General features: G+C 37.5%; 3 protein-coding genes across 4 annotated transcripts in view; all 3 read right to left on the bottom strand.

Moving 5' to 3' along the window:
- Nucleotides 1-8,760: 8,760 nt before the first annotated feature.
- LOC140757587 (xanthine dehydrogenase/oxidase-like) lies at nucleotides 8,761-21,732 on the bottom strand. The gene is made up of 16 exons (XM_073093411.1): nucleotides 21,690-21,732; nucleotides 19,730-19,896; nucleotides 19,020-19,177; nucleotides 17,958-18,328; nucleotides 17,423-17,646; nucleotides 16,381-16,483; nucleotides 16,157-16,281; nucleotides 15,118-15,411; nucleotides 14,381-14,671; nucleotides 13,612-14,099; nucleotides 13,238-13,421; nucleotides 12,024-12,219; nucleotides 10,727-11,490; nucleotides 10,153-10,345; nucleotides 9,688-9,801; nucleotides 8,761-8,864 (listed from the first exon to the last, which is right to left on the bottom strand). The coding sequence occupies exons 1-16, from the start codon at nucleotides 21,730-21,732 to the stop codon at nucleotides 8,794-8,796; spliced, it is 3,786 nt and encodes a 1,261-aa protein (XP_072949512.1). The 3' UTR covers nucleotides 8,761-8,793.
- Nucleotides 21,733-25,233: 3,501 nt separating this feature from the next.
- On the bottom strand, nucleotides 25,234-39,089 carry LOC140757597 (xanthine dehydrogenase/oxidase-like). The gene is made up of 16 exons (XM_073093423.1): nucleotides 39,047-39,089; nucleotides 37,494-37,660; nucleotides 36,325-36,482; nucleotides 35,042-35,412; nucleotides 34,488-34,711; nucleotides 34,065-34,167; nucleotides 33,249-33,373; nucleotides 32,461-32,754; nucleotides 31,718-32,008; nucleotides 30,992-31,479; nucleotides 29,069-29,252; nucleotides 28,298-28,493; nucleotides 26,976-27,739; nucleotides 26,665-26,857; nucleotides 26,271-26,384; nucleotides 25,234-25,342 (listed from the first exon to the last, which is right to left on the bottom strand). Exons 1-16 carry the CDS (start codon nucleotides 39,087-39,089, stop codon nucleotides 25,272-25,274), a joined length of 3,786 nt encoding a protein of 1,261 aa, XP_072949524.1. The 3' UTR covers nucleotides 25,234-25,271.
- A 4,965-nt stretch (nucleotides 39,090-44,054) lies between these two features.
- Nucleotides 44,055-58,729, bottom strand: part of LOC140753884 (uncharacterized) — a 14,710-nt gene continuing 35 nt past the window's right edge. Inside the window, exons 1-5 of one of the 2 annotated variants that reach the window (XM_073088739.1) lie at nucleotides 58,512-58,729; nucleotides 51,061-51,148; nucleotides 49,442-49,594; nucleotides 46,364-46,529; nucleotides 44,055-45,400 (exon numbers count right to left, since the gene is read on the bottom strand). The exon at nucleotides 58,512-58,729 is cut by the window's right edge and continues 35 nt beyond it. In XM_073088739.1, the coding sequence (XP_072944840.1) occupies nucleotides 45,315-45,400; nucleotides 46,364-46,529; nucleotides 49,442-49,594; nucleotides 51,061-51,148; nucleotides 58,512-58,513 (495 nt within the window). In that variant the 5' untranslated portion in view covers nucleotides 58,514-58,729 and the 3' untranslated portion in view covers nucleotides 44,055-45,314. Of the gene's footprint in view, nucleotides 45,401-46,363; nucleotides 46,530-49,441; nucleotides 49,595-51,060; nucleotides 51,149-58,174 lie in introns of both variants that reach the window. The other variant, XM_073088819.1, reaches the window with a different exon arrangement.

Below are 58,729 nucleotides of genomic sequence, written 5' to 3' on the forward strand. Positions count from 1 at the left end.
CTATCTGGGGTTGATTACAGATGTCCATGGGCGGCAGAAGCCACTTACCATCAGGTGGACTGCATGCTCGTCTGCTACACCTATATTTATTTATTTATTTATTTATTGTAACACTAACAGAAAGTTAAGCTACAAAAGGGCAAAACAAAATGCCTGATGGCATTTTCTACCAGTCAACCCTTGGTGAATGCAGAAAGTTTGCGGCAGGTGTTAAATAACATCCCTGTAGTACCGGGACCAGAATAGGGCTACGGTAACCCTTGCCTGTCGTAAGAGGCGACTAAAAGGGGCTTCCGGGGTTGCGGGCGGCAAGAGTGGGAGCTCAAACCGTCCAGCAAGCGACCCCGGGAAGGACAGCGGTTTGTGTGGTCGCATATCGCTGTAATCACCAGGGGATGTAAGATTAGCGTAAATTGCTCCCCCCAGGGCAGAGCCCGATAAAAAAGGGCATCGCGTTAGGAGGACTCCGGTCGTGTTCCGTTGGAGATCCCGGAGTTCTCCACCAAACGCTGAGGACGGCCACCGGGGGGGTTTTAGTGTGGTAAAAATCCCACATAACTCGGCGTCACTCCCATGGCGTCGGGTACCTTTTGAAGGTTTCCCCCTCGTCAACAAAAAAAAAAAAAAAAAAAGGTGTTAAATAACATAAAACATTATAATACTTAGTCTAAATATAAATATAAATATATTATATATATTATACATACATATACATATCTAAAATAAAGCAATACATAAAAATATATATAACTATATATTATATAGGTGGTAATAAAAATGCTTTATCTGTCAGACGAGGTGCTCAGATGCTCTCGGACAAGTTTTTTTAAATACGGCTTTGCTTGGAGCTTTCCTGATGTGCACGGGCAGGGCGTTCCAGAGCAGAACTGCCTGAACAGTAAAAGAGAAATGGAAGAAGCCACTGTTATGTGATGGAATATCTGCTTTTAAATTATGAGATGACCGAAGCGTTTTATCGTGTGTTAAGTACCGGTACTGGAAAGAATCCTTCAGATAAGAAGGAGTATTAGTATCATGTAAGATAGAATAAAGAAGGAAGAGAACCCTAGAGTTACGCCTCTGACGAATAGTTAGACATTTAAGTTGGCTACGGAATAGAATTCATGAATTTCTTACTGACGCCGATATATGACTTTTATTGTATTTAATAATAATTTAATAAATTAAAATGAATATTGTAATTAATAATTTAATGATTTAATAATAGTAATAATTATGCATGTAAATAATGATAATGACAATTTTTTTTTTTATATATCTAATAGGATTTATTAATTATGGCATTTGTATACCCAAAAGGGTCAAATATAGCGCACTTTATATAACCATGTGAACACCTGTAAGACCTATATTTACAAATAAAGATTTGATTTGATTTGATTTGATAGAGAGACGTGATCATATTTTCGGAGACCAAATATGAATCGAATAGAATTATTGAGAAGGCGCTCTAGTTTATTAAGAAGAGCTTCGGTCAGATCTGGGTAGCACACATCTGCATAATCAATAGTAGGCAGAATAAGACTGTTGACAAGCATAAGCTTGGTCTTAGTCGGAAGATAGTGTTTTAGACGACACAGTGATCTCAGAGTGGCGTTGACCTTACGGCATACCTCCACAACTTGCGGATGCCAAGTCAAGGAGCTGTCAATATAAAGACCAAGATTCTTAACTGTTTGAGCTATCTGAATTTGAGTACAGTTATATAAGAAAGGTGGTAGAGAGCTATAATCGACCTTTGCTAACAGTTTTGAGCTACCCATGATGATCACTTGGCATTTGGCAGGGTTAACTGAAATCCCATGGCGCAATGACCAATTATAATTGGCACTTAAGTTGAGATTAATTGTATCAATTGCGCTACGGAGACTATCCACATCTGCTTGAGCGTAAAGTTGCAGGTCATCTGCGTACAGATGATACGAACAGTTGATAACAGAAGTTATGGAGTCAATAAATAGAGAAAATAGTAATGGTGAGAGAATACCGCCTTGCAGCACGCCAGCCTCTAAATGAGCCCAATCTGAGGTATTATTGCCCATACGGACGGATTGCTGGCGTCCGCGAAGATAAGAAGAGAAACAATCCAAGACAGAGGTGGAGAATTGGAGATGGGAAAGGTAGGCTAGTAGAATATCGTGGTCGACCGTGTTAAAAGCATTAGAAAAGTCAACAAGCACCATCACTGTGAGCCTTCTGTCATCCATTCCTTGTCTGACATCATCACATACCCTTATTAGAGCAGTGGTGGTGCTGTGACCGGAGCGAAACCCGGACTGATATGCACTCAGTAGGTTATGTTTAGATATATGAGAGGAGACTTGCTTATGAACACAGGCTTCCAGAATCTTAGAGAGGAACGGAAGAATAGAAATGGGCCGATATTGGTTAGCGAGCACAGGATGGGGCACTTTGGGAAGTGGACAAACAAAAGGATTCTTCCAAATAGTAGGGTACTGTCCAGAACTAAGGGAATAGTTAATGATATGTGTAATAACTGGAAGAATGCTGTCTATGACGTTAAAAATCATGACCCTGCTCACTTCATCACATCCTACAGCCTTGGATTGGATACTAATAATAATGTTTTTGACCTCTTCCTGACTAACAGAGGAAAAGTCGAATGTTGGGCACAGAGAAGGTTGCATTGAAGCAATGGAAGCAATAGTGAGAGAACGGATTGTATTGCTCATGGGTGACGTGTAAATAAAATGACGATTTAAGTCATTCAAAGATAGAGAAGAACAACAATCCAGCGAAGAAGGTTTGCCCACACCGAGAGACCTAAGAAATTTCCACATATCAGCGGCAGATGAAAGAGAAATAATAGAATGGATATATCGGCGTTTAGCTATTCGTACCATCTGATTGCATCGATTTCGCGCAGCTTTGAATGCGGACCAGTTAAATTCAGTACGTTCTTTTTTAAATTTCCGAAAGGCACGATCCCGTCTGGCCATCGCCACTCGAATATCGTCGTTAAACCATGGGGCAGGAGGACGCTTCAACTTCACCTTGTGCACCGGAGCATGAGCATCACAAAGGGATAAAACAGATTTGTTGAGAAGTAGGATTTTTTCATCCACAGCTGACGCGTCAATTAACGGAGCAAAGTCTATAAGGGAAGCGTCTCTCTTAAGTTTGTTTAAGTCCATCTTAGCAAAGTTTCGTAGGTCTAAAACAACAGGGTTATGTTTTGGAGGCTTGATCCTATATGACGTATAAATAAGATCATGCCGCGAAAACCCGGGAGCGGAAAGTTGTCCATATGTCTCAATGCACTCAGAAGAAGCTGCAATAATAAGATCAATCCATGAGTCATCGGTGTCGATATTATGATGAGTGACCGATAAGGCAAGAAGTGAGTAATATTATAAAAAAAAAATCTCTCCTGTAAATTTAATTCATATCATAATAAGTATTGCTTTTGAAACATCGATATGTAGTATCTGTTGTACTCTTCAAAGTAAGTGTTTTATCCATGACACCTTTAAATAATCCTTGTGTAAAGTGGTGTAAGAGTAAGAAATTAAATTAAGTACCTACTAAGATAAGGAAAATAGTTTCATACCCGGAAAACTGACGTAAATAGGATCTGCTATATCTATCTATATTAAATAGAAGATCCGGCAAAGTAAAATCATAGATGGCGGGTCTAGCATTGCCCTAGTCGAGGTTGCAAAAAAAATAGTCTCTGAAATCTAACCGCTAAGGAAATGTCCGGATTAAATAGTCTGTGAATTACACAGGCGAAAAACAAATATATGCCCATGAGTAGAATTACAAAGTGATGCCGTTAATTTACAAACAGTAACTTAAGATTAGATTAAAGATTAAAAGGGTGGTAGATTCAGTATCGACCGATAAGGTACCGTCGTCACGCATATTTCTCGCGTGAGGCATTATGCGTTTCGATAAAAGGGTGTGTACTGTGTAGGTATGCTGACTGACTTACATCTTCAGGAGTGGTGACCTTTCTTTGTTTTTTTTTTTTTGTTTACGAGGGGGAAACCTTCAAAAGGTACCCAATGTCGTGGGAGCGACCCGGTGGCCGTCCTCGGTGCTGCGTAGACGACTCCGGGATCTCCAAAGGAACGCAACCGGAGTCCTCTTAGCGCTGTGTCCTGTCGGGCTCCAACCAGGTGAGCATCACGCTCGCCACATGGTCTGGTGGGTACGACGGTATGCGACCACACATACCACCGTCCTTCCCGGGGTCGCTAGCCGGGCGGTTCGAGCTCCCACTCTTGCCGCCCGCAACTCCGAATGCCCCCTTTTAGTCGCCTCTTACGACAGGCAGGAGATACCGTAGTCCTATTCTACTCCCGGACCTACGACAGGAGTGGTGACCTAGCTGTTAGCGGCTTCATGTATAAGCCTCTTAAGTTGGTTAATATCCATCGGCGGCAGTGACTGCTTGCCATCTGCACTGCATGGTGGACTGCATGTATATTTGCTTATACATTCTCATAAAAAATAAGATATATTGTGCAAACTTTATACTTAATCAAAAGTTTGGAATAATATTTAAGTTTTTAAAGGTAATACAAAAATCACATTTCTGATAAGTTTATTTTATTACCGTTTCTTCACCATTATTTAACAAACATTACATATAGGTATTTTTTTTTCAATTATATGTAGCAGAGAAATAATAATAATGAAATAAAAATGCAAAATACTTTGTGAATGGGCTACTAAAGGAATTCGTCTCAGTAGATAACTGTAGCCCACACTTCAAAGATAAGATACGTTCGTAAGTATTCTAAAATATTTAAATCAGTTTGTATGACGGCTAAATCTATGTTCATACATAATAAAATAAAAAATGCAGACAATAAAATTAAAACGATATGGAAAATAATTAACACTGAGACACGAATTTGCAGATTAACTAACAATAAACTATCCCTTACTACTGAACATGGTCAGATTACCTCAGATAAAGAAATTGCACAAGAATTTGAAACTTTTTTCTCGAATATCCCATTTAAAACCACAAAATTTTTAAAATGATGCCCAATACAAGCAGTGACTTTCCTTAAAGATAATTTAAATCAATGTCCCATTAAATTTAAATTTAAGCATATTTTAATTGATGACATATTAAAGGCTTTTAAAGAAATAACAGTTAAAAATACAGAGGACATTTGGGGAATGTCAGTAAAAATCTGTAAATCAATCATTAAAACTTTAGCTCCATACTTAGTCACTATTTTTAATATGTGTGTTGATCAGGGCTGTTTTCCTGATTTAATGAAACATAGTAAGATAATACCATTGTTTAAGGCAGGTGATACTAAAGATCCCAACAATTTTAGACCTATCTCAGTACTGCCTGTTCTAAGTAAAATTTTTGAAAAGATCCTTTTACACCAAATGTTGCTACATTTTAAAGTAAATAATCTTTTACACCAAAGACAATTTGGCTTTACCAAAGGTCGTTCTACTACTGACGCTGGTGTTCAATTGCTGCGACATATTTTTGATTGTTGGGTACAAGCACATGATGCTATAGGTATATTTTGTGACTTGTCTAAAGCTTTTGATTATGTTGATCATAAAACCTTATTGTTAAAATTACAATATTATGGTATTCAGGGAAATTCTCTAAAGTTGATAAATTCTTATTTAAACAATAGAGCACAACGAGTGCAAGTAAATGGAACATTATCAGCAGGCTCTAATATTAAAATAGGTGTTCCTCAGGGCTCTATCCTAGGTCCATTTCTATTTTTAGTTTATATCAATGATTTGCCATGTGTAGTAAAGGATTTATCTGAGGTTGTTTTGTTTGCTGATGACACTTCCTTAGTGTTTAGGGTAAAACGACAATCACAGGTTACCATCGTCATTAATGAAACTCTTTGCTTGATTCAGAACTGGTTTGATGCAAATAACCTACTCCTAAACTGTAATAAAACTAAATGTAAGGCTACCAAATGTAAGGAGTATGGGGATGAATGTTGCTCTAAATGGTGAGACTTTGCAATCTGTCAATGAAACTGTTTTCTTGGGGATAACCATTGATTCTAAACTCCAGTGGGGCCCTCACATCTCTGCTTTATCCAGCAGACTTAGTACCGCAGCTTTTGCAGTCAGAAGAATTAGACAGTTAACAGACATCCCCACTGCCAGGCTTGTCTATTTCAGTTACTTTCACAGCATTATGTCTTATGTCATTCTGCTGTGGGGTAGTGCTGCTGACATAGACTCTATATTTACTATTCAAAAAAGAGCAATAAGGTCAATATATAGTCTGCGACGCGGTGAGTCCCTGAGAGAACTGTTTCCCACTATTAACATATTGACAGTACATAGTCAATACATCTATGAAAATATTATGTATATAAGAAAACATACTGATATGTTTGAAAAAAATAGTAACCACCATAACTTTAATACTAGAAATAGAAATAAATTAGCAATTCCTAAACATAGATTATGCAAGGTGCCTAGATGTTTCATGGGTAACTGTATTCGCTACTACAATAAAATACCTGACCACATTTTGAATCTCACAGGAAAAAAGTTCAAACATGTCGTTAAACAAACGCTATGTAAAAAAGCGTACTATAAACTAAGTGATTATTTGACTGACAAAACGGTGTGGTCTGAAGTAGTTCCAGCTTCACATGTACCATAAGGTTAAGTTTAACATTGTAAAATCATTTTTTTTAAAAGATGTGTGTTACGGAGTTTCTTTCGCAGCTTCTTCTCCATAACGAAACACCTTGTGAAGTGGTGGTAGTTTGACATTCAAAAAGTGCTCTGTAAAGAACCTATTTTGAATAAAATAAATTGATTTGATTTGCGCTGTAATAAAACCTACTATGACAACCATACCATTTGTATCGTAAGTCCATTTATCTATAATTATTATATTATAACTATAATTTTCTATTTAAGCAAAAACTGCTACTTTACTTTTAAGTATAAAATTACCTTTAAATCTTATATATAAAATTCTCGTGTCACAATGTTAGTTCCCGTACTCCTCCGAAACGACTTTACCGATTTTCACCAAATTTTATATGTATATTCAGTAGGTCTGACAATCGGCTACTATTTATTGTTCATACCCCTAAGTGATAAGAGTTGTTCACCCAAAATTTTTTTTTTCATGTGGCAACACAACGTTTGTCGGGTCAGCTAGTCACTTAATAAACATGAAATAAAACAAATGATAAATTCATTTTCATATTCTTTTTATTTCCATATATGTTTAAATATGCATTATATTATATCATTATGAATGTCGTAAATTTTCCAAATGTGTTATTTACAGTGGGCATGGTGACAGATTAGAAATCCTAAAGTTGTTACACGTTTACTTTTTCCAAAAATCATATTACTTAAGTATTTCATCAATAAATTATATTCATGAAACCTTTTTTTGCGAAGGGAAAACGTTCAAAAGATGCCATCGCAGCTACACAGTGATATTCAGGTTTATTACCCACTAAACATCCCGCGAAACCTCATGGCCGTCCCCAGTGCAATGTTCTTTCCGGCATCTCCAACGGAACACAACCGGAGTCCTCCGAGCACGGTGCCCCTATCGGGGTCTGCATTGGTGAGCGTTTACGCTCATCACATCTCAGGGGTCGTTCAAGTATTACGTAACGCAATTTGGGGGGGAGGGGGGGTCTTGTAAAACGTTACGATGCGTTACAGGGGCGGGAGGGGGTCTTCCGTAATACACGTTACGTAACATTTTTTTTAATAAAAAAATAGGGAATTAAAACTCCTAAATTGGCAACCCTTTTCATTTACGTTTTACGGGAAATCCCTTGAATGAGTGGGTTCAGCCGACTTAGTTCGGCTTTTTCGGAGTTGATGTTTTATTAGTTTTTACTCTTATTCGGATTAAAAATCTCTTGTTTTATTTCTTAGTATTATAAAGTAAATATGTAAGTAAAAGTATCCCAAGGATAAAAACTATAATATAACTTTTTAGCGAGTTTAGGGTAAAAATTGACACTTGAGTGTTACGTAACGTTAGGGGGGGGGGGTATAGAAAAACGTTACGGTGCGTTACAAGGGGGGGAGGGGGGGTCAAAAATCTTCAAAAATTGCGAATACTTGAACGGCCCCTATTAAGTGTTCATGACGACCTGGGGAGGTTACTACCATCTCTTAAAACAATATTATTTTAATCACCCATTGAAATTTCGTACCACGACCTCGTTAAAGTAAGATTGTTTTTATAACATTACAATAAGCAGTTTTGTATTATGTCTTATGTTTTTGCACGAAATTTATATTTTTAAGCAAAATGTTTAGTTTCAGTTGGTTTTATACAATGGATAAACGAAAATTAATAAGGGTTTAAGTTTGTTCAACTGCATATGACGGAATATTTTACTGTTTTAAGGAGGTCGTGGTACTTAACAAAATAATGTTGACGCAATATTGATATAAAACTTTCCTAAACTATGATGGTTTTTAAAAGTTGGTGGTAGGTCCTCTGAGTGTCCACGACGAGTGTTTACGACCATATAGGGTCAAACATACTGTCGTCTTTCCAGGGATTACTGGCCGAGCGCTATTGCCGCTCGCAATCCCGGAAGCTCCCTTTAAGTCATCTCTTACGACAAGGAGAGATAGCATTATTACGTCCAACACTAGAACACTGAATATTATGACTTAAAGATGAAATGTAATTAAGAAATTGATATTCCCAAGTAATAGTTACAAGGTTATAAATCCAATAATTATAAATTAAATAAATAATATCTTCGCAACTCCCTTCGTCTTTCCTCTTGTAATCTACTCAAACAAAAATTCTTCCAGCTTTACATGTGAATGCAGCACGTTCGCTTCCAAAGTATACGGACCATCTGTAAACATAAGAAATTAAAAGTAATAATTATTAAAAGTTGGATTTTGAAGGATGCTAAGGGTTTCAAGTAAGTAGGTAGTTGCACTTTGCAGTGATAACTTAATGGTTAGGAAACTCGGCCTCTTGATCAAGGGGTTTCAATCCTAGGCACGCATCTCTGATTTATCAAAGTTACGTGCGTATTAGAAATTAACGATCACTTGCTTAAACGGTGAAGGAAAACGTTGTGAGGAAACCTGCATACCAGAGAAATATAAAAAAAAAATAAAGTATGTGAAGTCTACCAATTTACATTTGGCCAACGCGGTAGGCTATGACCTAATCCTTCTTATTCTGAGAGGTGACCCGTACCCAGCAGTGAGACAGCAATGGGTTGATTTGATGATGAGGTAGGTGTGCTTTATCTCTGCCGGAACCAGAATAGGGCTACGGTATCCCCAGCCTGTCGTAAGAGCTGACTAAAAGGGGCTTTCAGAACTGCGCGCGGCAAGAGTGGGAGCTCGAACCGCCCGGCTAGGGATACCGGGAAGGGCGGCGGTATGCGTGGTCGCATTCTGTCGTATACACTAGATGGTGTGGTGATACAATCTCACCTAGGCGGAGCCCGACGGGGCAGTGCACTGAGAGGACTCCGGGCGCGTTCCTTTGGAGATCCCGGAGTCGTCTACGCAGCGACAAGAACGGCTACCGGGGGGGTTTTAGTGCGGTAAAAGTCCCACATAACCCCGTGTCGTTTCCACGGCACCGGGTACCTTTTGAAGGTTTCCCCCTCGTTAACCAAGACGAAAAGAAAGGTTCGCTCTATCTACAGATGATCTTACCGACGTTGAACCATTCTGTCCTGGGAAATCCGGTGTCCTCTCGTGAAGACCTAATAGCTTCTTTGAGGGCAAACGCCACACTAACCGCTAGACAAATAGGAGGCTCTGCCACAGCTGAAAATAAGACAAGAACGTCAACTATAACCTTATCTTTAATGGTACTTGTTAATTGTAATGTTAATGCTTGATATGGTAATTGGAGCTTGATTTATATTGGTTGCCTATACTCTCATTTTTGTATCTTTCTGCTCGTCTTGTCACGGTGAAATAAATTTAATTATATCAGTTTTTAAGCCTTGAAGAAAGTTTTGAACATGAATTTCATAAAAATGACATTTTTCATGCTAATAAAGTTATAAAAAATATCATTACTTAATGTCTGTTGATATTTAAATTTTGTCCTACATAGAAAGCCAAATATGCAATTATCCAGATCTACCACAGAAATCATAATTCTTCAATTACCTTTAGAACCTAAAGTGCCGATAGGATTATAGGAGTTTCTTCTAAGCTGAACCCTGAAATCGATCGGGATGTCTTTAGCGAGTGGCACGTGGTAGTACCACGAGCGGTCAGTTAACAACTCGCCGGTATGCTCATCGTAAATCAGGTGCTCGTGGGTCCAATACCCAAGACCCATAACAAACGCTCCTTCAATCTAAAATATTATTTTGTATTGAAGTTAGGTAGAACTGAAGTAGAACCCATTATGGTTAGACTTCGGCGGTACCACCACCACACCTATTTCTGTCTCATAACAACACTGACGAGCGCTGCTATGTTCTGGTTTGTAAAAGAGACATACTTTTCCAAGGCGTTCCAACTTAGTCCTCGGGGGTAACAGCACCGGCCGACCTCAGTTAGGAATATCTAATCCTATCTGGGGTTGACTACGGACGTCCATGGGCGACAGTAGCCACTTACCATCTAGTTCTCCTATATTGTAAAAAAAAGGTAATAACATTTTAACATTTTCTTTGTCCAATTGCTTTGGTGTCATTTTAATTTACAATTACGCCATAGAATTGAATATACTAACTTGTCCAATATCTAGTTCAGGGTTAAGGCTTGATCCAACATCCTCTATTATGTCAACTCTTCGGATATCGTGTTCACCAGTCAAGATGTCGAGTTCCACCTCACAAACCGCGGCGCCCGCACTCCTATGCGGTTGCTGATCATTTGATGTAACCTGATAACTTGTTTGAAGATTAATACCTTGCTCAAAAGCAGCTTGAATCAATTGTTCCCACGTGGGATTGGTAAGAGTTTCTCTTACAGGCATCAATCTATCAAGCAAAAGCTGACAGCATTTGATAGCACCAATACAAACTGCCTGTGTCGCTCGACTACCCCCGGTGATGTAGCTGTTTGGATTACTGTTGACATCGCTCGGTTTCACTTTAATCTTATCCATAGAAATTTTTAGGGTATATGCAACTGTTTGAATAACTTTCGTATTCATGCCCTGGCCTATCTCGGTCCCACCATGTTTCACAATGACTGTACCATCACCATGAAACACTGCTAGGTGAACATGAAAATCAATGAGGTTTGTAGCTGGCCAGCTCATCATCACTAGGCTTAAACCCCTTTTCTTCCACCGATTAAGTTTGTTGAACTGTTCCACTTCTTGTCTTCGCTTATAATATTCACTGTCTTGAAGTAAAGTGTTGGTTACCTCTAGGACATCAGAGTACTCTGGATTTAAGTTATTCAAACGAATTTCAACAGGGTCTCGGTCGAGTTCCCACGCAATATGCTCCATCATATGTTCTGTCATTGCTATTGCTTCGAGAGCCCCTGAATTGTTAAGAGGTATTTTTAAATGACATTAATTAGATACAGTTAATGACAATTATATAGTTTTCAATAGCTAACCAGTAATTACTTTAACCTAATCGTCTTTAAATTGCTTGGTCAATATTGATATCTTAGTTACATCACGACAACCGACGTTATTCATTTTGAGTCATAAAATGAATTTAGTTTCCAAACAGACAGTTTAATGTGCTGATATTGAAACTATCACGTATATTTTAGAAGGATATACCATTAATGCAGTCTTACGTGTGAACAACTCGATAAAATGAAATCAAATAAATAATTGCTACTAGCAACGTTATCTATACTGGCATTATTAAACAACTCTGTCTGTCATGTGACCCACATAACTTCCTTATTTTCACTTAAATAAATAATTATACATATTTCAAATTAATTTTACGTAATGTTCAGTGATATATTTATCTGGCCGTGGATCGAATCCTTAACCCTATACGCGTTATACCAGTATCGTGATTTTATCATACAAGTATCATTTCAAAAATACATACCAGGTGCCCTGGCGTAAACATTTGTGGGTGTATCAGTATTAACAGTATAGAACTTGTACTGCCATCTTCTATTATCGTAGCAGTTTTTGACTGCGCTGAGACTAAAGTAAATTACAGGTTCGCCTGCCATATACCCAGCGTCCTCAAATAGGTGGTATTCTAGATATTGTATTTCTCCCGTATCGCTTACGCCGACCTAGAAGGAATTGCTATTATTTGTAATTTTATATATACACTGACCCGACAAACTTTGTACCGCCTCAAAATCTATTTATCAAATATATTTCATATAATATATAGCCTATGTTAATGTAGCTTTCGAATGGTGAAAGATTTTTTAAAATCGGTTCTGTAGTTTTTGAGCCTATTCATTACAATCAAACAAACAAACAAAGTTTTCCTCTTTATAATATTGGTATAGATGAATGTTTATGTTAACTATGCGTTTACAATTCTATAAAGGATCAAGCGATGATCTTTAGCAAAGTTGTTGTGCATGAGCCCACGGAGATTTCTGAGATGATACGCCCAATTTTCATCAAATGGCGCCATTGTCATTCCAACGAAAGTATTTCAGTTACATATACAGTAAGCTGACTGTATGTCATGTTATTTTTTTAATGCGAGCAAAGCAGCGGACACTATTTAACTAGTAGTATCATAAAAAAAATTAAAATACAAAGTTAAATAAGAAGTCTAAAACCCTACATGAACAATACGTGATTTTACAACATTTATTTTACAATTTCTCGTAAAAAGAAACTAAGACGGAATTTGCTAACGCACGCCGTGCTTTTCGATTCTCCACATTCTTTATTTTGTTATTATACACCTACTTTAGTTGTGCAATTAGTTGATTCAATTGATTCACTAATTACTTATATGAGCCTTAATGAATAATTACATGTTTACCGCAAATCAGTCATAATTGCGTCGGAATGAATGAATATTAAAATAATGTACGTGTTTACTTAATAAAGGTTTATTTTTACCTCATAACAACAGTGTTAAGCGCTGCTGTGTTCTGGTTTTAAGTTTTAAGGGAGACATACTTATTCGAGGTGTTCTTACTGACAGCGGGGCATCTGTGGCCGAATGTCTAATGCTATCTGGGGTTAATTACGGATGTCCATGGCAGTAGCCATTTACCATCAGGTGGACTGCATGCTCGTCTGCTACTCCTACATTATATATAAAAAAGGTCTGTGGTTTACCTCATAATCAAGCGTTGATGGGAACCGTTTTCCGATGACTCTCATATTAGCTTGCATGCTCATCACGAAGCGACATGGCCTATTCATCAGGTAGGTAACAAGAGAACATGCTGCTGCTATCATAGTTGCACGAGATATTTTAGCTCCATAGGCACCTCCGCAACGAGGAACTGAGACATTTATTCTACAAAAGAAATAAATGAAAATCAAAGACTTTAACAATATGGCGACTTCCCACAAGATATAATATGCAAGGTGTTTTAAAAAACTTCGAAAATGTGATTCAGAATACTCGATGTGAACTATCGCTCTTATATTAGCTTAGCGTCGTTTGTATATTGTACGATGCGTGTATGTTACATAAAAAAACTTGCCTACTCTGTTCCAATTTTAACACAGAAGAAATACTGATATGAGTTAAGTCAAGCCACTGAGTTGCCGATTGTACGTCAATCCCATCGTCGCTAGGTCGACTTATACAACTCTGAGTTTCCATAGAGTAATGGTATTGCCAAAAAATATTTTCACAATCCTTTATTACTTTTTGCACATTAGTGCCCCTGTCCCGAGCCGGGAATATCATAAATGTGGATATTCTACTCGTGTCTCGTTCTCTAGCATCTCTTATTGTTATTATTGGCTTGTTTTTATCAACTTTATACTTGACATTGACAAGCAGAGCTGCTCTGTTAGCGAGTTTCTCAGTTTCAGCCACAATGATACCAATTGGTTGATCATAATACATGATTTTTCCATCTGACAACAGTCCTTCAGGTGAAAATAAGGCAATAACTGATGGTATGAAAGAGTTTATTCCAGGGATGTCTTTGGCAGTGAAGAATGCCAGTACGCCCGGTAATTCCTAGAAAAAATATCACCATTTTATACATCGTCTTATCTGTAATGATAACTGCTTGATGCAGTGCAGCATTAACTTGGCCACCATTAAAGTTTCCGTGGTCAGGCATATCTGGACATCTGAATAAAATGCTTCAATTGCTCTTGGGGCTGGGTGTTAATGTATCTATCTATATGTCTATCCATGACAGCTAGCATTTGAGGAATCTTAGTGTGTGACCATGTGTGTATGTATAGGGTGATCTAAATTTATTTGTCGTTAAATAATTAAATAAACATTCTTACCATAGCTGGTGAAGGATCAACGCTTTCAATTTCTCCAACGCAAATATCAGAAGTAACCAAAGCACAAAATACTTCTTGTGGTTCATTTGGAACGTCATTGACATAGTGTGCTTCGCCTGAACATTGTATTAATGCCTCAACTTTAGGCATTGGCTCATTAACAGGCCAAATTATAGGATTTGTATCATATACTTCTGTGCCACACGATAATGGACGGGTTTTCCTCATGTCCCGGGCACCAGACCGATAACAGGGTTTTATCATCGCTTCAGGAATCAAATTTAATAATCCCTAAAAAATATTTTGTGTAATATCATAACTGCTTCTTAGGTTTTGAAAACCATGAAGTTATATGACAAGAACATAAATAAAAATATTTTGATATAATATATGTATATAGTATCTATTCCTATAATATGTAACACAATATACGTTTAATGAAGCTAATATTGTTTTTATATTATTTGAGTAGCAGACAAGCATACAGTCCATCTAATGGTAAGTGGCTACTGCTGTCCATGGACAGCTGTAATCAACCCCAGATATGATTAGATATTCCTACCTGAGGTCGACCCCAGATGCGCCGCTACCCCTGAGGACTAAGCTGGAACGCCTCGGAAATGTATGTCTCCCTTACCACACCCTTCAAACCAAAATATAGCAGCACTAATGTCGCCGTGGTGATGCCGGAGTCGAACCACAAAGGGTTCTACCACCTCCATATATTAAGTACATACCTTATAAAATAATCCGAGAGCAGCTTTCTTCCGATATTCTGGTTTGAATTCTCCGGCAATTTCTTCGACAGTTAATTCTTTTGCCAAAATTACTAGGGCTCCTTGCAAGGTTTCGTTTGTAAAAATATTTTTGAGTACAAGAAAATCTTCAGTAATTCTAGCATGGACGAATTCTCCTGATAGACCTCCGTATACAATTCTGGCTGACAGGACTAAGCCGTGCTGGTGATGATCGAATTGATAGAGGAAGGCTGCATTTACTGATGCATGAGCGTTTTGTGACCGAGGCATTATCTGTACATGCGTAACGTCAATTAATAAGCGGGAAAAATTCGCTTAATCAGTTTTTTAACCGACTTCAAAAAGGAGGTGGTTATCAATTCGGCCGGTATTTTTTTTTTATGTATGTTCACGAATTACTCCGCTCCTTATATTAGACACTAGAATTACTCCTCATATTAGACACGCTGTTTACATCGTTATCCAACTAAATATATTGAGCGCCGACTTCACAAATATGTACTAAACCAACATTTATTTCAATTATTTTTTACTTTGTAGTGACATAGAAGTCGGTTGTATTTTTTGTTAAAAAAAATTATAGTATAAAGTACTGTGTGCGTTCCTAAAATCTGGTAACGCACTCCGTGCTTCATGATCAAGAAAATTATAATCTTTGTTTGCTATATAATGTAATAATTGTTACAAATTTGCTCTTATTTTGTTTCTAAGACCCTTAAATTCTAATATGCTTAACGTTTCACATATTATATTATTTAAATAGCCAAACCATATTTAACATTTCCTAAATAAAAGTACGCAAAGACGAATAGATCAGTGTATTTTTCTCTTTTCTTTGTCAAACGATTTACTTTTCTTGACAATTATAAAAAAATAAACACGTACGTTCGTATACATATTTCTCAAATTTTAAATAATTATGGTCATAATTCATTCACCGGTCCAAAACTAATGATATTTTTTGTAACATTAAGTTACAACATATTATGTCCATGACACTAATTAATTCATTACTTACTTTGAATGAAACAAATTTGTAATTCTTAGACAAGGGTGGCAACTTTATATTAGTTATCAACTTCCCAGTCATATCCAAAGATAGGAAATGTTCTGGAGTCACTTCTATTGTATCAGCAGCACTCACTAAAACAAAAAATATATGCATTATAATATATTTATTGGTTCAAACATCATTATTATCATTATAATAAGTTGATAAAGCACAAGTGATTTAATATTTACTTATTGTCAATGTTGCACCAACACTTTCTAGCAATAAAAATACGTCGGATGAGAAGGTGTGTTGCCTGTGTTTCACCATTAGGTTACCACCAATAGATCCAATCTGAAATAAAAAGAGAATATAATGAAATCATAGATTAGTAAAGATATTTCGCCGCCTTGAAATTGAATGAAGCCACAAACAGCTTATTATAGTAAGTTCTTTTTTTGAATTCTTGAGAAATAAAAACATTTTTAGAGAAAATTTACGAATAAATAACTAACACTGCGTAATTTATATAATAAATAAATAATTTATAATAATAATTTCAAATATTTTAGGGACATTTTAGCACGGAGACGTGGCAAAACTTTTTTACGCAACTATTTCAATTCTCAAAACTGGGTACATTTTCTTATTAGGAGTGAGCAATCTTTACTAATCTATGAATGAAATATATGAAAAATGATTATTCGTCTTCAGTCTATGATTATTCCACTGCTGGGCACAGGTCTTTCATGATGGATATCTTGACATAATTATTTCTATTGTGTTAATTGTTTATTTAATTATTTAGAATCTATGTTGACATTGAATAATGATAGCTGTTACTTCTTCAGTGTATAATGTAACACTTGTCTCCTGTTTTATTCTAATTTAATTATTTTAACACCGTCTTATATATAGTTTTAGTTTAATTAAGAAATTGCATGCCCCCCACTGGGTAACTACAGAGAAATGTAAAACCGTCCAAAAACCTTGTAAACCTGTATTATGCAATAAGTACTGATTACTGATAAAAGGGTTTAGGCCACAGTTCATCAAGCTTACAAGTGCGGATCGGTAGACTTCACAAAGCTTGAGATTTTTGAGACAACTCTTAGGCATTTAGTTTTCAAGGAGTTTTCTTTCGCCGTTTTAGCGAGTGATAATAAATTTCATATACACAGCTTTTAATTTCTATACAACAGCTCATATGTGATTATATTTGTAACGAGTAATCTTCTGTTCTCTAAATCAAAATACAATAATAATAGTATTCACTTTTTCCAATTCACTTACATTCCTAACTGGTATGTGTGCCACCAGGTCTAGATGTTCATAAAGTTTTTGCAAGTAGGAGAACTCCTCCTTATCATGTGCTAAGGTCTGGAAGATGCGCATCACGTCACTAAGGACGATACCAGCACCGAGCACCAGATTCTGGTCTATGTAGTGCATCTTCAAGTGATCCACTGGCTGGATGTCTATCAAAACTCTTGGAAACGCGAATATAGGTGAAGCGCCTGGAATAAACAAAAAATCAATATTACTTATGCATCAGTCTACAATAATGCTTGCAGAAATCTGAATAACGTATTCTACGTCTCTTAACCATTTTACTAGTTTTGTACATGCTCCTGCACCAAAAATTACTAATTTTATGGTTCCATACCCAAACGGAATATAATACTAAGCCTCCGCTGTTTGTCCGTCCGTCTGTCACAGGGCTCTATCTCTTGAACCATAATAGACAGACACTTCAAGAAATATGAAGTTTTTTTGCCATAACAATCAAAATAAGCAATTTATATAAAATTTTATTTCCGACACATACCTCTGCCGGTATTCCCATTAACCAACATGTACGAGGAAGTGCCTTCTGTGTTGAAGATGTCAAAAATATCTTTGATTTCATGAACTCTGTACCAGACACGGTCATCCTTCAAGTTAATTTTCTTCACAACTGGATTTTCTTTCTTAGCCACGAAACACCAGCTCTCACACGTTTTATTACACTTTCCTTGCTTTTTGCAAATGTCTAGATCCTCAATATCATGTAGTTTCGATTTAGGCTTTGGGGCGTCCTTAGCAAAACTCTTAAACGCGTCAAGGATTGGCCTGTACCCAGTACATCTACAAGTGTTGCTGCCGAAGGAGTTCTCTATCTCATACTGTGTCAGGTCGTAATTATTTGCTTCCAATAAACTGTTGAATAGACTTTACTAATTAATACAGTCTTAATCATAACTATATCAATTCATTACTGTCACCGACATTATTATAAAGTGGATAAGTGTGAATCGGATTAGGCACAGTGAAAAGTGCTGTAGTTGTTTTAAACATTTATCAGCGGCAAAATATGTAGTTGTTTTTCTAGGATGTCTCTAATTTATTGCGATGAACTTACCATAAACTCTTTAAAACCTCATTATATTTTGCAGACTAATAATTTAAGGCAATCTTCCAATAAATTCAATATTCAATCTAAACATGCGTTTTAATTAGCATATTATTATCCTTCCCTCAAATGTTGCGCTTTAGAATAATTACTTTTGATTGGCCGGAAAAAACATCTTAAACTATCCTAACCAACAAAGAAAACATATGTCTATAAACAGATCTTAACTTGTTTTCTGAATTTCAATGCATTGAAACTTAACTATGATAAACTTTTTTTTATAATATTAGAGTAGCTGACAAGCATGCAGTCCAACTGATGGTAAGTAGCTACTACCGCCCATTTACATCTGTAACCAATCCCAGATAAGATTACAATCCTACTCGAGGTCGATCTCAGATACACCGCTACCCCTGAGGACTAAGGTGGAATGCCTCAAAAAAGTATGTCTCCCTTACCACATCCTTGAAACCACTTCTCACAATTTAATAACAGTACCTGTACATGCTCATGACCCAGCCAGGGCTGCAGTAGCCACACTGCGAGCCGTTGTGGTCAGCCAGCGCGCGCTGCACGGGGTGGTAGCCCTGCCGGCTGCCCAGCCCCTCCACCGTCGTCACCCGCCAGTCCTGGCATGACGTCACTGACACGAGACACTGGAATCGATCGAATTCGAAAAAAGATGTGACTTCAAACAATGAGATCCCACAGTTACCATGGTTCCTGTTTTCGTCATTTATTTAAGAACACTGGGACAAATGAAATCGAGTGATACCTATATAAATGTGGTTTGAAAGTGGTAGAACCCTTTGTGGTTCTTCTCCGGCGGCTCCTCTATCACACCTATTTCTACCTAATAAAAACAGTGTTAAGCGCTGATGTGTTTCGGTTTAAAGGGAGACACACTTTTCCGATGCGTTTCAGCTTAGTCCTCAGGGGTAGCTGCGCATCTGTGGCCGACCTCGGGAATCTAATCTAATCTAGAGTAAATTTCGGCTATCCATAGGCAGTAGCCACTAACCATCAAATGTACTTCAAATAACTGTACAAATGGTCTGTACTTCTATATTATAATAAACTAATAATAAATAAAGATACTTCGCATAGCGGTTTGGATGATGATGTAATCAAGAGTATCACAAACAAAGTTGGTGCAAAAATATAACTTTTTGCAACCGCAAACGATGTAAGTAGGTTTTTGGACTGACCGAGTTGACGGAGATGTGACGCAGCGTGCCGTCGGGGGCGGGCGCGACGACACTGACGATGCAGGAGCCGCAGCCGCCCTCCTTGCACATGTACTTCGTGCCGGGCAGGTGCAGTCGACAGCGCAGGTAGTCGTTCAGCGACACGTCAGAGTCCACCTCGTGACCCACTGGACACAAACCACAGACACTATAGAGGGTAAGTTGAAGTTTGCAGTGCACATGCCGCTCGTGCCCCACTGGGCACAAACCACAGACACTATAAAGGGTAAATTTAAGTTTGCAGTGCACATGCCGCTCGTGCCCCACTGGGCACAAACCACAGACACTATAAAGGGTAAATTGAAGTTTGCAGTGCACAAATCGACGCCCCCGAACAATAAGCCCGACCGAAAAACTCAAATTATAGAGAGGAAATGATTTAGTGTTTTTGGTGTAGGTACGAGTAGGTACGAGTATATCTTCTAAAATAGTCTTTATTATGTGGCGATGATACATGATGATTATATACATGATATAATACATGATTATATATTATACATGATTATTATTTTTTATTGTATCCCTTCCATTGTCATTATTTTCTTTTGTATGATGTTACTTGTATAGCATGTAAAATAAATGGTTTCTTTCTTTCTTTCTTTCTTTCTATACATAAATATATGATGGTATATGATGTCACATTAATATGTTACCTGCAAGCAAATTTTTAGTACTCTTGGACCGCGAAGAAACATTAAGATTGACGGCACATTAGCGATTAATTAGATTCTTAAGCGATGGATGACTTTACACATGTTCTTAATAATCAATCTATCCAAAGTTTTGAACCTTGAACGAAGTAATAATAACACCAAAACAAAGTTGATAATCACGTCTTCCTTAAGTTACTTATACGAAATTATGTTAAATATTGTAAGTGAAAGAAAATAAAACGTATGTTATTTTCATAATAACTTAACACAATCCATAGAAATTTTGTACTTTTTACAATGTCAAAATTATAAACCTGATAATTACATTGCCGATTGATCTTTTCTCTGTATTACAAACTTCAGAACTTCAATTCTTCTAGAATCGTAATTTAAAATTTGTTATTCCAATATAAGCGAGTATACCTTACAATTGATTAATTGGTTAATTATCCGTTGATTTATTGGACGCGAGTATCCTATTTTTACACATGTAATAATATGTTTGTGCATCTGTTTTAGTCTTTTAACTTCTGATTAAAAAACTTGATTGATGAGGACAAATATATTTATTTTCGAAATGATGATTTTCATTCAAATATCCGTTAGGTGAAGCTTTACTGAAATTAATACGAATTATTTATATTTTTCACTACTTATATTTAGTATATATCAAATAAAAAATGGCAATATTTTACTACTCAGTGGCATTATAAGGTTCTTTATGAATTCCAATTAAATTTTTCACGCTCTGAACCAAAACACTAAAATATTATTATGAAATAAAAATAACAGAAAAGGCAAGTCTCCAACGCCTTAATTTTAACCATAGAGTCAACTTATTATCATCATCCACAACGCACAAGCCAGGTGCGAATTGGTAGACTTCACATACCTTTGAAAATTCATACATTCATATCATACCATAAAATCATAGATTTTAATCTTTGTAATTGAAGGAAGCTATTAAATGTCTTAAACGGCTGACAATTCTGTCAGCTATTTAATGGATGTCATGGTGTAATTTACGGAACAATGCCGACATGCGCAGTTAAATGGTGCAAAAACACGAAATTGAAAAAACTGCGGAGAAATATCGTTTCATTCGTAAATGCTTTAAAAACAACATTTTTTTAATATTTTTCAAGCACGAAAATAGATGATAGTGACAATTACATTTGTCAAAACTGGTTACATTTTTTTTGTTAGGAGTGAGTAATCTTTACTAATGCTCTTTGCATTAGTAAATATAATAATGTTATTTTACCTACCTGAACATTGCGTTCCGTTAACACTAAAAGTAATTCTGTCCATCCCGACAGTTGAACTAATAATATCGATTCTGCTACAATATGATGTTTCCATATTGCCAATAATCGCATATATCCTGTTTCAACAATGCTTAGTGGTACCTTAGATTAGTAAAATAAATAGATTGATCACTCCTAACAAGAAAGTGTAACCAGTTATGGGAATTGAAATTGTTGCGTAAATAAAGTTTTGCCACGTCTCCGTTCTAAAATGTCCCTAAAATGTTTGAAATATTTATTTATTACGTAATTTTTTTACGTGAATTTATTTTCTCTAAAAGTGTTTTTATATATCAAGAAAAAAATAAATAAATGATAAAATCATCCTTTTTGGCTTCTTTCAATTTCAAGGCAGCGAAGTATCTTTCTATTTTACGTATCAATGAGTGTTACTTCATTAACTCAACCGTATATTAACTTGTCCGATGCATACAAAATATTTAGTTACTCGCTATTACTCGAAATATTTAGTATGTCAATAATTTATCCTATCTTTCAAATCAAATCAAATCAAATCAAATAACTTTATTGTGGAACATAGGTTTTAATAGAACACTTTATATACAAAGTCCGGTCATATATCTCGGAACCTTTAATACTGGAATTACGGTCAATTTTATCTATTATTTATTATCTTTAAAGTTCGTAGAACCCTCTGTGGTTCGACTCCGGCGGCACCACCTTTACAACTATTTCTGCCTCATAACAGCAGTGTTGAGCGCTGCTGTGTTCTGGTTCGGAGGGTGTGGTAAAGGTAAAGTACTTTTCCGAGGCGTTCCAGCTTAATACTCAGGGACAGCGGCACATCTGTGGCCGACCTCAGATAAAAATCCAATCTTACCTAGGGTTGATTGCAGACGTTCATGGGCGGCCGTAGCCGCTTACCGTCAGGAACTGCATGCTCGTCTGCTACACTTATATTTAGAAAAAATCATTTCCCTAAGTATTTTAATTCGTATGTCATCAAAGAAAGTTCAATTAAAATACTACAGAAACCATCATTATATATGGAGTTGGTTAGAGAAGTGAACAAAAACACAGTATTTCTCGTCTTAACGTAATCCTTTTCTGGATTTAACAATATCAACTGTCACGTTTCGCCCTAATGAAAAATGAACAAATCGCCCTTCAACCCTTCCGGCCAAACATTACAGAACAAAGTTGCCATTCTAATTTCCATCCCTCGTCATATCCACTTCTGTTATTGCTTGCCAAATTATGAAATAATTGTAGCTACATTATTGTTTGATAACACCTCATTTGAATAATATAGAATAGAATACGTTTGAAGATATAATTATGAAGAGTATGTATTACGGACTACTTTTTATGACGTAGAAGTAGCTAGTAGAGGATCCCAATATAGGTCGATCTGCACCGAGCTAGTTAATGGTTGAATAGCAACGTGTGGTGAGCCAACCTGATGGTAGACCTACCTATAGCAGATATAAACGGGTAAACAGGATTTTTTTTATGTATAATATAGGAGTAGCAGCCGAGCATGCAGTAAACCTGATGGTAAGTGGCTACTGTCACCCATGGACATCTGTAAACACAGGTAAGATTAGATTCCTACAGTCTATCGCTGATGTTGACACAGATGCACCGCTATCCCCGAGAACTGAACTGGAATGCCTCTGGAAAGTATGTCTCCCTTGCCACGCCCTTCAAACCAGAACACAGCAGCGCTTAACGCTGTTATTATTAGGCAGAAATAGGTGCAGCAGTGGTGCTGCCGGCGTTAAACCACAAGGTTCTACCTACCTTCAAAAGGTACCCGACGACGCGGGAGCGACGCAGGATTATGTGGATTTTTTACCGCACTAAAATCGGTGTGCGGCCACACACACCGCCATCTTTCTCGGGGTCACCTGTTGGACGGTTCGAGTTCCCACTCCTGCCACCCGCAACCCCAGAAGCCCCTTTTTATTCGCCTCTTACGACAGGCAGGGGATACCGTAGCCCTATTTTACTTATACTCTTCTATTCTATATGCCCCCCGGGACAATGTGGGATTCTACCTACAAGCGTGTTACAATTTCACGTGCTTGTAATTTCATCAACAATAAGAAGTAAGAACATTCTCGGTTTCTCATTATCGCGTGGTTGCTGTGTAGGGTTGCGTGTAAGAATTAATTACGTGATTTCCAGTGGTGTAAATTCGACGAGTTTTCTAGATTTGGCGTTGACGCCATCTTCCTGAGTTTAGACGAAAATGTATGTACTAATCAATGGAAGTGATCTACGATTCTTATTACGTTTCTCGTTCCAAAGTTTACATCCATTTACCAATTAATCCAATATTGGGCGAACAAAAATATCTATTTTTGGCGAACCGGGGCCATTACTGCTGCATTAGTGTGTAATGTGTATGTATGTGTTATGGCAATTGATAAAATGTGAACTACATATTGCTAATAATTACGGAATTTTGCCATATTGAATATCAACCTTTTGATGCCCCTATGTATTCATAAAATAAGACTTATTTGACATATTTTGTAAATGTGCCTTTCAATTAATTATGTTAAATACAAAGACATCTGCTGAAATTATCTAGAAGTTAAAAAAATAGAAATCTAGAAAAAAATCAAATTTATTGTGTGAATTATCTCAGCCGGTTAAGTTTTTCGGAAATTACACGATCAATAACAGAAGCGCCACAAATTATAGTTACATAATTACATAAATTAAAAAAAAACTGATATTGCCACAAAGGAAATTATTTTGATGCTACCTTATAATTTTGAGGAAATCGCACACACCGGTGCAAAATTAAATCTAATATACAAAATAATTGTCTATCATAAAGAATAATTGTCTAACGGACTTCTAATTAGCCTGCACAAGTATCTGTAATGTTTTATGTTACATGTATAGCTATAAAATATATTTTGATAGGAAATAGGTAATCATGCGGTCGAATTAATTTTATAATCCCTAGTCTTTACGATAGGCTATTTACTATTATTCAATCTATTGTATTATTTACATATCAATATTATGCAATATATTATAGCCTTTGTTTTGTCTGCTAAAATACCATGAAGGTGGTATAAAACTGTTAGACTGGAGGCATCATCATCACAGCTATTTCGGCTTATGTCTGCTGTATTAAGGTTTAAAAAGTTTCCATGGTATTATTCCTTTCTCAATCTGAGAGAGTAAAATTACATCCAACGCTAGAACACTGAATCTTATGACTTAAAGACGAAATGTAATTAATAGAATTTATATTCCCAAATAATAATTAACAAGGTTATAAATACAATAATTATAAAGTATAGTACATTACAATACGAGGACGAAAAATTTTTTTCTGACAAGTGTGAGTTTGCAGGCCGAGCCGCAGGCGAGGACTGCAATCACACGAGTCAGAAAAACATTTTTCGTCCTCGTATTGTAATGTACTAATATTACGGGGTCGGAAATGGGGGTTTTGCGCACGCGAAGCGTGCGTAAAACGTCAATTTACGCACGCCGTGATATAAAATAAATTAAAGCTCCGTAACTCCCTTCGTCTTTTCGCTCTCCTCTTGTAATCTACTCAAACAAAAATTCTTCCAGCTTTACATGTGAATGCAGCACGTTCGCTTCCAAAGTATACGGACCATCTGTAAGCATAAGAAATTAAAACAAACATTAACAAATAAATAAAACCGACTCCTATGTCACTACAAAGTAAAAGATAATTTAAATAAATGTTGGTTTAGTACATAGTTCTGAAGTCCATGTACATATTTGCCCTCCGTGTACATATTTGCGTCATGCACTCAATTATTTTAGCGTGAAGCAGTTTGCGTTTTGATGAAGGGATGCGGATACCGGCCGACTTACATATAAGACAACCATCTTTATCCTCAGTGTCAACGCATCTGTGATTAGTTTCAAATAAGTAGATAGGTGCGCTTTGTAGTGATAGCCTAATGGCTAAGAAATTCGGCCTTTTGATCGAGGGGCCCGAGGTTCAAATCCCAGGCACGCACCTCTGATTTATCAAAGTTATGTGCGTATTAGAAATTAACTGTCACTTGCTTAAACGGTGAAGGAAAACATCGTGAGGAAATCTGCATACCTGAGAAATCTAAGAAAAAGGTTTTTAAAGTATGTGAAGTCTACCAATTTGCATTTGGCCAGCGCGAGGGACTATGGCCTTATTCTTCTCATTCTGGGAGGAGACGCGTGCCCAACAGTGGGAAAGCAATGGGTTGATGATGAGCTAGGTGCGCTTTATCGCTGTCCATGTAGTTCCCGGACCAGAATAGGGCTACGGTGTCCCCTACCTGTCGTAAGAAGCGACTAAAAGGTACTTTTGGGGTTGCGGGTGCCAAGAGTGTATGTGTGGTCACATTCTGTCGTATACACCAGGCGGAGCCCGACGGGGCAGTGCGCTGAGAGGACTCCGGGGAGATCCCGGAGTCCTCTACGCAGCGATTAGTGAGTGCAGGGGTTTTAGTGCGATAAGAGTCCCACACCTTTTGAAGGTTTCCCCCTCGTTAAGAAAAGAAAAGAATGGTACGCTTTATCTACAGATGATCTTACCGACGTTGAACCATTCTGTCCTGGGAAATCCGGTGTCCTCTCGTGAAGACCTAATCGCTTCTTTGAGGGCAAACGCCACACTAACCGCTAGACAAATCGGAGGCTCTGCCACAGCTGAAAATAAGACAAGAACAACAATATTAATACGTTTATGTGTTTTCTTTCATTGTTACTTGAAGGATAACCTAATAAATTTAATCATAACAGCCTTTAAGTAAAACGTTTTGTACATGAATTTCATAAAAATGTTCTATTTCGTGATGATCTAAAAAATATCAGTAATTAGAACCTAATTTCTGTTAATACGAGCACATATCATAGATCTTTGTCCTACATAGAAAGCCAAATATCCAATTATCCAGATCTACCACAGAAATTTTAATTTTTCAATTACCTTTAGAACCTAAAGTGCCGATAGGATTATAGGAGTTTCTTCTAAGCTGAACCCTGAAATCAATCGGGATGTCTTTAGCGAGTGGCACGTGGTAGTACCACGAGCGGTCAGTTAACAGCTCCCCGGTGTGCTCGTCGTATATCAGATGCTCGTGGGTCCAATACCCAAGACCCATAACGAACGCTCCTTCGATCTAAAAACATTATACATACCTAGTATATAAATAAGATAATAAAATTTAGAAATTTTATTTTTCCAATAACTCACGGGCCCTCAATTTGTCAGTACCTCATAGAATTAAATATACTAACTTGTCCAATATCTAGTTCAGGGTTAAGGCTTGATCCAACATCCTCTATTATGTCAACTCTTCGGATATCGTGTTCACCAGTCAAGATGTCGAGTTCCACCTCACAAACCGCGGCGCCCGCACTCCTATGCGGTTGCTGATCATTTGATGTAACCTGATAACTTGTTTGAAGATTAATACCTTGCTCAAAAGCAGCTTGAATCAATTGTTCCCACGTGGGATTGGTAAGAGTTTCTCTTACAGGCATCAATCTATCAAGCAAAAGCTGACAGCATTTAATAGCACCAATACAAACTGCCTGTGTCGTTCGACTACCCCCGGTGGTGTAGGTGTTTGGAATACTGTTGACGTCGCTCGGTTTCACTTTAATCATATCCATAGAAATCTTAAGGGTATATGCAACTGTTTGAATAACTTTCGTATTCATGCCCTGACCTATCTCGGTTCCACCATGTTTCACTATGACTGTACCATCACCATGAAACACTGCTAGGTGAACATGATAATCAATGAGGTTTGTAGCTGGCCAGCTCATCATCACTAGCCTTAAACCCCTTTTCTTCCACCGATTAAGTTTGTTGAACTGTTCTATTTCTTTTCTTCGCTTATAATATTCACTGTCTTGAAGTAAAATGTTGGTCACCTCGAGTACATCAGAGTACTCTGGATTTAAGTTATTCAAACGAATCTCAACAGGATCTCCGTCGAGTTCCCACGCAATATGCTCCATCATATGTTCTGTCATTGCTATTGCTTCCAAAGCCCCTGAATTGTTAAGAGTTATTTTTAAATGACAGTAATTAGATAAAATTAATGACAATTATTTAGTTTTCAATAGCTACCCGTTAATTACTTTAACCTCATCGTCTTTAAATTGCTTGGTCAATATTGATATCTTAGTTATATCACAAAAACCAACGGTATCCATTTTGAGTCATAAAATTATTTTAGTTTCTAAACAAACAGTTAAATGTAATGCTCTTGAAACTATCACATATATTTTTAGAATACCATTAATGCAATCTGACGTGTGAACAACTTGATAAGATGAAATTAAATAAATAATTGCTACTAGCAACGCCATCTATACTGGCAATATTTAATTACTCTGTGTGTAACGTGACTCACATAACTTCCTTATTAATTTGCTTTATTAACCTAACGCTTCAATCATTGATTATAAAATTATTTCACTAACCTTACGATAGGCTTAAGTTCCAGTGCTATTTTACCTAATGCTAATACCCAATCTGTCTGGCCGTGGATCGAACCCGAAACCCTTTTCACGCATACCAGTATCGTGATTTTTTTCAGAATACATACCAGGTGCTCTGGCGGAGACATTTGCAGGTGTATCAGTATTAACACTATAGAACTTGTACTGCCATCTCCTATTATCGTAGCAGTTTTTGACTGCGCTGAGGCAAAAGGCAATTATAGCTTCGCCTGCCATATACCCAGCGTCATCAAATAGGTGGTATTCTAAATACTGTATTTCTCCCGTATCGCTTACGCCAACCTAGATGGTATTGCTATTATTTGTAATATTATACATACATGAATGTTTATCTGTTTAATTATGCGTTTACAATTCCTCTTCATCTTCTTACGTTACCTGCGTGTACAAATTTGGTAATGCAGTGTTTATTTTTTCTGTTAAATGCTATCAGAAAGTTACTAGATACTAGACATATTTTTGGGCACTATGAACTTGTAGTCAGTACATTTATTTTTTCACAGCGAATAATCAAAGTCGAGGAAAAATAGCAAAAAATTTAAAATCTAATAATAGACCAATTTTTTTCATGGTTCCTTTGCATCTTTTAACCAGTTTACATTTCAATATGGTAGACCAACTATCTGATAGTATTTAACAGAAAAAATAAACACTGCATCACCAAATTTGTACACGCAGTTAACGAAAGAAGATGAAGAGGGCTAATTTAAAAGAAAATGCAACACATTTGATAGTGCAAAAACGGTGACACTTTTACTAAGGTATTTTTTTTCTCTGAGTGGGCAGACCTATGTTCTCCACAAGTTTGTTGTGGTACTTACGAGACAACCTGTATATAAAAAAGGTCCATGGTTTACCTCATAATCAAGCGTTGATGGCAACCGTTTTCCGATGACTCTCATGTTAGCTTGCATGCTCATCACGAAGCGACATGGCCTGTTCATCAGATATGTGACAAGAGAACATGCTGCTGCTATCATGGTTGCACGTGATATTTTAGCCCCATATGCACCTCCGCAACGAGGAACTGAGACATTTATCCTACAACAAATACGTAACAATCAAATCCTAAAATGTGGCGACTGCTAGATATGATATGAACGTAGATAGCGCCCCCCGGCGCGGTGTCCCTGTAGTCTCGGGAGTAGAATAGGGCTACGGTATCCCCTGCCTGTCGTAAGAGGCGACTAAAAGGGGGCTTCCGGGATTGCGGGTGGCAAGAGTGGGAGCTCGGACCGTCCAGCAAGCAACCCCGGGAAGGACGACGGTATGTGTGGTCGCATACCGTCGTAAACACCAGATGGTGTGGGAGGAGCCAAAAGTGCTCCCCCAGGGTAGCCCGATCGGGGCATTGCGCTTGGAGGACTCCGGTTGTGTTCCCTCGGAGATCCCGGAGTTCTCCAACAAGCGTTGAGGACGACCACCGGGGGGGTTTTAGTGCGGTAAAAATCCCACATAACCCGGCGTCGCTCCCACGTCGTCGGGTTCCTTTAGAAGGTTTCCCCCTCGTAAACAAAAAAAAAAAAAAAAGATATGATATGAAATATGTTTTAGAAATCTTCGATAGCGTGATTCAGAATACTCGTGGCGTGGCATCTCTTGATGAGTAGCGCAAGTCGCCACAAATAATAACAAACAATGATCGTTAGGGACAGCAGCCGAAACTCTCGAGCGAGAGTCTAAAAAGTTTGGGCGCAGAATCAACAAGAACAAGACCGAATACCTTCACATGAAGCTATATAAAAATACAAGAGAGAGTCGGAAGAATCTTAGCGCTAGAGGATCCATCTACAAAGGAGCAAGCGAATTTAAATACCTTAGTGGCACTATCATAGACACACACTCAAGGGAAGAAATTGACTTAAGGATACAAAATGCCCTTAACTGTAGTGCAGCACTCCATAAAGTCTTAGCGTCCAAGCTTCTATATATAAAACGATTATCCGTCCGGTCTTGATATATGGCTGCAAAACTTGGACACTTACGCAGAAAGAAGAAAAAAGTCCTAAGAGCGGAGAGGAAGATACTCCGAGTTATTCTGGGCCCAACAAAAGGAGAGAATGGCCGTTGCAGAAGACGTAAGAACCGCGAGATAGAAGATTTGGTCTTCGAGCCTAACGTCATAGGAGAAACCAAATCAAGCAGGCTTCGATGGCTCGGAAAGGGACAAGAACGAGCCTGGAAGCGCGAATACCTGGATGTTCCTGACGGGCGAAGACCAGCCGGGCGGCCTAAATACCGCTGGAAAGATGAAGCAGTCAGGGACCTCAGGGAGCAAGGACAACACAACTGGCAAGAAATTGCACAGGATCGAAAGAAATGGCGACTTCTCGTATCGGAGGCCAAGACTCACTTCGGGTCGACGAGCCACCGGAGTAACCAAGTAAGTAAGATCGTTAGGGAGGTTATAGACGACTATCATCGACATTTGTTGATTGTTTTAAACTTTAATAGTCGTCAGCGCCCGTCGGTATAGTCCGCGCCAAACTACAAGTCCGCTCTGAAGTTAATGTGCGCAGGTGTCAGCCAGAGAGCTAATGCGGTCAACAACCCCCAACTACAAGTATATACTCCGTAGCAATGTAAGGGCATACTAATGTCCCGCGCTGTCTTCGTCCCGGTAATATCTACAATTTGCTAATGCGACGCGACTCTATTTTCGGAGCGGACTAGCAGTTTGGCACGAACTATACCAACGTCAATGTTAACTATCGCTCTTGTATTACCTTAGCGTGGTTTGTATACTGTACGATGCTTGTATGTTACAAAAAAAAACTTGCCTACTTTGTTCCAATTTTAACACAGACGAAATACTGATATGAGTTAAGTCAAGCCACTGAGTTGCCGATTGTACGTCAAGCCCATCGTCGTTAGGTCGACTTATACAACTCTGAGTTTCCATAGAATAATGGTATTGCCAAAAAATATTTTCACAATCCTTTATTACTTTTTGTACATTAGAACCCCTGTCCCGAGCCGGAAATATCATATAAGTGGATATTCTACTCGTGTCTCGTTCTCTAGCATCTCTTATTGTCAATATTGGCTTGTTGTTATCAACTTTATACTTGACATTGACAAGCAGAGCTGCTCTGTTGGCGAGCTTCTCAGTCTCAGCCACAATAATACCAATTGGTTGGTCATAAAACATGATTTTTCCATCCGATAACAATCCTTCGGGTGACAATAAGCCAAAATTTGATGGTATGAACGCGTTTATTCCAGGGATGTCTTTGGCAGTGAAGAATGCAAGTACGCCCGGCAATTCCTGCAAAAAAAATCACCATTTTACACATCTTATCTCTAATGATAATCAATTGCTTAATTCATTGCAGCACTAGTTCAGTCAACCATTCAACTTTCTTGGTCAGAATATCTGAATAATGCGATTAAATTTCAGATCTGATTCGGGATGATGATGTATATGTCCATGTCAGATTCCACTTAAGGAAATCTAATGTATTCGTAATTTATTGAAAGCGAAACAATTGAACAAACATTCTTACCATAGCTGGTGAAGGATCAACGCTTTCAATTTCTCCAACGCAAATATCAGAAGTAACGAAAGCACAAAATACTTCTTGTGGTTCATTTGGAACGTCATTGACATAGTGTGCTTCGCCTGAACATTGTATTAATGCCTCAACTTTAGGCATTGGCTCATTAACAGGCCAAATTATAGGATTTGTATCATATACTTCTGTGCCACACGATAATGGACGGGTTTTCCTCATGTCCCGGGCACCAGACCGATAACAGGGTTTTATCATCGCTTCAGGAATCAAATTTAATAATCCCTAAAAAAATTGTGTAATATCATAACTGCTCATTAGGTTTTGAAAACCATGAAGTTGTATGACAAGAACATAAATAAAAATATTTAGATATATTGTACCTATAATATGTAACACAATACACTCTTAATGAAGCTAATATTTTTTTATAACATTGGAGTAGCAGAAAAGCATACAGTCCATCTGATGGTAAGTAGCTACTGCCGCCCATGGACAGCTGTAATCAAACCCAAATAGGATTAGATATTCCTACCTGAGGTCGGCCACAGATGCGCCGCTACCCCTGAGGACTAAGTTGGAACGCCTCGGAAATGTATGTCTCCCTTACCACACCCTTCAAACCAAAACATAGCAGCACTAAACACTAATGGTATAAGGCAGGAATAGGTGTGGCCGTGGTGCTGCTGGAGTCGAACCACAAAGGGTTCTACCAACTTCATATATTAAATACATACCTTATAAAATAATCCGAGAGCAGCTTTCTTCCGATATTCAGGTTTGAATTCTCCGGCAATTTCTTCGACAGTTAATTCATTCGCCAAAATTACTAAAGCTCCTTGCAAGGTTTCATTTGTAAAAATATTTTTGAGTACAAGAAAATCTTCTGTAATTCTAGCATGCACGAATTCTCCTGAAAGGCCTCCGTATACAATTCTGGCTGACAGGACTAAGCCGTGCTGATGATGATCGAATTGATAAAGGAAGGCTGCATTGACAGATGCATGGGCGTTTTGTGACCGAGGCATTATCTGTATATTTAACGTTAATTAAATAGCAGGAAAAATACGCTTAAATGGTTTTTATAGCATAAAGCCCGTCCCTGAAATCTGGTAACGTACTCCGTGCTTCGTGATCAACAAAATTTTTATCTGTGTTTGCTAACAATGGTGTCAAATTTACAAAGTGCTCTTATTTTGCCTCTAAGGCATTAAACTCATACCAGTGATCAGTATGCTTAACGTTTCATATATTTTTATTTAAATAGACTAACTCTATTAAGCATTTTCTAAAAAAAAAAAGTACGCAAAGACGAATAGATCAATGTATTTTCTCCTTTTGTTTGTCAAAAAATTACTTTACGAGTTATTAAAAGAATAAAACACGCAAATTCATGGACGTATTTCTCAAATTTTAAATGGTTGTGGTCTTAATTCATTCACTGGCCCAACACTAATGATATTTTACGGAGCCTTAAGTCACAACTCATTAAGTTCCTGAAATTAATTCATTATCAATTACATACTTTGAATGAAACAAATTGGTAGTTCTTAGACAAGGGTGGCAACTTTATGTTAGTTATCAACTTCCCAGTCATATCCAAAGATAGGAAATGTTCTGGAGTAACCTCGATTGTATCAACAGCACTCACTAAAACAGAAAATATACATGAAGTACAAAATATATTTATTGGTGCAACCGTTAAACTTAAGGTAATTAGATTAAAATGTATTACAGTTATTATTTGAACATCATAAGACGACCCCGTGGCAGGACAGTCAGAAAGAGTAGTAGCACAGCTTCATACAAATCGGCCTCCCTCGGTTTGAATGTGTGCGTAAGCAGCGGGCGCCGTGTGAGCACGCACATTTTACGCACACAATCAAATAGACCGGGGTGGCTGAAAGGTACCTTAGTACGGGCTGCGCTACACGTATGATCGCGCGTATTCTGTTTTCTGAATTTAGCATTTGAGTTCACATATATGTAATTGTTCCGATTATGGGTGTGGTTACTATGTTGTAGGCAGGTATGTGTTTACTAACAAAATGTATACAATGTGTTCTTCTTCTAAGTCCCTTCTTCATTACTGAAGGTCGTGCCTGCTTTGGTGGTCTAGTGTGCAGGTGTGCTGCAAATTTCGCCAAAGTGCTCGATCTTCTGCTTGTCTTAGGAATTTTATGACAGATATTTTCGTTAGGTCCTTGATCTTGTCAGACCATCTGGTTTATACCCAGTTCGCAGCCTCCTTGGTCGCTTATCGTGGATCCCAGATAGACAAATTGACAAACAAAATATTTTAGTATAGAAGTTGAAAAAGCGCAAGTGATTTAATACTTACTTATTGTTAATGTGGCACCGACACTTTCTAACAGTAAAAATACATCTGATGAGAAAGTGTGTTGCCTGTGCTTCACCATTAGGTTACCACCAATAGATCCAATCTGAAATAAAATGAAATTTCATATAATAAAATATATGAAACACGATTATTCGTCATCCTCAATCTATTATCCCACAATTGGGCACGGGTTTCTCCGGCTGAATGATTTGATCGAGAGAGACCATTTTTAGGAACTCTTTGGCAAGTAGATTTCCTCTAGGAGTTTTTGCCGTTTTAACAAATGATAAAAATTCTAATACACAGCTTTTTAATTTCTAAACGTTATATTCGTAACAAGATACGCTTCTGTGATCAAAATCTAAGTAAAATAATAATAAATTTAGCACAGCATTAACTTTTTCCAATTTTAAATTCACTTACATTCCTAACTGGTATGTGTGCCACCAGATCCAGATGTTCATAAAGTTTTTGCAAGTAGGAGAACTCCTCTTTATCATGTGCCAAGGTTTGGAAGATGCGCATCACGTCACTAAGGACGATACCAGCACCGAGCACCAGATTCTGGTCTATGTAGTGCATCTTCAAATGATCCACTGGCTGAATGTCTATCAAAACTCTTGGAAAGGCGAATATAGGTGAAGCGCCTGGAATAAACAGAAAATCAATATTACTTACACGCATCAGTCCACAATAATGCTCGTAGAAATCTGAACAACTTATTCTACGTCTCTTAAGCATTTTATTAGTTTTGTGCATATTCCTGCATCCCCTAAAAGTTATTCATTTTTAGGGTTCATACCCAAACGGAATCCTATTACTAAGCCTCCGCTGTCTGTCCGTCCGTCTGTCCTTCTGATACAGGGCTCTATCTCTTGAACTATAATGGATAGACACTTCAAGAAATGTGAAGTTTTTTAGCCATAACAAGCAATAAAAATAAGCAAATTATATAAAAAATTTGTTACGACACTTACCTCTGCCGGTATTACCATTAACCAACATATACGAGGAAGTGCCTTCTGTCTTGAATATGTCAAAGATATCTTTGATTTCATGAACTCTGTACCAGACACGATCATCCTTCAAGTTAATTTTCTTCACAACTGGATTTTCTTTCTTAGCTACGAAGCACCAGCTCTCACACGTCTTATTACACTTTCCTTGCTTCTTGCAAATGTCTAGATCCTCAATATCTTGTAGTTTCGATTTAGGCTTTGGGGCATCCTTAGCGAAACTCTTAAACGCGTCAAGGATTGGCCTGTACCCAGTACATCTACAAGTGTTGCTACCGAAAGAGTTCTCTATCTCATACTGTGTCAGGTCGTAATTATTTGCTTCCAATAAACTGTTGAGTAGACGTTACCAATTAATACAGTCTTACGCTGTTTGTCCACTGCACCATCACCGAGCCGATACCGATATTAAACACGGCGCCGAAGTAGCGTACACATACATTTACTATGGGATGACGGTGCTCGGGTGACGGACGTTTGGTGGACAAGCTGCTATAGCAAATGTATGTACGCTACTTCGGCGCCGTCATTAATTATCGGTATCGGCTCGGTATCGTGGTTGATGGACAAACAGCGTTAATCTTAACTATACCAATTCATTACTGTCGCCGACATTATTATAATGTGGATAAGGTCGAGTCGCATTAGGCACAGTGAAAAGTGCGGTAGTTGTTTTAAACATTACATCAACAGCAAAAATATGTTTGTATTTCTCAAGATGTATTATGCCGCAGTGCCGCCTATGGACATCCGTAATCAACCGCAGATAGAATTAGATATTTCTACCAGAAGTCCGCCACAGATGCAACCTCATGCAGATGCAGACCTCTGGGGTCTAAAGTGGAATGCCTCTAAAAATTATTTTTTTATTTTTTTATAATATAAGAGTAGCAGACGAGCATGCAGTCCACCTGATGGTAAGTGGCTACTGCCGCCCATGGGCATCTGTAATCAACCCCAGATAGGATTAGGTATTCCTACCTGAGATCGGCCACAGATGCGCCGCTATCCCTGAGGACTAAGCTGGAATGCCTCGGAAAAGTCTGTCTCCCTTACCACAAAATCTGTATAATATGTCTCTCTGACCACTCCCTTCAAACTATAACACAGCAGCGTTTAACACTGCTGTTATTCGGCAGAAATAGGTGTAGCGGTGGCGCCGCCGGAGTTTCGACTGGTTCGAGTGTATTGCCACTGAGAGTTCTACCTTTGATTAAATACTTCTCACAATTTAATAATATTACCTGTACATGCTCATGACCCAGCCAGGGCTGCAGTAGCCACATTGCGAGCCGTTGTGGTCAGCCAGCGCGCGCTGCACGGGGTGGTAGCCCTGCCGACTGCCCAGCCCCTCCACCGTCGTCACCCGCCAATCCTGGCATGATGTCACTGACACGAGACACTGAAATCACATCGGTGATATCTTTATGAATCTCCAATTCACTTGTCACCAAATACGATGGACATCTGTAATTGATTTTATAAGTTTAATTTTGTTATTATTTATTTTTAATTTAAAATTGTAGATTATGTTTAAGTATTTTAATTATTTATCTTTTCTATTATAAATAAAAGTTACGCTTTATATATAAAAAAAAATCAAACTGAATTCAATTTGGCATCTGCCAAACCTAGGAAGAATAATTATACTTTATTATTTAGGCTGGTGGTAATAACGGTGGTAATAACTGGTGGTAATAATGGTATCTCAAATCAAAATCAAATCATTTTTTTTATATAAAATAGGTTCTTTACAGAGCACTTTTTGAATGACAATACAACTACCACCACTTCACAAGGTGTTTAGTTATGGAGAAGAAGCGGCGAAAGAAATCATAACGCACATCTTTTAAAAAAATATATATGCTATCTTCATGATGGAGTCATTTAATTTGAGACCCATATTGCAGTAGGTATTCGAAAAAAATGTGACTTCAAACAATGAGATCCCAGAGTTACCATGTTCCTTTTTCGTCATCTATTTATAAACACTAGACAATTATAATCGAATCAAATATAAAGGTTGTTTGAAGGTGGCAGAAGGTTTGTGGTTCTTCTCCAGCGGTACTACCGCCACACCTATTTCTACCTAATAAAAACAGTGTTAAGCACTGTGTTACGGTTTGAAAGTCTGTGGTAAGGGAGACATAATTTTTTCGAGGCGCTCCAGCTTAGCTGGGGCCGACCTCAGATACGAAATTAATATTTTCTGGGGTTGATTATAGATATCCATGGGCGGCAGTAGCCATTTACCATCAAATGGTCTGCGTGGTCTGTACTTCTATATTATAATAAACTAATAATAAATAAAGATACCTTGTATAGCGGTTTGGATGATAAAGTAATCAAGCGTATCAGATGGTGCAAAATCATAACTTTTCCAACCGCAATCGATATAGATTTTTGGACTGACCGAGTTGACGGAGATGTGACGTAGCGTGCCGTCGGGGGCGGGCGCGACCACGCTGACGATGCAGGCGCCGCAGCCGCCCTCCTTGCACATGTACTTCGTGCCGGGCAGGTGCAATCGACAGCGCAGGTAGTCGTTCAGCGACACGTCAGAGTCCACCTCGTGACCCACTGGACACAAACCACAGACACTATAGAGGGTAAGTTGAAGTTTACAGTGCACATATCGACGCCCCCGAGCTATAAGCCCGTAATCGAAAAACTCAAATTTTACATAGAAAATGATTTAGTATTATTGGGTTAAGTAGGTATAACTTCCCTTATATAACTTATAGATGTCCCTGTAGTTCCGGGATCAGAATAGGGCTACGGTATCCTCTGCCTGTCGTAAGAGGCGACTAAAAGGGGGCTTTCGGGGTTGCGGGCGGCTAGAGTGGGAGCTCTAACCGCCTGGCTAGCGATCCCGGGAAGAACGATGGTATGTGTGACCTCATACCATCGTACGCTGCACACGGAGTGGCATGCTTCATAATCATCTGGGCGGAGCCAGACGGGGCCACGCGCCAAGAGGACTCCGGTTGCGTTCCTTTGGAAATCCCGGAGTCCTCTACGCGGCGCTGAGGACGGTCACCGGGGGGGTTTTAGTGCGGTAAAAGTCCCACTTAACCCGCCGTCGCTCCCACGGCGTCGGGTACCTTTTGAAGGATTCCCCCTCGTCAACAAAAAAAAAGGTATATCTTCTAGAATAGTTATTACGTGATACGTGATGTGATATGTGATGTGATACGTGATGATTACACATAAGTATATAATATAATAATGAAAATATATGATATACCATAGGTCCCATTAATATGTGACCTGGAAGCAAATTTTTAGTGCTTTTGGACCGCGAAGAAGCATTAAGATTGACTGCCTTTTGGTTAACGCTTAAGCAATTAATAACTTTACACCCGTTATTAAAAATGAATCTATCCAATATTTCCCCTTGAAGAAAGTAATAATAATACTAATACAAAGTTCATAATCACATATTATTTAAGTTAGTTATGCTAAATTATGTAAAACATTGTAAACAAAAATATATTTAATTGAAATGCTTAACTTGACGTAGTCCATAAAAAAATGTTTTTTTACAATGATAAAACTGTAACCCCGATAAATAAATTGCCGACGCGACATATTTTCTTTTTTTACAAACAGAACTTAAGGACCGGGTTTCTTAACCACCAGGCTATCATGCAGAGGCGTGGGCGACGTCACGTGTATCAACCATATCATACCATTTGCCTAATAACAGCAGTGTTAGGCGCTGCTGTGTTCCGTTTGAAGGGTGTGGGTAAGGGAGACATACTTTTGCGAGGCGTTCCAGCTTAGTCCTCAGGGGTAGCGGTGCATCTGTGGCCGACCTAAGGTGGGAATATCTAATCCTATCTGTGGTTGATTACAGGTGTCCATGGGCGGCAGTAGCTACTTACCATCATGTGGACTGCATGCTCGTCTGCTACTTCTATATTTTAAAAAAAGAAAAAAAAACTAAATATTTTTTTTACCTACCTGAACATTGAACACCGTTAACACTAAAAGTAATTCTGTCCATTCCGACAGTTGAACTAATAATATCCATTCTGCTACAATATGATGTTTCCATATTGCCAATAATCGCATATATCCTGTTTCAAAAATGTTTAGTGTTACCTTAGATAAGTAAAATACATAGATTGATCACTCCTAACAAGAAAGTGTAACCATTTTGAGAATTGAACTTGTTGCGTTCCCACGTCTCCCCCCGGGATTCTAAAATTTTCCTAAAATGATTGAAATGCTTATTTATTTTTTACCTAAATTATCTATTATTAGTTATTTATACGCAAATTTTCTCTAAAAGTGTTTTTTATTTGTAAAGATTTCAAAAAATAAATGATAAAATCATCCATTTGTGGCTTCATTTCAAGGCGGTGAAGTATCTTTCTATTTTACGTATCAAATAACGTTACTTCATTAACTCAACCGTAAACTAACTTGTCCGATGCATACAAAATAATGAGTTACTTGCTTTATTCAGTATGTCAATCATTTATCCGATCTTTTTATACAGAGTCCAGTCATATATTTCGGAATCTTTAATGCTGGAATTTCGGTCAGTTATATCGACAAATTACCGATTATTTATCATCTTTAAAGGTGATAGAACCCTTCGTGGTTCAACTCCGGCGGCACCACCGCCACGCCTATTTCTGCCTTATAACAACAGGGTTAAATGGTGCTGCGTTCTGGTTTGAAGGATGTGGTAAGGGAGAGATACTCTTCTGAGACGTTGCAGCTTAGTCCTCAGAATATCTAATCCTATCTGGGGTTGATTACAAATGTCCATGAGCGGCAGTTGTCACTTACCATCAGGTGGACTGCATGCTCGTCTGCTACTCCCATATTATAAAAAAAACCCTGTGTGGTTCAGGACCACCGTCACTCCTAATTCCGCAGAGTTAAATGCTGCTGTGTTATAGTTTGAAAGGTGTGGTAAGGAAAACATATGAGTACTTTTCAAACACATTCCAGCGTAGTCCTCAGAGGTAGTGGCGCATTTGTGGCCGACCTCATGTAGGAATCCAAACTTACGTGGGCTTGAACCACTTCAGGTGGACTCCTTGCTCGTATGCTAGTCTTATATTTAAAAGAAGAGAAACTCCCTGAGTGAAAAGTTATTTATTTATTTATTTTTATTTATTTATGTTTCATTTTACCAATAATAACCAAGGTACCGAACTGACATCCTGTAGAAAACAAATATTTATTAATATATAATACTAGCTGACCCGCCAAACGTTGTGTTGCCTTATAAATAAAAAAATGTTAAGGGTGAACAACCCTTATCACTTAGGGGTACGAAAAATAGATAGTAGCCGATTCTCAGACCTACTGAATATGTATATAGGAGTTGCTGAACGGTTTGGAGGAGTACGGTAAATAACATTGTGACACGAGAATTTTATATATGTATAAGATACAATTTGTAAGTTGTACTTGTAGGTGTGATTCGACCAGGGAGGTTCTAGTGTTCTACAGGAACCACCATTATAGCTGATTCGGAGCTGATTACCGGTTTATATTGGAGGCAGTGACCACACAAAATGAATTACACAGACATTTGCTTTTCGTACTTCTATGTTTAAAAAAACCACATACATGTGTATTATATATTTTCATTTCTCGTCTAGATCTAACCCTTTTCTGGATTAAAAATACCAAATGTCACCATCACGTTACGCCCTAGCGAGCCCTAATGAAAAGTGAACCAATCGCCCTTCAACCCTTCCGGGCGAACATTACAGAACAAAGTTGCGGTTCTAATTTCCACCCCTCGTCATATCCACTTCTGTTATTGCTTGCCAAATTATGAATTAATTGTAGCTACATTATTATTACAGGTATTGTAAACCTTCTAAAAATAACAAATAACAAAAGCTTTAACAAACTCAACAAAAAACAAAAACTTAATAGCTTCACACAATTTAACAAACACGCTATGAAAACGAGAAAACATTCGAGTTCGATCACGATCCCGAAAATGAATAACATCAGCTACGAACCTTAAAAATAGCAACAAAAAATGTTTTAGATCCCGATTGTGTTACCATTTCACATTTGAATTTTCTGCCATAAATCTTATTTTTTATTATTATTTCTATATGGAACGAAATTTAGGTAATATAATAATTGGAAAATGTTAATTGATCCAAAATATTTAGATTATTATTTTATTATCTTTGTATTACTTTAATATCGTCAAAAATAAGAAACTACAATTTGAAACTTATTTTCTTGATAAGTCAACACCTTTATTTTGGACACCTAATTGTGAATCGGACTATGGTAGAGGATCCCAATATAGGTCGATCTACACCGAGCCAACCCGATGGTAGACCTAGCTATGGCAGGTATAAACGGGTAAACAGGATTTTTTATATATAATATAGGAGTAGCAGACAAGCACCTGATAGTAAGTGGCTCCAGCAGCCCAAGGACCATCTGTAAACCCAGATAAGATTAGATTCCTACAGTCTATCTCTGAGGTTGGCCACAGATGCGCCGCTACCCCCGAAGACGTATGTCTTCGTTACCACAGCCTTGAAAACAGAACACAGCAGCGCCTAACACTGCTGTTATAAGGCACAAATAGATGCGGCAGTGGTGCCGTCGGCGGCGTTGGACCACAAGATTCTACCTTCAAACGTATTATAATTTCACGTGATTGTAATATCACCAACAATAGGAAGTAAGAATATTCTCGGTTACTTATTATCGCGTTGTTGCTGTGTAGAGTTGCGTGTAAGAATTAATTACGTGATTTCCAGTGGTGTAAATTCGTCGAGTTTTTTAGATTTGGCGTTGACGCCTTCTTCCTGAGTTTATACGAATGTATGAAGTAATCTGCGATACGTTTATCCTACCAAGTTGACCAAGTTGTTCTACCACTACCCATTAGTCCAATATTGAGCAAACAAAAATATCTATTTTTGGCAAACCGGGCGCATTACTGCTCCATTAGTGTATGTGTGTGTGTGGGTGATGGCGATTGATAAAATTTGAACTAGAATTTGCTTATAACTATGGAGTAGCGCCATATTGAATATCAACCTTTTGATGCCCCTAAGTATTCAGAAAAATATTACTTATTTAACATATTTTGTATCAGGTGGCGTGCATGCTCGTCTGCTACTCTTATATTATATAAAAAAATGTCCCTTTGACATGTTTGTAATTGTTTTACTCAATTAGGTTCAATTCGAAAATTACACGTTTAATAACACACGTACGGAAAGTTATACTCACTTACATAATTATTTATGAGCACAGATGTTAAATAAAAGGCCAAGTGCAAATGAGGCCCGCACCTGGAGGGTTCCGTACAACCAAAATTTTCTTTTTGTTAACTTTCTAATATTTACTATTATAGCAGCCATTGTGAAACATTGTGAAAATTTGAATTGTTGATCTATAACGGTTCAAAAGTTACTTCGAAACATATCGAATATCAGTTTGTTGTATGGGGACCCCTTTTTGTCATAGATTAGTAAAGATTACTCACTCCTAACAAGAAAATATACCCAGTTTTGAGAATTGAAATAGTTGCGTAAAAATGTTTTGCCACGTCTCCGTGCTAAAATGACCCTAAAATATTTGAAATTATTATTATAAATTATTTAATTATCACGTATTACTTGTCAAGTAATACGTGATAATTAACGTGATAATTAACGTGATAATTACGTAGTATTTGTCAAGAATTCAAAAAAAGAACTTACTATAATAAGCCATTTGCGGCTTCATTCAATTTCAAGGCGGCGAAGTATCTTTACTAATCTATGCTTTTTGTATTCAATTTTTATTATTTTTAGTATTTTTTTTTTGTAAAAATGTATATCTATTACGGTTCCAGAGATAGAGCCCTGTGACAGACGGACAGACGGACAGACAGTGAAGTCTTAGTAATAGGGTTCTGTTTTTACCCTTTGGGTACGGAACCCTAAAAACTGATATTTCCACACAGGAAATTGTTTTGATGATACCTTATAATTTTAAGGAAATCACACATACCATTGCAAAATTAAATCTACTATAAAGAATAATTGTCTATCATGAAGAATAATATTCTAATGGACTTCTAATTGGCCTGCAAAAGTATCTGTTATGTTACATGTATAGCTATATAAAATATATAATAAATATATAATAAATATATAAAATATATTTTGATAGGAAATAGGTAATCATGCGGTCGAATTCATTGTATAATCTCCAGTTATTACAATAGACTAGTTACTATTGTGCAATTCTTTGCATTATTTATTTATTAATAAATCTGGAGGCACGGCAGTGCCTCCGCCAAGTCGAGCCAAAAAAAGCGGCACGGCCGTACCATTCTTTTCTCGAAGCATAGATTATTCCCGATGTTCTTATCGCTAAAATATCATAAAGGTAAAGCTATGGAACTGGAGATACCACAGCCACACCTATTTCTACTGTGTTATGGCTTAAAAGGTGTGATAAGAGAAATACGCTTATCCGAGGCGTTTCAACTTAGTTATCAGTGGTAGCAATGCATCTGTGATCGACCTCAGGTACGACTTTAATGCTATCTGGATTGATTATACATGTTTATGGGTGGTAGTAGATACTTACCATCAGATGGGCGGTATCGCTTGCTACTTTAAAAATAAAAGATTTACTTTAAGAATTAAGCAAGCGAGCAGTCCACGCAATTAAAATATATATGAATTCAATTAATTCAATTTCACTTTGTAGTTTGTAACAAATTAAAACATTTAAGGGACACAATAAAACAAATTTCTATAACCATAATTTATTTCGATATAAAATATCATAAATGTAAGACCAATTTCATTCTTTGGTTTCATCTACAAAGCGATTATTATTAACGTTATTAGTTACTACAATTTTCATATATTATGTAGAAACATTTCTATCACAGTGCTGCATCAGGATAATATAGACGACGCCAAACTTCAAGTCCGCTCTGAAGTTAATAAATATGACTGTTTTGGTATTTGTTTACGTATTTGCCCATACAAATTTCAATCAGCGCCCCTAGCCCATTGTATCAGAACTATAGTGTCAGTAACGTTAACATTAAATGCCTAAATTGACAAAATGGCGCTTTATGTTTTGTTTCTCTTTTTGCGAACATGTGAGGGACAAAAAAACTTGAGCACTTACTTATTGTTACGTTTACTCAGTCTTCTGAAGCAAACGGAACAAAATAATGGATTAAGTAAACGTAACGTAAAGTTGTGGGATGTTTTGAAAACTCATGGTAAGGGTACAGATGTCAGTCAGAGAGCCAATGCGGTCGAACACAACTACAAGCATATACTCCGTAGCAACGTAAGGGCACACTAACTGCGCTGTGTCCCCGCGGGCGAGAGCGGGCAGCGGGGGGTGCCGGGGTGCCCCGCGCTGTCTTCGTCCCGCTAATATCTACAATTTGCTATTGCTACGCGACTCGTTTCTATATTCGGAGCGGACTAGCAGTTTGGCGCGAGCTCTACCAGAATAATTATACCATTATTGTTACGTTAATAATGTTGTCAGTAGTAAAAACTCGACCATAATTATAAATTTCCCAATTTTTTATTTATAATACTAGCTCATTAATAGGTAACATACAAACAAAAGAAAGTGATAGCCTAGTGGTTAAAACTCGGCCTTTCAATCGAGGGATCCAAGGTTCTACTCCCAGGCACGCCTCTGATTTTTCAAAGTTTTGTGCATATTAGAAATTAATAAACTAATTACCACTTTCACGGTGAAGGGAAACATCGTGAGGAAACTTGCATACTTGAGAGATCTTAAAAAAATGTTGTCAAAAGTATGTGAAGTCTACCTGGCAAATACTAAAATAAAAAGCGTGAATATAAATGGGGGTCGCCATACAGTAAACCGTTACATTTCGACGTTTTCGCTTTATCTGTTGAACCCTTTAATTTACAATATACTTATTTCTATTAAAATACATACATAAAATAAAAATAAATGAAAATTTGGTGGTAGGTACGGAACCCTCCGTATGCGAGTTCAACTCACACATTCTCGAGGAAAACCTTCGGAAGGAATTTTCCTGTTTCCACCACCAAATAGGCAATTAAGGAAAATTAAAAACACCTTCGGTTATTATCATGCAGAGATTCATATCACAGAAATTATTCTAAAAAGAAATCAACTTAAAATACGTTTAAATATAACACTGGCTTTAATATTATATAACTTATCATATATTACATATTATATAATACTCGTAGTAACTTCACATAGGGTAGGCACTTTGACTGAACGGCATTTTCATTTTCCTGTAGAGACTGTTCACCACTGTCAAATAGTAGAGAGAGTACACTGGAACAGAGAAATTACATACAATACATTGCAATACACTAGAATACAATAAAATAATATTAATTATACAACAAAAACACACATTATATAGATATCATAGTGTTAGAAATATATTCAAATTATTTAATTAAGTATTATTTTAATTAATTATTAAAAAAGAAAAATAATGCTCTTGACGTTGGATTTGTATTTTGCGCGGGAATAACAAAAGTCAAATTGGATCAAGAAATAGTTTTATTAATAAAAACAATAAATAAATATAACTAAGCTCAAAGATGTGGAAACTCTCCGCAACTTGTCAAGAGATGGCGGCACACGCATTCTGAATCACGCTATCGATATTTTCTAAGGCAATCGAATTATTCCATCCGTAGTTGTATCTTAAGTTATCAGATATTTTACGCATTTAAAACATCAATTACACTTGCTTCATACCAATTTATAACAATCTCCATGGCAAAGCAGTGACTATATCGGTCTGACTCACAGTGAGTTCCGGGTTCGATCCCCGCCGAAACAAAGTCAATGATTAATTCAAATCTCTGTTCTGGTTATTTGTGTATTCATCTTTGTTTATGTTCATAGCAACCACGACATAAAAAAATTAATATGGTCTGGGAGAGTAGGCGTTATTTCTATTATTAACCTTTGTGTCCATGGCAACCATGACCCAAGCAAAATCTTAATATGGTCTGGGAGAGTAGGCGTTATTTCTATTATCAACCTTTGTATCCATAGCAACCATGACCCAAGCAAAATCTTAATATGGTCTGGGAGAGTAGGCGTTATTTCTATTATCAACCTTTGTATCCATAGCAACCATGACCCAAGCAAAATCTTAATATGGTCTGGGAGAGTAGGCGTTATTTCTATTATCAACCTTTGTATCCATAACAACCATGACCCAAGCAAAATCTTAATATGGTCTGGGAGAGTAGGCGTTATTTCTATTATCAACCATACCTGCTCCTGCTATAAAAAGGACGACGACCAATGCGATGTTCCCAGGGGATTGGAGATACGGCCGCAACTCCCAACTGAACAGACAGGTCACAGTGGCTACTAAGAAGATGCATAAGGTGAACACGGAGTTGAAGAGCAGAGAGAGTTGCAGACAGCCGGGTCGCCTCTGGAAGTTAATTGAAGAATTTTATAATACCACTAGCTGACCCGGCAAACGTTGTGGTGCCATTTTTTTTTTTTATAATATCGTAGTAGCAGACGAGCATGCAGTCCACCTGATGGCTACTGCCGCCCATGGACATCTGTAATCAACCCCAGATAGGATTAGATATTCGTACCTGAGGTCGGGCACAGATGTGCCGCTACCCCTGAGGACTAAGCTGGAACGCCACAGAAAAGTCTGTCTCCCACACCCTTCAAAACGGAACACAGCAGCGCCTAACACTGCTGTTATTAGGTAGAAATATGTGTAGCGGTGGTGCCGCCAGAGTCGAACCACAAAGGGTTCTACCACCTTCAAATACATAAATAAATATAAATAAAAAATGTTAAGGGTAAAAACCACTTATCACTAAGGGGATGAAAAATAAATAGTAGCCGATTCTCAGACCTACTGAATGTGCATATAAAATTAGGTGAAAATCGGTAAAGCCCTTTCGGAGGAGTACAGTAACTAACATTGTGACCGAGAATTTTATATGTAAGTTTTTTAGTAGCGAACCAGCATGCGATTTACCGGATGGTAAGTGGCTACTGACTCCTATGGATATGTGCATTAGATTCATATCTGAAGTCGACAATAGATGGGTTGCTAAGTGAGGGTAAGGGCTAACTTAGAACACCTCACATATCGTCCTTACCACACCTTTCAAAGCTGAAAACAGCAGCGCTAAACACTGCAGTCATTAGACAGAAACAGGTGTAGTGATGGTGCCTCCGGAGTCCAACTATAGAGTGCTATACCCTCTTCTTAAATAAATGTATTAAAAAGGAAAGAGGAGATATTTTTTAGATGTGGTAAATAAGAATATATGGGGGTGAGAAAAGCGAATCGCCGCAAATGGCACAGGAGGTTAATTTGATACCAAAGATAAGAGTTCCGAGAACTGTTTGGACAAGTGCCAAGAAGTATACGATGTGTAAATAAAATCCAAAGGAAATACTTTTGAAGTTGATAACATTATTGCCTACTGCGGGGAGTAATATGATTTTTTGTTGTTTGTTTCATTCTTTGGCATTGTTCCAAACGGTTTGACGGATTTGAGGTGTTATTGGATTCGTCTAATTGTGAGCGTATCATAGGCCATATTACGAGTAGTAAGAGGTTGGGGTTTTTGCTTTGACAAAAATTAAGTTTATTGTAGCAATAAGGGAGCATCCATTAATTACGTGAGGCATTTAGGGGGGTGAAGTAGTCGAGTCGAATCTATTCTTACTTTGGGGTGAGGGAGGGTCTCGGCAAATAAAACGTATTTTTTTCCACATGAATTGCGAGAAAATAGAGCTAAGTTAAGTAAAGCATGTTTTTTCAATAAAATATGTCCAAATCTTACACAATAATTGTCATAGTTATTATTAATTGAAAAAAATATTGAGGTATTTTTTCTTTTACAATCAAACCAATGCATTTATCCCTATTTCTATGCCCTAATTCTACCTCATAACAGCAGTATTAAGCGCTTTTGTGTTCTGGTTTGAAGGGAGACATACTTTTCCAAGGCATTCCAGCTTACTCCTAAGAGGTAACGGCGCATCTGTGGCCGACCCCAGGTAGGAATATCTAATCCTATCTGAGGATGATTACAGACATCCATGAGCGGCAACAGCCACTTACCATCAGGTGGACTGCATGCTCGTCTGCATCTGCTCTATTATAACAAATACCTTAGATATACACATCTTGAATTAATATTACGTGGGATAAGTGAAGAGTGGCAAGGGTTGCCAAATCTCAAAACATCTCATCAGGAGAGGGGGTATCCGAAGGTCACTAAAAGAGTCTCAATTAATGGATGCCCCCTAATAGACGATAGCAGCAGTAAATATAACAATTTTATCATAAAAATCCCGTTACTTTTCGAACCAGGTAAACCATAACTTGTTCTGAATAACATATAACTATTTACATTCCAAAACAATGATTCACATGTATTTCACAAACCCACATTATGTTATTGTAGCTAAAGTAAAAAATGATAATTATCTCTTAACCATTCAGTTGATTATAACTAAATGAGTTTTAGAGAGACAATGTGTTTCAAATGTAGTCGTGAAGTCGACACGAAATAATTTATTGTTTTAGTCATGTGATTTTTCAGAAATTCCTTAAGATTCGCTTCATAAATCAATGGATTTTTTTAAGAATTTATGAAATGAGACTTTTAATTTTTAACAGCGAATTTTTCATATATTTTTTTAATGGAAAGAGCTGAGTCGATATTCATAGAACTTGCAAAAATGCAGGCCTTAGATATAGACACACGGAACGAGGTTAAGCAGTGGTATTTCTAAATATATATAACTCAAAGGTGACTGACTGACATAGCGATCTATCAACGCACAACCCCAACCACTGGACGGATCGGGCTGAAATTTGGCATGCAGGTAGATGTTATGACGTAGGCATACGCTAAGAAAGGATTTTAATCAATTCTACCCCCAAGGAGATAAAATAGGGGATGAAAATATTACTTCGTAACGCGAGCAAAGCCGCGGGCAAAAGCTCGTTAGTGACATTATTCCGGGATCGAATCCCAGTTAGGTACGCATTTCTAATTTATAAGGCCATGTGCTTCTACGAAATTAATTCCTAACTCCATAGCTATAAAGTAAAAATCATGAACATACCATGGGTCTTTAAAAATAACTGAACGGTAAGGGAAATCTATCAATCCGCATTTAGCCGGCGCGGGGTACTACGGCCTAATGCCCTTATTCCAAGAGGAGACGCATGGACAGCAGTGGGTTAGCAATGAATTCATGACGAAGTGCTTAGGAACCTTGTAAATTTAAGCCCTGGTAGGATTACCAATCCTCGTTGTACAGTCGTTTCAGTTGTACTGAAATGCAAGAACTTACCAATCGAATTCCAATGAGCACTACGAAGTCGCTGATGAGGGATAACGTGGAGAACATGACCATGGTCATGGATATCAGGTTGTCCTCCTGCTCCCGCTGGTGATGCCGCGGGAGATTCCACGCGCCCAGCACTATGTACCCTATGCAGAGTAGCTGGAATTCAAAAAGGTATTATCAGTGATAGTTTGGACAACATACAGTATTAATGCACGTCTTTTTTATAATATAGGAGTAGCAGACGAGCAGTCTACCTGATGGTAAGTGGCTACTGCCGCCCAGGGACATTTGTAGTCAACCCCAGATAAGATTAGATTTCTATCTGAGCTCAGCCGTACCTAAGGACCCCTGAGCTGGAATGCCTCGGAAAAGAATGTCTCCCTTACTACACCCTTCGAACCAGAAAACAGCGCTTAACACTGCTGTTATTAGGCAGAAATATGTGTGGCAATGGCGCTGCTGGAATCAAAACACAAAAAGGTCTACAATGTTACTGCTCTACAATATTATTGTTCTACAAATCAGGAAGAAATAGGTTTAGCGGTTGTAATTGCGGTATACCACCTTAATAAGGCAGAAATGGGTGTAGCGTGGTAATTATGTTAATGTAACGTCTTCTTCTCCATAACGTAACACCTTGTAAAGTGGTGGTAGTTGTATTGACATTCAAAAAGTGCTCTGTAAAGAACCTATTTTGAATAAAAAAAATGATTTGATTAATGGTAACATTTAAGGTAACAATCGACTCACACCTGATTTATTTCGCTCTACATTTTTATAATTACTCAATAAAACAATAGAGTACGTGTTACGAATCGCTACAAGATTTATAGCATGTAATGATATATTATACCTATTGTTAGGCTAATTAATTACTGTCGATGAGCCTTCCATATATGCCTTAATGATTTAATAGAGTTAAACGAAAATCAATTTTAACGGTATAGTTTTTCTATCGGTAAAGTAGAAGCTAATAGCTCTAGTTGGTGTTATTTAAGTGGTCAATACCGCCTACTGCTGCCAAACTAGCCTTGTATTTTTTTATTATTATAGTTATAGCAAAGGAGAATACATTTGACCTGAAGGTTCGTGGAAATTGCCACCTATGGACACCTGTAATCAACCCCATATAGGATTAGTGATCTACCTGAAGCGCACCTCAGATAAATTTTACCCCTGAAGACTAAGCTAGGACGCATGTAACTGTATCCTATTACACCTTTCAAGTTAGAACACGGCCTCTTGAACGAGGAGTCCTAGGTTCAAATCCCAGACACGCATCTCTGATTTTTCAAAGTTATGTGCGTATTAGAAACTAATCATCACTTGCTTAAATGGTAACGGGAAACATAGCGAGAAAACCTGCACACCTAGGAGATTTATAAAAAAATCTCAAAGGTATGTAAAGTCTACCTATACGCACTTGGCTAGCGCGGTGAACTATGGCCAAATCCTTATTCTTAGAGGACACCCGTGCCCAGCAGTGGAACAATAATGGGTTGATGATGCAGTTAGAACACAGCAGCCTCTAACATTGCTGTTATTGAACAGAAGTGTGGCGCTGCTAGTTAAGTCATTCCACGAGGGGCTCTGCCACCTTCAAATTGTAGCATAATACTTACAATAGATATAATGCACAGAACGAAGCACCCGACCTCCAATGACAAGCAGCCACAACACCGCCTGAGCATCGGCAACGCCATCTTTTGCCTGAAATATATAATCAATAATATAAAGCGACTTTTTTAAAATACAGCATTTTTATGTTATAACATATGATGTAAAGGATATTTTAATAGCTATTAGACTGATTGTAATAATACTTTCACTTTTAAACGCTTTCTACACTCACAGCCCCACAATTCCGTGTCGTGGGTGCCATGGACACACACATAAACAAATACACATACACCCAGACCTAGAAACAAATCTAAATTCGTCATTTAAATATCTGTTTGGCCGGGGATCGAACCCGGGACCCTTTGCGCGTCAGACCAGTATGGTGACCGCTCCGCCACGCGGGTCCTCAAACTTTGTAATTTTAATGGTAATTGAATAGAGGAGAAACCTTAAAAAACTATTTTTAAATTCTAATATCATGCAAAGAACCATGAAACATTAAGTTCATCGATCAAATGTTTATTGTGTCATAAAATTAAAATTACATCAATTGTGGTAGAGTAGGTATTGTATCGTCGCAATTACTTAGCAAGAGGTAAAAAGACAATAGATTAAAGATTAAATAAATATAATATTAAATGTTAAATAAATTCAGAAATATATAAACCTACTTTTAATCCGCGGCATCGCTCGCGTTTAGAGGTTTTTGTCTATCCTTCAGGAACTACTTTTTCGAGGGGACAGGTATGGCCTGTTCTAAGCCTCTGGCAACGCGAGTACATAATTTCATGTCAATCAGTTATGTACTTAAGGCGTGATAGTGTAGCATACACACAAACAAACAAACGAACAAACTCACATTCACATTTATAATATTAGTATAGTCCGCGCCAAACTACAAGTCCGCTCTGAAGTTGTTGCGAGCGTGTGTAGTCGTGGGTGGCGAAGCGATTAATTTCTATATTCAGAGCGGACTAGCAGTTTTACGCGGACTATGATAACCTAATAACGAACGAAAGAATGTGTGTTAACGACCCGCGTGGCGGAATGGTCACCATATAGCAGGCAGCCACTTCTGGATTCAATATAAAGCCAACATACAGCTGAATAGTATAAAGGCCTTAAAACAAAATGAGTAGACTGAACAAAATAATTCCCTTCTCATAACTGTGTTATAAAGCTAATCTATACAGCTTCAAAAGGGTCAAGTATACAGACATATAAATTACAGACATAACAATATGAGTTGTAGTATGAGACTATTGACTTTGTTACAACTATCGTAGGTAGTATCATGGGCGTTGGAGCTCAAACCGCCCGGCCAGCGACCCCGGGAAGGACGGCGGTATGTGTGGTCGCATACCGTCGTGCACACCAGACGGTGTGGTGAGCATCAAGCTCACCTGAAAGGAGCCCGACGGTACAGCGCTAAGAGGACTCCGGTTGCGTTCCGTTGAAGATCCCGGAGTCCTCTACGCAGCGCCGAGGACGGCCACCGTTGTTTTAGTGCGTTAAGAGTCCCACATAACCATGTGTCGCTCCCACGGCACCGGCTACCTTTTGAAGGTTTCCCCCTCGTTAACAAAAAAAAAGGTAGTATCATGGGCGTATGTAAAGGAGGGGAGAAGAATAAGGGAGCCAATTCCGATTTATTCCCCTAGTATTGACATAGAAAAGATAAAAGTTTCAATGAAAGCTTGTTTTTGTTATTCCGATCTCCCCCGTAGCTTAAGTAATCTGTTTGTTGACCTACTCCCTAAAAATTATTGCTGCCTGTAGTCTACAGGCTATGTATAACTAGACAGTTATGCAACAACTGTTCAAACTTTGAAGATATCTTCTTATGTCCCAATATATTTTAATCTTAAATGTAACAAAAAATTCAACGGGCACTCCGGGAGTGACGGCTGAAGTAAACACTTTCGAAACCTAACCTATTTAGGTTATTATTATTTAATAAAATATGTTAAATAATAAAATTAAGCTGACACCCATTTACATATTACTGTGTTGCTAATTTAATTAATTAACATTACCTACTCGTATCTTAATCATTAATTGGAAAATTAGGTGCACTAACGACTTGGCGTTACCTGTAATGTTAGTTTTAGCCTATGTATGAGTTAAAATAAATAATAAAAATAAAAATAAAATCCTATACTGACATCTTGACTTTTAGAGTTTACTTTGCCGTCTTACGAATTTTCGATCAGGACACGAGACCCTGACGCGAGTTTAACATTTTTACCCATCACAAAAAGTGCACAACGCCACAACACTTCAAAAATTAATTGTAACCAAATTACTGGCTCTATGAAATCCGAAACAAGTTTCCATTCGTAATATTTAATATTGGTAGCGTCGTTCTTCATAGTACCGACTTCTTGATAAAAACTAAGTAGAATATTAAATTGTGGACGGTATGTAGACAATGAGGACATTAATATGAGGCTATGATCTAAGATAGAGCACGCTCTACACCAGTCACGCTATACTCTACATCTGAAAAACTCGAAATGTTGCTTTGAATGAATACCAAGTTAGTTGAATAAAATCATAACCGATTATTGTTGATAAATCTTGCCAGTATTTTTCCTATACTAGGATAATTTATAGTACGCAAAAATTAACAAATTTCGAAGGCAAAAATTTGGATTGACTGATCTTATTAATGATAAGATACAATTATAATAATAACACTAAATTGCAATCCAGAAACTCTTTAGGAGTGCTTATAGATTTCTTTTCTGTTAAGACAATTAATAAATAATTAATTGTATCCGTCCATAAGCGACTTTGACAGCATAACAAATGCTGATTTTTTTATAATATAGAAATAGCAGACAGACAGAAATAGTTGCCTATAGACATCTATGATTCGTATAAAACAGGGATTCTTTGGCCTTGTTTGCTTCACCTACCTTATAAATAAATATTTATTATAGGTCGGTATTGGTTGAAATTGCATTTTTTTATAATATAAGAGTAGCCGAGGAGCAAGCAGATCACCTGATGGTAAGTGGCTACTGCTGCCCATGAGCACTGTAACTAACCCTAGAATTAGAGAGGATACGAAAATGTAAACTGTACTATTAACGGATCCTAATTGATAATTTTAAATTATAGTAACATTACCTTCGATCACTAATAAGAACTATAATTCTTTGAAATTGCTACACCCGTACAGCGTTTCATGCCAATGTATCAAAATTTGGAAAACCTTTATATGTGTGTGATAACTGCATGATGCAATAATTATGATGATGATGATTAGATTGATATTGCATTTATGTCCCACAAGGTTATTGTCACATTACATCAAGTTTATTTGTTCGCATTCCGCCGGCGCGCCTACTCGGCGACTGAAATAGTGCGTCCCATATACTGAAGCGCGTTACGTCATTATTCCCGACTTTATAGATATCATCAATTTGATCTTGTACATGTTGATGTCAAATAGTTTTATTAAAGAAGCGAAGCGAAGATGTTAAGTAGCTACTGCCGTCCATAGACATCTGTAATCAACCTCAGACAAGACCAGATTTCCACCTGAGGTCTGCCACTGAGTACTGAGCTGGATAGCATACTGGAAAAGTATACCTCTCTTACTACACTTGACGACCCGCGTGGCCGAGCGGTCACCATACCGGTCTGATGAAAAAAAAGGGTTCCGGGTTCGATCCCCGGCCAGACAGATATCTAAAAAACGAATTTAGATTTCTGTTTTTGGGTCTGGGAGTTTGTGTATTTGTCTATGTGTGTGTCCATGGCAACCACGACACAGGGAATCCTAGTGTGGGGCTGTGAGTGTAGAAAGCGTTTATTTATTTAAATTTGAATACAACAGAGCTTGACACTGCTGTTTATTAGACAGAAATAGGCGTGGCGGTCGTGCCGCCGGAGTCGAACCACGGAGGGTTCTACCACCTTTAAAACTTTACATTACTCTTAATTAACCACAAGCCACAAGGTACACAGCTCACAGCCCTACACTAGGATTCCCTATGTCGTGGGTGCCACATATACAGAGACGAAAACACAAGCACCCAGGTTCAAAACTGAAAAGTAAATACATCATTCATATTCCTGTCTAAGGAGAATGTCACAAATACCGTGGACGGCTAAAAGAACCAACAAGTAGATTCTCCACCAGCTAAAAATTAAAACCAGGTTATCTACGCTTTGCTACCAGCGCGTTCTAACCTACTTTGGCCACGTAGCACGAAGAGAGCCAGACAACCTTGAAAGGCTGGGTGTATTGGGCAAGGTAGACGAAAGAAGACCTAGAGGCCGATCACCTAGCCGATGGTCTGACTCCATAAAAGAAATGACGGGACTTCCAGTAACAACTGCTCTCAGACAAGCTGAAGACAGGGTATCATAGAAGCAGCTCGTCAATCATCCACAGAGGCTTACCAGAACGAGGACGGACTTAAGAAATGAAGAAAACGACGAAGAAGAAGAAGATTTTCTGTATGTCCCGGGATGGAACGGCGTATTGGCTCCTCATATAGCTAATAATTGTCGGAATTTGAGCATTCAAATACATGTTTTATTGTTTATTATTTTTTACAAACCAAACTAGCGTATGATACCCGTTCGACAAGGCCATAACAGTTTTTTGCTTACAAAAAATAAACTATCCAGATTATGTTTACCTCATTCTTAACGTGAGATAAGACACGTTACAATATTAAATAATTTGTTGTACTGTTACTTTATATGGCTTCTTACCCTCCTGATTACTCATACGCCATAACTGTGATTGTGATATGGGGGTAGGCAAGAGGGTGGGTGGGACCCCAATAATGTCTTAAAGGTATGTTTAACTAATTAGAACGAATTAAAATCCGCTGTTTTTTTTTATTTTTAAAATATTATCTATACATATATACTTATAATATTATAAAGAGGAAAACTTTGTTTGTTTGTTTGGTTGTAATGAATAGGCTCAAAAACTACAGGACCGATTTTTAAAATTCTTTCACCATTCTAAAGCTACATTATCCACGAGTAACATAGGCTATATTTTATATGAAATATATTTGTTAAATAGATTTTTAGGCGGTACAAAGTTTGCCGGGTCAGCTAGTAATGTAATAAGACAATATTAAATATACCAAATTTGCTGTTAAGCGGAGGGTGGGCCAGGGTACCCATTTCTTTCTGCATTTTGCATTTTTACAAACCATAGATAATAATGATCACTTACTATCTAAGATAGACTTCATTCCCGTTTGCTATAAGGCTGAAGAGAAAATGTATTCTTCAGAAATGGCAACGCATCTGTGGTCCGCTTCAGGTAGAACCCGCTCTATATAAAGTTGCTTACAAATGTAAATGGGTGGCAGTGACTTACGACCAGATGAACTGCATGCTCGTCTGCTAGTGGTCTGAGGCAAAAATGTAAGCTAGAACTTAGAAAATGTAGAGTCCAAATACAAATACTCCAACTTACAAATGGAGATTTCATAATTTTCTTCTTCAAATTGCACCTAAAGGTTGACGGCCACTGGTTAAAATTGTAAACACGAAAGTACACTCGCACGCAACATACGAGTACATACAACATGTACGTACGGACACTATATACAAATAAAAGTTACGTGTTTATTAGTTAAGTGTTTGTATTTGATTTCAAAACAGTCGTTTGCTATTTGCTAAGCTGCTATTTAAATATTATTTATGATCAGTTCAAGGTTTCTAAAATTTAAAAAAATATTTTTGTCGGAATCTGAACTAGAAATTTTATTAATAACGGCTACAACCCTTACTCATTAATCTATCTAACATTTTGGTTACCAAGGATCGTCATTTAACAATTTCTGCACATTAAACGTGGTTCAATTTTGATGTTTGGAAAGCAAAATTTGCAAAGATTGAGACATGAGGAACTTAAGCCGTTTTTCCCGATACTTTTCGGGTTAGGCAAGAGAAGTTTCTTATTAGGTCCTTTATCTCTCTTCACAACTGGGGCAGGGAGCTCGTTAGCATACTCCACGACGATGGACAAGTAAAAACACAGATTATTAACCTGTTCCAATCCATGCCTCTCGCATATAGGTGCAGCAACCAACTGTTATCTATCCGTAGATACTATTATCATGTTTCAGCATTGTATTGCAATTGTGGCCATAGGTGCACGCAAACAAAGTCGCGGGCGGAAGCCGGTAATCACAACTACTACCAATGCTACCAGGAAGTAAATAACATGTTTATAAACGATAGTTACGCTTCGCGGCTTCCATTACGCTAATTTTTTTTTTTAATTTTTATTTATTTATTTAGGAAACATATTTATTACGCACAGTAACTTTTATATAGACATATCAAAAACCAGCAAAGTTTCCACTAATACATGATACGCAATGTTTTAAAGATGTATTTTTACAGCGTTAGGAATAGGTATGTTAAAATTATAAAATGTATATACATATATAAATATATACAAGTAAGAAAACAAAAGTAAATTGTTACATAATGCAATTTTCAAGAGTCTATTTCACTTCCCGCTAATATTTTTTTAATTACAAATTGTCATATAGCAACTTACTTTATTACATACTAATCCAGTCTCTTAAAGCTTTACCAAATGTAATGCATCAATGAGCTGCATTGCCAGTACAACCATCTATGTGTTCAAAATATTATACTTTCTATTGACCACCCGCGTAGCGCAGTGGTTACCAGACCGCTACGCAAAAGTGCCGAATTCGATTCCCCGCTACGCAGACGACTAATTTTTAAAATATACTCGTAATGATCTAACGAAAAGTAACCAGGACTTGATATTGTTATGAAAACAATGTGGTGAAATGATTTTTAAAGCTACGTCGACTACGCTTTGGCATGATTCCTGTAATGAAAGAATAATTTTAAACTCAGTGCAATTTTGGAAATTACCTACCTACCTATCTCAGTTATATAAGTAAAAAACCCTGCATCTTGAATACATTTTTTATTATATTTCAACTGCATGTCTATATAAAAGGAATGACCTAAAAAAAAATGTAATGAGGATTTCGTTAAATGTTAATTACGATGTAACAAATATACAAAAAAATAAACAAATAAAATTGTATAATAGTAAAAGTAAAAACATGAATAAATACTTACCTAATGCGTGTGTTTCTAGATTTATATAAAACACATCATAGCTAGGAAAGAATATTTTTAAAACTATCACAGCGAGACAAAAATAACTGACCAATCCAAATGACTAAGCACTTAATAAAACGTAAAAAGAAAAATGCCACAGATATATTAAAACGTCAACTTTTTTCTGCTTCGAAAAATCCAATCATTATTCCTTTAAACGTTGTACGTTTGATGCATCGCTGTATTATCGTTCTATTTCAGTCTCTAAGAAATGATCGAGCACTTTATTTGAATTTACAGCAACATTAAAATTAGTGTCAATTCATTCATAATGATCGTTCATGTTTACACTTACATAAGTATAGCTCACCACTTTTTCTGTTTTGGATTGAAACCGAGAAGATTTTTAACATGCATTTTCGTTTTTACAATTTCAACTTGTAAATGTAAAAACTGTTCATCACTTTGTTACCGTGCGAACGTTTTCGCGCGCGCTTCGATATTTCACAGACTGTATCAATTCTTTCCCACAGATTAAAAACGCGGTGTATTTCGTGACGCTTGGCACGCGAC

The sequence above is a fragment of the Epargyreus clarus genome, unplaced genomic scaffold, assembly GCF_041222505.1.
Source record: "Epargyreus clarus isolate Ecla_fem2 unplaced genomic scaffold, WU_Ecla_fem_2.2 ptg000001l, whole genome shotgun sequence".
Classification (NCBI taxonomy): domain Eukaryota; kingdom Metazoa; phylum Arthropoda; class Insecta; order Lepidoptera; family Hesperiidae; genus Epargyreus; species Epargyreus clarus.

What these genes read in the sequence shown, in the direction of transcription:
- LOC140757597 (XM_073093423.1), bottom strand. Translation starts at nt 39,089, where the DNA reads ATGGACAGAATTACTTTTAGTGTTAACGGTGTTCAATGTTCAG. An exon ending in CGGTGCCACATTAACAATAA is followed by an intron (nt 33,374 to 34,064) that starts GTAAGTATTAAA and finishes TTTCTGTTTTAG; the next exon opens with TGAGTGCTGTTGATACAATC. An exon ending in TGTCTCCGCCAGAGCACCTG is followed by an intron (nt 27,740 to 28,297) that starts GTATGTATTCTG and finishes TTAACAATTCAG; the next exon opens with GGGCTTTGGAAGCAATAGCA.
- LOC140757587 (XM_073093411.1), bottom strand. Translation starts at nt 21,732, where the DNA reads ATGGACAGAATTACTTTTAGTGTTAACGGAACGCAATGTTCAG. An exon ending in TAATGGGAATACCGGCAGAG is followed by an intron (nt 17,647 to 17,957) that starts GTATGTGTCGGA and finishes TGTTTATTCCAG; the next exon opens with GCGCTTCACCTATATTCGCG. An exon ending in CACACATACCAGTTAGGAAT is followed by an intron (nt 16,484 to 17,422) that starts GTAAGTGAATTG and finishes TTTTTATTTCAG; the next exon opens with ATTGGATCTATTGGTGGTAA.